The 72,089-nt window shown below is 39.6% G+C and overlaps 1 protein-coding gene across 3 annotated transcripts; it reads left to right on the top strand.

The window, feature by feature from the left end:
- Positions 1-31,946: 31,946 nt before the first annotated feature.
- On the top strand, positions 31,947-46,555 carry SPRY1 (sprouty RTK signaling antagonist 1). Of its 3 annotated transcripts, none has more exons than XM_055404648.2 (2): positions 31,947-32,606; positions 35,371-46,554. In XM_055404648.2, exon 2 carries the CDS (start codon positions 35,426-35,428, stop codon positions 36,383-36,385), a length of 960 nt encoding a protein of 319 aa, XP_055260623.1. In that variant the 5' UTR covers positions 31,947-32,606; positions 35,371-35,425; the 3' UTR covers positions 36,386-46,554. The 3 variants fall into 3 exon arrangements, with proteins under 3 accessions (XP_055260623.1, XP_055260625.2, XP_055260624.1); XM_055404650.2 differs by lacking the exon at positions 31,947-32,606 and adding an exon at positions 32,722-34,101 and having other exon boundaries at positions 35,371-46,555; XM_055404649.2 differs by lacking the exon at positions 31,947-32,606 and adding an exon at positions 32,722-33,582.
- The last annotated feature ends 25,534 nt before the right edge of the window (positions 46,556-72,089 follow it).

Here is a 72,089-nt window from a genome sequence, read left to right as displayed (position 1 = left end):
TTATATGCTAATATAAAACGATTTCCAAAATATAGTGTTCAGTGAAAAAGGCAAGAAAAAGCAGTGTGTAGAATATTTTATCATTTCTATAAAAATGGTGGACTAAATGGAAAATAGATAATTCATAATTCTTTGTGCAAGCATTAAAAAATTCTAAAAAGGAAGCCGAAGAACTGAGTAGCTGTGGTTACCTTTTTAGGAGGTTAGGAACCAGGTAGAGGGTGAATGTGCACATTTTTATACTTTTCAGTTTGGAACCATGTAAAAATGTTATCTAGTCAAAAACTTTTATAACAATAAATTTTTAACTGTAAAGTTTGATTTGCTATGCTAAACTAAAAATTAATATTTTTTATGGCAAGGGACATTTCCATAGCAAATCATTTCCTTTCATAACCAGAGTCCCTATCTATAACTCAGAGATGCTATTTCTCAGTAATAATTTAAATAACTGGAAGTTTCACTACAGATGGGGATCTCCTGATGGAACATGAAGATTAGACATTGTCTTAAGATAATTTTGAACAATGAATAAACATTATGTGGAATCCATAAGGCATGCGTGGGTGCATGCTAAATCACTCAGTCACGTCCCATTCTTTGTGACCCTGTGGTCTATAGCCCGCCAGGCTCCTCTGTCCATGGGATTCTCCAGACAAGAATACTGGCGTGGGTTGCTGTTTCCTCCTCCAGGGGATCTTCCCGACCCAGGGATCAAACCCACATCTCTGATGTCTCCTGCATTGTCAGGCAGGTTCTTTACCACTAGTGCCACCTGGGAAGCCCCTCCATTATGCATACCTATGTTTATCTACATTTTAATAAGTTGTTATTATAAATGGTATGTTTATAAATACACATATAAAATAGAGGATCACCGCCAGGCTCTGCAGTAGATCAACTAATTCGGTAACATGAATCTCTAGTCATAGGTGAGTGGAGTATGGGCTATGATAAATGAGTTGAGTTTTTAGCCTTTGTAGCTGTAAATTGAAGAATGAGAGGCTTCAGTAACAATGACGCCTGATGGACCATGCCAGACCCCATAGCCTAAGAAGGCGTTGATGTTCAGCAAAAAGGCAAGCTTGACTTTCTGTCTCAGGAAGTAGACTGTAGACCATCTGCACTCAGATTCTAGAAGATGTTTATAGAAATTCAGGGTTCTGTGACTCACCTCATCATCATTATCTCTGGGAGTGGGATCCATGAATCTTTAACATTCTGATCATCTCTGCCTTGTGCAAGGCTGAGAAAATGAGTTGAATACGAATCTTCTTAGGAATAATAAGAGTGACTCTCAGCTAAAATTGACTGAGAGCTCAGGTGATGCCAGGCATTGTCATAAGCACAGAGCTCATGTAATTTTCCTAAAGGAGCTTTAGATAAAGAAGCACATTTCTTTAATATTGAAACATATTTAAAAGGAGCCCATAGCCAATGAAATTTAAGTACTTCCATGTTATTGAGCAATGGAAACAAAAATGCACATGCAGCCTTAGGTAATCTAGTTTAAGTTAGTTAAGTATATATTTCAAATGTCTTAACTTTTGCAAAAGGGAGATGCAATGCCAGAAATAATGAATGTTTGTAAGTGTGATGTTATTAAATAATGCATTAAATAAACCCACAGTAGAATGCAGATCTGTGAAAGATATGTGATTAAAGCTAGTGGCTAGAACTTTCAGTACTATGATATAACAGTAGTAAGAGTGAACATCCTTGCTATGTTCCCAGTCTTAGAGGAAAAGTATTCAGTTTTCACCACCAAGTCTGATGCTAACTGTAGGGTTTTTGTAGATGTTCCTTACCAAATTGGGTTAATTCTCCTCATTCCTAAGTTTTTTGTTTTTAATCATAAATGAATATTAGATTTTGTCAAAAGCTTTTTCTGCATCAATTGATATGATGATGTAATTTTTATTCTTTAGACTGGATTATATTGATTGATTTTCAAATATTAAACCAGGCTTGCAAATCTGGAATGAATCCCATCTGGTCATGAAAAAAATAAACAAATTTGAAAGTTCTTTTCTTTTTACACTGGATTGAATTTGCTAATCTTTTTTGAGGATTTCTGCATCTGAATTTATGAGAGATATTGGTCTGTAGTTTTCTTTTTTGTAGTTTTGGTTTTCATATGAGAGTAATACTAGCCTCATAAAATGAGTTAAAAAGTATTCTCTCCTATTTTCTGGAAGAGATAGTATAAAATTGGTGTTAATTCTTAAAGTATTTTGTAGAATTTTCCAGTGGACACATCTGAGAATGGCAGTTTCTTTTTCTGGAATATTTTAAACTATAAATTCAGTTTCTTGAATGGTATCAGATAATTCAGATTATCTATTAATTTTGGCTGGATTTTATTAGTTTCCCATTTTGAGATATTGATCTGTTTCTTGTAAATTTATAAGCACAAGGTCATTCACAGTAATATTTCATTTTTCTTTCAATGACTGCAGAGTTTATAATGATATCTTCTGTTTAATTTTTAACATTGGTGATTTTTATCTTCATTTTTTGAATACCTCTTATAATCTTAATTCCATCATCTGTAAAGGAAGATGACTGCCTTACTTTCCAATTGCTGCTGTAACAAACTAACACTAATTCAGTGTCTTAAAACAACTCAAATCTATTAGCTTACAGTTCTGGAAGTCAGAAGTCCAAAACAGATCTCACAGGGTGAAAACCAAGGTCTCAGCAGAACTGTGTTCATTTCTGGAGACTCTAAGGGAGAATCTATTTTCTTAACTTTTCCGGTTTCTAGAGGCACCTTCCTTGGCTCCTGGTGTTTTGTCTTCAAAGCCAGCAGTGGCTGGTTGTCTTTCCCACCTTACATCACTCTTGACTGCCTCTTCTGCTTTCCTGTTCCACATTTAAGGACACTCGTGATTATACTGGGCTCACCCCAATAATCCAGGATAATCTCCCTATGTTAAAGTGAACTGATTGACAACCTTAATTCTGTCTGCAACCCAATTTCCCCCTTGCCATGTAACATAACATTGTCACAGGTTCCAGGGATTAGGACCCAGACATCGATGGGACAACACTGATCTGCCTGCCATCTGCAAACAATAATGTATGTAAGAGTGTTTTACAAATTTAATGCACTAATTTAATATTTACCAAACATCAGCTATATGCCAGATAGTGTGTGAGATGCTAACCTCAGCTAAGTTTTCTCTGCTTCAAAGAAGCACTCAGTTCCATCCCCATGGGTTTCTTCATTCTTGACAGTAAATCTCACACCTCCTTTCATAAGCAGTACTGGGCTATTAGAGTTCTCCAAATTCATCTGGCTTTTTCAAACTTGCATGACTTGAAAGATGTTTGTTTTCCTTAGATTGTCACTCCCAGGTCCCTTGTTCTGTGCAGTCTAGAAGCTCTGCCTCTCCCTCACTCTTTCCCTCCTTCAACCCTATAACCCTGTGATTCTAATTGTAGACACATTCGTCACTCTTAGTACCTTCATACACAACTAGTTGAACATTTCCACACTGGGTCATAATCCTTGGTTTACTGCCCAACATCTCCACTAGACCTATAAGAAGTGACTGAGTTTTTCTTTTATTTTTATCCTCAGGGCCTAGGATAATGCCTGGAACAAAATAAGCACTATATTAAAAGAATTTTTTGCTGAATGTATGTTTGCGTGCTTAGTCGCTCAGTCATGTCCAACTCTGCGGCCCCATGGACTGTAGCCCACCAGACTCCTCTGTCCATGGAATTCTCCAGCCAAGAATACTGGAGTGGGTTGCCATTCCCTTCTCCAGGGAATCTTCCTGATCCAGGGATTGAACCCAGCTCTCCTGCATTGCATGCGGATTCTTTACTGTCTGAGCCACCAGAGAAGCCTGCCAAATGTATAAACAACCCCTAAATCCTAAAGTTTTGTGTTCAGTCTTCACTGTTCTTTTCTTTGCTCTCTCCCTTAGGGATTCTCTCTTTTCAGTCAACTACTGGCTCTGTGCATGAGACTCAAATATCTAGGTTCACATGTTACTGCTCTCCCAAATTTTAGTGTCTGCTGAATGGCCTCTAATGTCATGGAATTCTCCACAAAATTTCAAAATCACCATGTTCAAAATATAATTTTTTTTTGCCAAATAATCTCTTTAAATTTTAATGTTATTTTTACCTCCTATTTCGGCTTCCCTGATGGCTGGGTGGGTAAAGAATCTGCCTGCAATTCGGGAAACACAGCAGATGCGTTTGATCCCTGATTCATGAAGATCCCCTGGAGAAGGAAATGGCAACCCATTCCAGTATTCTTGCCTGGAGAATCCCATGGACAGAGGAGCTTGGCAGGCTACAGTCCATGGGGTCACAAAGAGTTGGACACAACTGAGCAACTAAACATCCATGTGTGGATGCATGCATTACCTCCTGTTAGCTCAAAACTTTGATGTACCTTGCTTTCTCTCATGGCCAATCCATTGCCAAGTCTCATGCCAAGTCTCTCTCAAATGCCCCCTGTTTTATTTCTTTTGGAGTTCCAGACTTCATCACAGTGTACATGGCTGTTTTAATAACCCTCTAACAAGTCTTCTCTGAATCTCCCCCCCTTTAATCCAGCCTATACCGTAGGATGTACTTCCTAAATCATAATAACAATTAAATCATTATTTTGCTAATAAGACTTCTAATGCCTCCCTATTGTGTTATGCCACATGGCTTCTTCATTAAGTACACCCCTTCATCTACTTTCCTGTCATATTGGCATTTTTTTGTTTTCTGCTTAGACAGGACTACCATGGTAGGTAGAACATGAGCCCCTCCTCTCAAAATGTCCATGACTTAACCCCTGGAACCCACAAATACTTTATCTGACAGGGCAAGCAAGAGAGATTGAACAGATGTGACTAAGTTAAGGGATTTGAGATGGGGAGATTATCCAAGTGAGCCCAACATAAAAAAAAAAAAGGGTCCTTATGAGAGAGAGAGACACAAGGGTCTGAGTCAGAGGAGGAGGTGTTATGATGTGAGCAGAAGTCAGGGTGATGCAGGGCCAGGAACCAGGAAATGCAGAGTGGCCAAAAGGAACGAAGCCCTGCTGGCCCATTTCAGATATTTGACCTCCAGCACTGGAAGAGAATACATTTTTTTTTTTTTAAGATTTTACTTATTAGCTGCAACTTACAGCATGTGAGATCTTAGTTCCCCAATCAAGGATCGAACCCGTGCCCCTTGCATTGGAAGCTCAGAGTTTTGACCACTGGGCCACCAGGGAAGTCCACATTTGTTTTGTTTTTAAGCCACTAAATTTGTGATAAATTTTTATAGTGGCAATAGGAAACCAACACAAGTACTTACCTGTTTTTCTCATTCTGTAATGTAGTTCAAGTTATTTAGTTTGTATTCCTCCTCCCTATTTTTTCCAATTTGTTGAGTCTATCCACCTCAAAGTTCATCTTAAATGCTGCTTCTTCTTTCCTGAAACTTCTTGCAACTTGATCTGGGGGGACATCATTAAGGGACACATTGTTTATCCCACAAACTACAGTAACATCCAGTTAGCCACCTGCAACCCCTCCCTCATAGATCTACCTAAGATGAAGATCTAAGCTTCTCACCCCTACCTGGAGTCAGCCAGACTCACGGTTCAGGGTACAATCTTCCAAACTGCCAATTCTGCCCAAGACATCTGATACCAGTCAGAAGTTCAGGGCCCCAAGCCACTGTCACTTCAGACCAACTGACTACAAATTCTGGGGTTCCCATTGGCCCCCTCAGGTTCAGTGATTTTGCTAGAATGACTCACAGGATTCATGAAAGCGCTACACTTATGATTATAATTTTATATAGTGCTGTGCTATGCTAACTTGCTTCAGTCATGTGTGACTCTTTGTGACCCTATGGACTGTATCCCACCAGGTTCTTCTATCCATGGGATTTTCCAGGCAAGAATACTGGAATGGGTTCCTATGCCCTGCTCCAGAGGATCTTCACCCAGGGATCCAACCTGAGTCTGCCTCTTTCATTGGCAGGTGGGTTCTTTATCACTGGTGCCACCTGGGAAGCCACTTTTATTATTGTCAGGTCAGTCGCTAAGTCGTGTCCGACTCTTTGCATCCCCATGAATCACAGCCTCCCTGTCCATCACCAACTCCCGGAGTTCACTCAAACTCATGTCCATCGAGTCGGTGATACCATCCAGCCATCTCATTCTCTGTCATCCCCTTCTCATCCCGCCCCCAATCCCTCCCAGCATCAGAGTCTTTTCCAGTGAGTCAACTTGTCGCATGAGGTGGCCAAAGTATTGGAGTTTCAGCTTTAGCATCAGTCCTTCCAATGAACACCCAGGACTGATCTCCTTTAGAATGAACTGGTTGGATCTCCTTGCAGTCCAAAGGACTCTCAAGAGTCTTCTCCAACACCACAGTTCAAAAGCAAAGGATACAAATCAGAACCAACCAAGGAAAGACATGCATAGGGTGGAACCTGGGACTGGGAATGTTCCCACTCTGGAGATTCCCTGTCCTCAGGCACATATTACCCTCCTGGCATTGGTGTGTGCAGGTACATTCATGGAGCATTGCCAATCCGGAAGCTTACCTGAGCTCTGGTGTTTAGCGATTTTATTTAGGCTTTGTTGAGGGCATCCCAGGTTGCTCTAGTGGTGAAGAATCTGCCTGCCAATGCAGGAGACATAGGAGACTCGGGTTTGATCCCTGGGTCCAGAACATTCCCTGGAGGAGGAAATGGCAACCCACTCCAGTGTTTTTGCCTGGGAAATCCCATGGACAGAGGATCCAGGCGTGCTACAGTCAATGGGGTTGCAAAGAGCTGGACATGACTGAGCACACAAACACAGCTCAGTTCACTTCAGTTCAGTTACTTAGTTGTGTCCACCTCTTTGTGACCCCATAGACTTCAGCATGCCAGGCCTCCCTGTCCATCACCAACTCCCGGAGTTTACTCAAACTCATGTCCATTGAGTCAGTGATGCCATCCAACCACCTCATCCTCTGTCGTCCCCTTCTCCTGCCTTCACTCTTTCCCAGCATCAGGGTCTTTTCAGATGAGTCAGTTATTTGCATCAGGTGGCCAAAGTATTGGAGTTTCAGCCTCAGCACCCATCCTTCCAACCCAGGACTGATCTCCTTTAGGATGGACTGGTTGGATCTCCTTGCAGTCCACAGGACTCTCAAGAGTCTTCTCAACACCACAGTTCAAAAGCATCAATTCTTCGGCATTCAGCTTTCTTTATAGTCCAACTCTCACATCCATACATGACTACTGGAAAAACTGTAGCTTTGACTAGACAGACCTTTGCTGGCAAAGTAATGTCCCTGCTTTTTAATAGGCTGTCTACTTTGGTCATAACTTTTCATCCAAGAAGCAAGTATCTTTTAATTTCATGGCTACAGTCACCATCTGCAGTGATTTTGGAGCCCCCCAAAATAGTCTGTCACTGTTTCCATTGTTTCCCCATTTATTTGCCATGAAGTGATGGGACCAGATGCCATGATCTTAGTTTTTTGAATGTTGAGCTTTAAGTCAACTTTTTCACTCTCCTCTTTCACTTTCATCAAGAGGCTCTTTAGTTCTTCTTCACTTTCTGCCATAAGGGTGGTGTCATCTACGTGTCTGAGGTTATTTATATTGTTCCTGGCAATCTTGATTCCAGCTTGTGCTTCATCCAGCCCAGCGTTTCTCATGATGTCCTCTGCATATAAGTTGAATAAGCAGGGTGACAATATACAGACTTGACATACTCCTTTCCTGATTTAGAACAAGTCTGTTGTTCCATGTCCAGTTCTAATGGTTGCTTCCTGACTTGCATACAGATTTCTCAGGAGGCAGGTCAGGTTGTCTGATATTCCCATATCTTTAAGAATTTTCCACAGGTTGTTGTGATCCACACAGTCAAAGGCTTTGGCATAGTCAATAAAGCAGAAGTAGATGTATTTCTGGAACTCTCTTCCTTTTTCAATGATCCAGCGGATGTTGGCAATTTGATCTCTGGTTCCTCTGTCTCTTCTGAATCCAGCTTGAACATCTGGAAGTTCATGGTTCATGTACTGTTGAAACCTGGCTTGGAGAATTTTGAGCATTATTTTACTAGTGTGTGAGATGAGTGCAATTATGCGGTAGTTTGAGCATTCTTTGGCATTGCCTTTTTTGGGATTGGAGTGAAAACTGACCTTTTCTAGTCCTGTGGGCATGCTGAGTTTTCCAGCATATTGAGTGCAGCACTTGCAGAGCATCATCTTTTAGGATTTGAAATAGCTCAACTGGAATTTCATCACCTCCACTAGCAAGTAGTTGTAATTAAGTGAATGGTTGCCCCTATGTTTGTGCTTGATTTCCAACCTCCCTCCCTTCCACAGGGGTTGGGCTGATGCCACGGCACTCAAAGTTCCAACCCCCTCATCACCTGATTGGTCTTTCTAGCACTCACCCCCTACCCTGAGCCACCTCATTAGTGTCAAGTATCAGATACCAACTCAGGGACCCACCATGAGTAACAAAGACACTCCCATCACTCAGGAAATCCCAGGCTTTACAGGTTACCTCCAGGAAACTGGAAACAAAGGTTAGCCAAATTCTTTATTACACAGCTTTCACGTGCTCCCTTACTTTGAAAATGAAATGCAAGCTACTTAATAGACTATTCCAGGACCTTCCTGAAAAGTAGCCTGATACAATGGTCTTAAAAAAAAACCTCTTTGTAAAGAATGCAGTAGCTAATGATCACTGCAGGACATGTAGTAGATACTCAATAAATTCTTTAATAATTAATTATTAACTGACTGATGAGATGCAGAAAAGAAGTATAAAACAAACGAGATAAATGCTTAAACTAGGAAACTATTCACCAGAGTACTAAGAGAATTCTGATTTTGCAGATGAGGTGGTGGGTAGAGAAATATAAAAATAATGTTTATAAACTAAAAAGAGACAAAGAATCTTTCAAGAAAGGAAAGGAAAAACGATAAAGCTTAGATCTCTTTTCCATGGTTCTTAGAAATGGAATGCTTTAACTAATAGTTTTTTATTCTGGCTTCTGCTTTTACCTTAGAGACTAAAGATTTGGTCTTCTCATTTCTAGACCAACATAAGTCAGTCTCTTTTTTGTCTTTTTAATGAAGTCACTATATCTAAACGCGAAGGAAAGAAAGAAAGTGAAGTTGCTCAGTCGTGTCTGACTCTTTGCAACCCCATGGACTGTAGCCTGCCAGTTTCCTCCAGCCATGGGATTTTCCAGGCAAGAGTACTGGAGTGGGTTGCCATTTCCTTCTCCAGGGGGTCTTTCTGATCCAGGGATCGAACCCTGTCCTCCTGTATTACAGGCAGATGGTTAACCTTCTGAGCCACCAGGGAAGCCCCAAAGGAAGATCACTTATAAAAGACTAAGATGGACACTGATTCTTAAAACAGATATCCAATGTGTACATTAGAAACAGGAATTAGAAATGTGTATCCATGAACTGCTAATTTGATATTCTAGTTCTCCTACCAAGACAGAAGAACAATATATTAATACATAATGTATATTGGATGATTCTTTCTTTGCAAAGGAATTTTTCATGCAATTTCCATTTCTTATTCCTATTACTCAAACAAACAGGAAAATGTCAGTTTATGAGTTTTACTATAGTCACAGTGATATTGTTTGATTTTATATCTGTGTAGAATAAAAAGATATAACTATGAAATGCTATGGTAAAAGAGGATATCACCTAAGATATGTAACAAGAGGAAATTATATTTTATAGATGAAAAATGTATGTATCACATGAAAAATACAATACATATTTTCTCCCATCTTACCCAGATCTAAGAGGTTTTTATTTTTAAAGTAAATAATGTATTTCCCTGATGGCTCAGATTGTAAAGAATCCACCTGCAATGCTGGAGACCTGGGTTCAATTCCTGGGTTGGGAAGGTCCCCTGGAGGAGGGCATGGCAACCCACTCCAGTATTCTTGCCTGGAGAATCCCATAGACTGACAGCCTACAGTCCGCAGGGTTGCAAAGAGTTGGACACGACTGAGCGACTAAGCACACAGCACATATAATTAATAGTTTAAAGGAAATTATTTTCCTATTTTAACAAAGAATTTAAGAAAATGTTTTATAACTCAGGCAGGTCTAGCTAGGGTAGATTTGACAAAATCACCTCTTCATGTCTTAATCCTGGAAGAAGAGGCAAGATAGGAGCCAGCCTTGCTGGTAGATGAAAATGAAAATGCTAGTCTCCGCCTCCCATCAGAACCCCATATCTTTCCTTCCAAACATGTAAACCTGATGTCAAAATAACATAATATGAACTGATTTGTGCAAATGATTACAACTTCTTTATAATTAAACATCTAGGGAATTATATAAGTGAAATAGATATCTCTGTACATACCAGGGATTTAATTACATCCTGGATTATAAGAAATTTTGACCCAAGATTGAAAACAGATGGTCAATCACCTCGTATCCCAATGGTTGCTTTGTAAGCAAGTGACACTGGATTCTGTACCTTCAAGAACATTTCCCCTACCTCATTGCTTTTGTCAAATACTCATTAAAGAAAAAAACACACACATAAAGAACTCCACTGTTAGATTTTGCCTAGGTTTCTTGAATGTTAGATATCAACGGGATTAGCAATGCTTGATTGGAAAATTGTTTTAAGCAGTTAGCCTCGTGATTTGCCTCTAATCTGAAAGGAAACAGCTGACTTATTAAATCATCGTGTTACGTCTTGTTCTTCCTACTTGCAAAAATCCAAAACCTGGAATGTAGATGTTCGTTCATCTCATTTTCCACCTTTATGTTTTATGTTTTAACTTTATACAAAGGAGCAAATAATATGAGATTGGGATATATTTGACATTCTTCATCCTCTTTTGTTGGTGAGGCAGTTCAGTTCAGTCAGTTCAGTCGCTCAGTCGTGTCCGACTCTTTGCAACCCAATGAATCACAGCATGCCAGGCCTCCCTGTCCATCATCAACTCCCGGAGTTCACTCAAACTCATGTCCATAGAGTCGGTGATGCCATCCAGCCATCTCATTCTCTGTCGTCCCCTTCTCCTCCCGCCCCCAACCTTTCCCAGCATCAGAGTCTTTTCCAGTGTGTCAACTCGTTGCCTGAGGTGGCCAAAGTATTGCAGTTTCAGCTTTAGCATCAGTCCTTCCAATGAACACCCAGGATTGATCTCCTTTAGAATGGACTGGTTGGATCTTCTTGCAGTCCAAGGGACTCTCAAGAGTCTTCTCCAACACCACAGTTCAAAAGCATCAATTCTTCGGCGATCGGCTTTCTTCACAGTCCAACTCTCACATCCATACATGACCACGGGAAAAACCATGGCCTTGACTAGACGGACCTTTGTTGGCAAAGTAATGTCTCTGCTTTTTAATACGCTATCTAGGTTGGTCATAACTTTCCTTCCAAGGAGTAAACGTCTTTTAATTTCATGGCTGCAATCAGCATCTGCAGTGATTTTGGAGCCCCCAAAAATAAAGTCTGACACTGTTTCCCCATCTATTTCCCATGAAGTGATGGGACCAGATGCCATGATCTTAGTTTTCTGAATGTTGAGCTTCAAGCCAACCTTTTCACGCTCCTCTTTCACTTTCATCAAGAGGCTTTTGAGTTCCTCTTCACTTTCTGCCATAAGGGTGGTGTCATCTGCATATCTGAGGTTATTGATATTTCTCCCGGCAATCTTGATTCCAGCTTGTGTTTCTTCCAGCCCAGCGTTCCTCATGATGTACTCTGCATATAATTTAAATAAGCAGGGTGACAATATACAACCTTGACGTACTCCTTTTCCTATTTGGAACCAGTCTGTTGTTCCATGTACAGTTCTGACTGTTGCTTTCTGACCTGCATACAGGTTTCTCAAGAGGCAGGTGGGGTGGTCTGGTATTCCCATCTCTTTCAGAATTTTCCACAGTTTATTGTGATCCATACAGTCAAAGGCTTTGGCATAGTCAATGCAGCAGAAATAGATGTTTTTCTGGAACTCTCTTGCTTTCTCCATGATCCAGCGGATGTTGGCAATTTGATCTCTGACACACAAATGTATTTGAATAAAGTAATATACAGGGAATTCTTGTTCATTGTTGATTTGATTGTTGTTGTAAACAGAAATAATTTCAATTTTCTCTCTCAGTCAACGAATTAGTTTTTTTTCCCATGGGAGAGATACCCTTTGTTTAATTGCATACATTGATTGAGTCTCAGACACTATATGGATGCTGGAGATGTGATGGTGAACAGAACATACACATTGTGGAGGCTTAAGCCGTTTGGCCACCTCATGCGAAGAGCTGACTCACTGGAAAAGATTCTGATGCTGGGAAGGACTGGGGGCGGGAGGAGAGGGGGACGACAGAGAATGAGATGGCTGGATGGCGTCACCGACTCGATGGACTTGAGTTTGAGTGAACTCCAGGAGTTGGTGATGGACAAGGAGGCCTGGCGTGCTGTGATTCATGGGGTCGCAAAGAGTCGGACACAACTGAGCGACTGAACTGAACTGAACTGAAGCCGTTTAGAAGGCAAGACAGATTTTAAACAGTTAAAAATAAGTAATTACATTTGTGTCAAATTATGCTAAGAGGTACAATGTGTTTGTGCAGCATGGAACTGAGGAAGAAATAATGTTCAAAGATTTTTGAGGTTAGAGAATCTTAGGTTGGTACCTTCAAGGAACTAAAAGATTTCCAAGGTGGCTGCAGCACAGAGGACCACGAAGTGACTGGAGAGAGGCAGGGGCCAGATCACAGTGACCTGAGGCCAAGTTACAAGTCAGAGCTTGTGGACACTGGGAAGCAATTGAATAGTTTTTATGTTAAGGGGGTGGAGTGGTCGGATTTGTGTTTTTGGAAGATCACACTGCCTGGCAGCAGTATACAAGCTGATCTGGATAAGAGCAGACAACATTTGTTGTGGGGGCAACAGTGATCTTCCTGGAAGGAAGTGGAGGGCTTTAAGGAGATGTAGGAAGTAGGAGCTGTCAGAACTTAGTGTTTAATTGGATGAAGGGAGAGAAAAAGGCTTTTGATTTGGGCAAGTGGATGGACAGAATTACCTCTTCCAGAGCTAGAAAGTGCGAGGAGAGGAGACTCTGAGTGGATGAGAAGAGGGTTCACAGATTCTGTTTTGGAGTTACTGAGTTGCATGTGCCTATAACACATCCAAGTGGAATAAGCCTCTATCTGTATGGTTCTGCTGCTCAGAAGTGGAGTCCAGGCTGGAGGTATTTTAGCTATCATTGGATAAACATGATAAAGAAGCTGGTAGAGATCACTTGGGGAGAGAATGTGGTGTGGGAAAAAAAAAAAAAAACAGCTCAGGAATAAGGTGACCGTTAATCCCAGTTTGCCTGGGATAGTCCCAGTTAACACCTATTGCCCAGGTCTAATTCTTAAGTGCATCTCTTTCACTCTCAAAAGTGACCCAGCTTGGGCAATTGATATTATAGTCATTCTCCTTAAGGCAGAGCTGGAGGAAAGGCAACATTTAAAGCTTAAGTGAAGCAAAGCCATGAAAGAGCCAAAAGGAAGAAAACCAGAAGCAAGCATTGCCACAGAAGCCATGTGAAGAGAGCCTCAAACAGTTTTGCAGAGGGCATTGCATAATGTTCACTCTTGGATCTCATAATAGCTGCATTGCAGGAGAGACGACACCTCAGACAGGACTGAGGGTGCAGTAAAGATTAGTTCAGGAATGCAGGCAGAGGTGGGGGCGATGCTGATCAGTTCTGGAGTAAGATAAATGCCATTGTTACAAAAAAGAAAAGCAACCACACAGAAGTTAGACACTAAAAATATAGAATAATTTTCATATTAGGGAGACGATCAGAAATGTTAACATCAACTAAGTGGAATAATACTTAAATAATTTTCTCTGGTGGAGGAAATGGCAACCCACTCCAATACTCTTGCCTGGAGAATACCACGGACAGAGGAGCCTGGTGGGCTACAATCCATAGGGCCACACAGAGTTGGATATGACTGAAGCAATTTAACAGGGCACACTAATACTTTTAGCTCCTCACTCAAGTCATATCGTTTCTTGTTTCCAGAATTTTGTGTTTTCCCCTGCCTGAAAAGCCCTTTCCCTCTATCTTCCTCTTTACTCCCCAGATAAGGTTCTGGCATCACCTTTTGTGCAGGAGGGGGTTAACCTTGCCCAGGTTCCCCTCTGAGCCTGGGTTCCCTCTCCTAGCTCAACTCTGTCCCCACAGCTCTACTCAGGCCCCACCATTTTCCAGTGAAATTTACTTGTCTCTCTCCTTCCCCAGAATATAAATCCTCTTTCTCAGACTTTAAATTTCTTAAAATCAGGGAGTGAGTCTTATTCCCACTTACTTTTGTATCTTTGGCCACTACATAGAATTTTGTATGCAAAAAAAACTCAATAAAGGTTGAATAGAATTAAAGAAAGATGTTGGAGAGAAGTCAGAATCATTTTCTTTTTATTAAAGTAAGATTTACATATAGTGAAATGAATGGATTTTAAATGTATAATTATTGAGTTTTGAGAAATGTATTTCAGTGTAACTACTGGAAAGGTCCGTCTAGTGAAGGCTATGGTTTTTCCCGTGGTCATGTATGGATGTGAGAGTTGGACTGTGAAGAAAGCCGATCGCCGAAGAATTGATGCTTTTGAACTGTGGTGTTGGAAAAGACTCTTGAGAATCCCTTGGACTGCAAGGAGATCCAACCAGTCCATTCTAAAGGAGATCAATCCTGGGTGTTCATTGGAAGGACTGATGCTAAAGCTGAAACTGCAATACTTTGGCCACCTCATGTGACAAGTTGACTCACTGGAAAAGACTCTGATGCTGGGAGGGATTGGGGGCAGAAGGAGACGGGGACGACAGAGGATGAGATGGCTGGATGTCATCACCAACTCGATGGACATGTGTTTGAGTGAACTCTGGGAGTTGGTGATGGACAGGGAGGCCTGGCGTGCTGTGATTCAGGGGTCACAAAGAGTCGGACACGACTGAGCGACTGAACTGAACTGAACTGTTCTAATAAATAGACTACCATCCCAGAAGTCTTCCTCATGTCGCTTGCCAGTCAATCCCTACTCCTTATCACAGGCAACTGCTATTTTGATTTCTGTTCTTACAGATTAGGTTTTGCCTCTTTTAGAACTTCATAAAAATGGAATTATATAGTAAGAGCCCTTTTGTGCCCAGCTTATTTTGCTTAGCATTGTGTCTAAAACTGATCCATTTTGATGTATGTATGAGTCCATTCTGTTTTATTATTGAATGGTATTTCACTGAATGGCTATGTACAATTTGCTTATGCATTCTCCTGTTGATGGACATTTGGGTACTTTCCAGTTTGAAGCTATTATGAATTAAGTTGTTATGAATAATCATGTAGAAATCTTTTTTATGGACATGTGTTTTCTTCATCTTAAAAAATACCTAGAAGGAGACTTGTTTGGCTATTCAATGTATGTGTGTATGTGTATATGAGAAACTGCCAGACTGTTTTCCAAAGTGGTTGTACCATTTTTACAATTCTGCCAGCAACATGTGAACATTTCAGTTGTTCCAATTCATCACCACCATTTGGGCTGTCAGCCTTTTACAAGTTTAGCTGTTCTGGTAGCTGAGAAATGGTATCTTGTTTGTGGTTTTTATCTACTTTTTCTCAATGAGTAAATGATGTTGAGCTGCTTTTTGTGAGCTTATTGACCATCATATATGTTCTTTTGTGGTATATTTAAGTATCTTGCCTATTTAAAAATATGGTTATTTTTGTGATATATTCACAGTACCTTGTATATCCTGGATACAAGTCTTTTGTCAGATATATGTATTTCAGTATCTTCTCCCCAACTGCGTCTCACCTTTTTATCTCTTTTTAAAAATATTTATGTATTTTATTTTCTTCCTTGGCTGTGCTGGGTCTTAATTGTGGCATGCCAGATCTTTGATCCTCATTTCAGCATGTGGGATCTTTAGGTGCAGCATGTGAGATCTAGTTCCCCAAGCCAGGGATTAAACCCAGGTCCCCTGCACTGGGAGCACAGTCTTTGCCACTGGACCACCAGGGAAGTCCCTTTATTTTCTTAATATTTGATATAAAGTATATTTGATGAGAATTTTTAAAATTTTAAAAAGTCTAATCTACCTTCTTTTTATACAGTTCATGGGGTTCTCACAGGGACAGGGAAGCCTGGCATGCTATGGTCCATGGTGTCACAAAGAGTCGGACACAACTTGGAGAGTAAACAACAACAAATCTGCCTTTTTACATTTAGTGCTCTTAATGTCTTCTTTATGAAATCAGTGCTTTCTCCAGGGTCATATTCTGCATTTTCTTTTAGAAGCTTTCTAGTGTTGGCGTTTATATTTAGGCCTATGATCTATCTTAATAAAATTGGAGTTGGAGACATTTTTAATAATTTAGAAAGAGCAGTGGAGTCACTACTCCATTTTGGTTGACCTTAGGATAGTGAATAGTGAGTGAATAGTAGTGAAGTCGCTCAGTCATGTCCGACTCTTTGCGACCCCACGGACTGTAGACTACCAGGCTCCTCCATCCATGGGATTCTCCAGACAAGAGTACTGGAGTGGGTTGCTTTTTCCTTCTCCAGGAGATCTTCCCAACCCAGGGATCGAACCCGGGTCTCCCGCATTGGACGCAGACACTTTACCATCTGAGCCACCCGGGAAGCTCGAAAGAGATGGGTTATTCCCTTGTACAGAGACTTTGATCATTATTTTGAATATTGTGTTCAAATTGTATTGTATGGGCCATATATTGGTAAAATATAATCTGTCCACTGTTAAAGAACATTAATATGACTGAGCAGATGAACAACAGACTGGAAGCTCAATTACTGTGTTTTTCCCTAAACCTTTCTATTAGTTAAGACTCACTGAAGTCACTTTGATTTTTAGGTCTCAGTTTTTAAGTAAAATGTGATGGAACCATCAACTTAACTTCATACCATTGGAATGCACATAGAGAATGATCATAAAGCCTTTCTGAAATAAACTATATTATGAATCTGCATCAGATAACAATGGTGATAAATTATGAATTGTTTAACAAAAACTGCTTATTAATTTAGACTCTCCATAAATGAAATGAACAGCTTGGTGCTGAATATCTCTTAAGACTCCAATGTAGACAAAACTGGTATCTTTTAAGCCAACGTAACTGCATGAACTTTTCAAGACACTGATACATAATGAACACTTTCAACCCATAGTCTCCTCTAACAAAATAAAGACGTTCACCATCCTTATGGATAAGGATGTATGTTCAACATCTTTACTGTCACAATGAATTGAGAAGGAGCCTGGTTACTGATGTTTGGAGGGCCTTATAAAAATGCATGTTATAGGATGCTCGGGGCTGGCATGCGGGGATGACCCAGAGGGAGGATAAAGGGAGGAGGGTGGTGGGAGGGGGGTTCAGGAGGGGGAACTTATGTAAACCCGGGGTGAATTCATGTCAATGTATGGCAAAACCAACCAATATAATATTGTAAAATAATTTGCCTCCAATAAAAAATAAATTAATTACAAAAAAAAAATTTACCCATCAAGTTTCACATTATCATTGGGTGCAGGGCTAATCATTACTCATTAATAAAATCCGTACCCTAGTGTCAAATTCCTCATACAGTGTAAAAAAAAGTCCCATTAATTCAGAATCCATTTTGGAGCTTTTAATAATTCAGACCTGGTATAGTGATTCCTGTTCCATAAAAAGCTCATCGTTCAAAATAAAAGGTGAAACAGAATTGTGGGAGTATAAGCTACTTTGAGATTCATTTACTCATTTTGGATCCTCAATTTTTAACATGTTGTGTACAAACATAAACCTATATGTGCTTGCTTTATTTTAAAAAAATTTTTGATGTGAACTATTTTTTTTCAAGTCTTTATTGAATATGTTACAATACTGCTTCTGTTTTATGTTTTGGCTTTTTGGCCACAAGGCATGTGGGGGTCTTAGCTCGCAGACCGAGGATTGAACCCTTACACTCTGCTTTGAAAGGTGAAGTCTTAACCACCAGACCGTCAGAGAAGTCCCTACTTTTTTTTTTAGTTTTTAAAAGATTATATTTATTTATTAGACTGTACCGGTTCTTAGTTGAGGCATGTGAGATCTTTAGTTGCATCATGAGGGATCTAGTTCCCCGACCAGGGATCGAACCCAGGCCCCCTGCCTTGGTAGCACAGTCTTAGCCACTGCACCACCAGGGAAGTCCCCCTACATTTATTCTGATATGTAATTTACTGCTTAGACTTTTTACCAGTTTAGATACCTTCTTCCTCTTCCTACATTTCGTTTGCCCTCTCCTTTCCCTCCCTCACTCCCTTCATCCCCCAAACCCAAAGAGCTAAAGCGCATATGACCACACAGACTCACCTGTACCAAGAGGGACAGAAAATCAACACAGCTCAGACACCAATCCGCACGGTAATAATGAGGTTTTCTGCATAAAATTAAAGATAAAGCTTGAATGAGATACAAATGCATGTTAAAAAGTAAAACCACACATTCATTTAAAAGCATCCTGGAATTTGCTTTGTCCTCAGTCTCAATCAGCACTTTACATGGTAGAGTCTTTATTATTCAACAGAAATCCCTTAGAGGTGGTAAATGCTTCTTGCTTAACAAATGACATAATACAAAACATTTCACGGCCAATGCAATGGTTCTAAATGCTTTATGATTTTGCTTTGGTGAGAATGTAGGCACTTAAAGATGGGCAGGGGAGGTCTCTGTCACAGGAGATGCTGAACACTCCGTTTCTGTGGTCTTCATAAAGACACCACAAGTGGCGTGACACAAGAGAAAGGGCTTTTACAGTGTACCTTTTAGTCAGAAAACACACAGATTTTTCATGCATTTTAGTGCTACGTGGAAAAAATTTTATAGCAGCTCATAATCATCGTGTTTGTGTATATATCATGCTCTCTTCCTTATGTCTGTTAAATGGAGAGGACAAGCAAATTATTTACCTGAGGAGGATATCGCCCCAGGAATTGCACCCCATACTCAGGTAAATTTCACTTATTTCATATTATCTACCAGGGAACTATATTTCCTGTATGTGATTATCAGTGTCTTACTGTTTTTTATACTTAACCTGTGTGTGTAGATGAGACAGAGGATGAGATGGTTGGATGGCATCACCGACTCGATGGACATGAGTTTGAGCAAGCTCCAGTTTGTGATGGACAGGGAGGCCTGGCATGCTGTAGTCCATGGGGTCGCAAAGAGTTGGACAAGACTGAGCAATTGAATTGAACTGAACTGAACCTGTGTGTATATGTGTGAGTGTGTTTGGTGGGCAAGGGGTGGTTAATAAGGGGAAGAGCTTCTTTTTACTTTCACTTGTCTCTTGATTAAAACCTTCTGATTGTTTCCTGTATTAGGTTTCACAAAAATAGTATTGAATTCAAATGTAAATTTGGAATCTGAAGTTTAGTACTTCAACCACAAACACACACATATACAAAGGCCCCTGAACAGGAATGCTATCTTCAGAAGTGTGGGTTGTGCTTGTGATCTGACTCACAAGTGTACTGAATATGAAATTCCCTGAAAATCCCCTATGATGGGCAAAGTATAAAGGAAAAACCAGAGATGCCAGAGCTCCAGATACATGGTCTTGGTTGTGAGAAAATTCCCATTCCCAGTGATGTCATTGTTTCCACTCCAAGTGACTTACCTATCAGGAATGGGGGAGGTAGCCCCCGTGAGTTAGTGAACGTCAGTCTCAGGAAATCTTGACATCAGAGTTGAGACCCATTACCATTAAAATTTGTGCTTTTTCTTCTTAAACTGGAACTGGAATATTTAATTAAATTGCAATATACTGTTACAGTGAAATATTGGCATTTATTTAAATACTGTTTTTGGAGGGTTTTTAAATAATGAAATCAAGAGCTGGTATTCGAGAGTCAAGACAAATCTATTTTTAAACCTGAGCTTTGTCACTTGCAAGCTGTGTAGATTTGGGAACATTATTTAATCTCTCAGAGCATCAGTGTCTTCCTCTATAATCAGAATACTTAACTAATATAAATTCTGTATAGATTGAAAGAGATAATGCATATAGAATTATTAACAGAGAGACTTGCACACAGTAAATTTATCATCATATATAATGTATAAGGTATTATAGAATATCATAATTTTGTACCATTACTATAGCAGGAAATTAACTTACATATCCATTATCATCTCATTATGTAAACCCATCAGAAAACATGCCAAGAAAAAGACATCTACCATCAATCTGTGTCTTCCCAGTTCTGCTTTGTGTATAATTAATGGCATTTTGTTTTCTGTCAACAGATATTTGTGAGGTTGTCTGCTCTCTGTGTGTAAGAAATCCCGCTTCACTTAAGCCTCTCTTGCAGTGTAACCCTAAGTCGTGGCAGTCCTTGTTTCTGAGCGTCTCCTCTCGTTGGTTGCGATGGCTTCCTAGCAGCTGAGAGCAATGATTCACTAAGCCTCTCCATTCTCTTTACTGCTCTCGAGATGGTCTGTCTCACGTTCCTCCTCTGGTTGTGCATTTCAGTTCTAGAGATAGATTTTCAGCTGTGTTGTGTGAAGCTGCTTTTGGGGAGCCTCCTCCCCCTATTCTATCCTTCCTTTTTGATGCAGCATCACTTTATCTCTTGTGTATTCCCTGGTGGCTCAGACGGTCAAGAGTCTGCCTGCAATGCAGGAGACCCGGGTTTGGTCTTCCCTCGGTTGGGAAGCTCCCCTGAAGAAAGGTATGGCAACCCACTCCAGTCTTCTTGCCTGTAGAATCCCATGGACAGAGGAGCCTGGCTGGCTGCCATCCATGGGGTCGCAAAGAGTCATACAACTGAGTGACTAACGTTGTACACATTACAGCCTTTTTTGGGGAAAAATATCGATAACTTCAAAAGCAAATTGAAGAACCACTTTTCCTACAGGGTAGCATACAGTTTCGGAGAAGGCAATGGCAAGCCACTCCAGTACTATTGCCTAGAAAATCCCTTGGATGGAGGAGCCTGGTAGGCTGCAGTCCGTGGGGTTGCTAAGGGTCGGACACGACTGAGCGACTTCACTTTCACTTATCACTTTCACACACTGGAGAAGGCAATGGCAACCCACTCCAGTGTTCTTACCTGGAGAATCCCAGGGATGGGGGAGCCTGGTGGGCTTCCGTCTATGGGGTCACACAGAGTCGGACACGACTGAAGTGACTTAGCAGCAGCAGCATACAATTTCTTTCTGTGTTCTGATCCCTGCCTTCCCACCCTATCTTTATTTCTTCCACTTCCTTACTTTCTGCTTTAGCAACTTTGAAAACCTTAAGCTATTCCCCAGATGTGTCATGATTATTCTGCTCTTTGTACCTTGGCACACATAGTTAGCTCTTCTAGAATCTCATCCCTCTGTCTCCTTTCCCACCACCCCAATTTTGTCTGCCACCCAACAAATCTAAGCTCAGTGTGCCCTTCTCGGTTTAATAGTCCCAGTTCTTGCAGCCAGATTTCCATGCTTACATTTATTAGGATCACTAGTTGTAAGGGGCAGAGACAGAGTCAGGCCACCCCAAGCCAAGATGCTAAAAAGAGGGCTAAGAATCTTTATGGAAATGCTTAGTGTGGCTATACTATGCTATGCTACATTATTTCAGTCGTGTCTGACTCTTTGCAACACTATATGGACTGTTGCACGCCAGAGTCCTCTGTCAATGGGATTCTCTAGGCAAGAATACTGGAGTGGGTTGTGGTGCTCTCCTCCACAGGATCTTCCAGACACAGGGATCGAACCTGCGTCTCTTATGTCTCTTGCATTAGCAGGCAGTTTTGTTTTGTTTGTTTTACCACTAGCACCACTTGGGAAACCCTGCTGCTGCTGCTGCTGCTAAGTCACTTCAGTCGTATCCGACTCTGTGCGACCCCATAGACAGCAGCCCACCAGGGAAACTCATGTCCATTGAGCCAGTGATGCCATCCAACCATCCTGGGTCCAATTCCTTGTTTTACCACTTGCCAACTAGGTAATCTTAGACAAATCACTGAACTTCTTTATGCATCACATGTACAAAGAGAGCACAAGATCATTATTTCAAGGATGAAATGCTCTCCACTGTAATTCATCAATTCAAGATGCACATGTTCATCCACATTTTGATACCTCTGAAATCATGCTGCATCTCACAATTACTGCTCGCCAGTCAGGAGTCAAGTCATGAGGTAGTTATTGTCTGCTCGTGTACAAGGGTGGTTGTTATTCCTGGCTGGACAGCTGTCACCTCACCATGCTTGACTTGGGAAACTGTTTATGAACCATTTGAGGCAAAACGATGAATCCTGCCTGTCAGCTGAAAAACTTTCTATTGGCACTCATTGATAAGATAAAAAAATGCTCCAGCATCAAAACTTGCAGAGTAAAGTGTTAATGGTTTGGAAGAAATCCTGAAAACCACGGTGGAGCATTCTTTTAAGAACCGTTGCCCAGGGCCCTTGATGGTCAGCAAATTATGTTGTGTGGAAAACCCTAGCATGATGACATTCAGAAAGTGATTCAGAAGAATTTGACTCTGTGAGGAAGTTTTAGGAACCCTAATCAATTGATTTTGTTTCTAGTTTCTTTTTCATGCGTGCACAAGAATGAAATATGATAAAAACTGTGTATAAACCATCATTCAAAACCCTTTCAATAGTGTAAGTGATAAGAAAATTATTGTCATATGTTAAATAGCATTTTGTCTTGCATAACAGTTCATAAAAGTGTATCATATAGGTAATGACATCTTAGACGTGATGAAATGTGATTTTGGCTGTTATTACCTAATAGTATTTGTTTGCTCATTATTTTTATTCACTCATGGTCCTTCGTTGTGTTTTTCTTCATGACTTTGTAGCTCTAGTTCACAAAATAATTGCCTCATTGTCTCCAGAATAACCAGCCTTGCTCATTCTTTTCTCTAACCTTTTTTCCCCCTCACCTTGCACATCTTTCAGGTCGCTGCTGTGTTTATGTCCCGAGTCAACCCCTAATCCAGAGTCACGTGGTAGAGAACACGGCTGCCAGGGCTTCCTCAGGACTTTGTTGTCATCTTTGTATCCTCAGCACTTAGCACAGTACTCTGATGCTGGGAAAGGTTGGGGGCGGGAGGAGAAGGGGACGACCGAGAATGAGATGGCTGGATGGCATCACCGACTCTGTGGACATGAGTTTGAGTGAACTCCGGGAGTTGGTGATGGACAGGGAGGCCTGGCGTGCTGTGATTCATGGGGTCGCGGGGAGTCGGACACGACTGAGCGACTGAACTGAACTGAACTGAATACATGTTTGTTGAATAAATGTATAAACCAAGATGATTTTGCAAGAGACGGAAGTCCATGACTAACTTACGACATACAGTTTGATAATGGATTGTACAGTTTTTTATTTTTATTTTTTTTAAGGTTTTTAAAATAACATTTATTTCTTAAAAGCTAACATGGGCATAATAGGAAACCAAAAAGCACAAGAAGCAAAAAGCAGTCATTCATAATCACAAGCAGTTTACCGTTTGACATGTCCTTCTAGGTTTCATTTGTGTATTTTCACAACTAAGCATCCATTTTTATGTAATTAAGACCATACAGTTATGTATCATGCTGTTTCACACATCATGAATATTGACCATTTCAAAGTCCCAAAGCTATGAGTATTTTGATAACCAAGAATACACTACACCAACTCAATCTGGAAGGAAAAAAATGTAATCTTGCCTTTCTTGGCAACAAATTTTCAAAGACAAAAATGGCAACAGGCCTCTAGATAAACATATTGGCAGAGCTATGATTAAAATACTACATTCCCTTAATGTTACAGTTTTTTAAAAAAGACTTTAAAATCACAATAGCATCTCGAACTTGCTTGCTATTATAAATATTTGATCTCAGTTTTCTGTAAATATAGTACCTGACATTTTTCACGGATCAGGTTTTACTAGTATCTACATACTCTTCTGACTTGGAAATTTTTTCAGTTATTTCCATGACCTAATTAATTAACTCGATCATGGAGGATACATACTGCTTGATATCTATATGATACAACAGCCTTGGATTGGCCAGATATAGCCATAAATGTTAATGATGACTTATGAACACATTTTCTCCATGAAAACATTTTTCTCTTCTCCTCCCATTTCTTGCAAAATTGAACAGAAGAGAATGGAAGAGATGAGTAATACCTCTCTAACTATTCTGATGAACTACGGATTCCTTCTTCATTCTGAAAGTCCATGACATTGAGCAAATCCAATACACTTAAGGTGTTCAGTTCTCCTTATGCGACTGACTTTTTTCCAAAGTGTGTGTCCTTGGGCTGAGTTGCTTCAGTTGTGTCCAACTCTTTGCATCTGACTCTTTGGACTGTAGCCCACCAGACTCCTTTGTCCCTGGAATTCTCCAGGCAAGAATACTGGAGTGGGTTGCCATGCCCTCCTCCAGGGGATCTTCCCCACCCAGGGATCGAATCTGAGTCTCTTACAACTCCTGCATTGACAGGCGGGTTCTTTACCACTAGCACCACCTGGTATGATTGATCAAATCAGGAATTTTTACCATTCTTCAAGGTTTTGTTAAAGCTTTGTGGGCATAACTTCAGTCCATTTTTCTAATATTTAATGAGTAGGCATACAATGAATATATTATGTTACATTTGACCCTGTTCCTCTTTCTCCTCAGCCACCTGACCCACGATCTCCCTGCTACCCACTTGGATTACCATACCCAGCTCTAAACAGTCCTCTGATGCCAGCTTTTTCTTGTTGCAATCCACATGGTCAGATGACTCTTCTAGGAACAGATTCTTTCATCAGGTAACTCCTTTCCTCCAAAACTTCATTTTCCTTAGGATCAAGCTCCAATCGTCATCATGGCATTAAAGTCCCTCTGTAATTTGTTGTTACCTTACTTATCCAATTTTGATCCTTGTGATTTTGTGAAAGGAATCTCCCTTCCCAGTTGTGCCAGTCCCATAAATCAACTGTGAATGAGATGCACCAGTTGCCTCTGGTGTTTCGTTGTGCCATGTCCTAAGGGTACATTGTCCTTTTCTTTTTCTCTCTTATGACTTCTATTTATTCTAGAATGAGGTTCTTCTTTTTCCTGTTATAATTAAGACTCTATATTTTATAGCACCATGTACTTTATACTGTGTGTCAACATAAAAAATTATTTCTTTGCACTGTTAATTCTCCCCACAGCAGCCTTTTAACAATTTTGAACAGTTTTGTTATTTTTATGTTGACACCTCGTATTTCTTCCTAGACTTTTACTCAGCTTGAGCACTCATCTTAATACAAATGGCTCCTATTAACTTATGGGTTATTAAAATCCAGATCCATCTTCAAAAGGGAAATATTTTTGTAATAGTGATATTATTCATGATATATACACTAACCCATATACAATATTGGTGTAAAAGATTGAGATTATTCAAACGAACGTGATGTTTAGGCCCAGATGATGTTTATAATCAGGGATTTTAAAGAAAGATCTATCCAATTGTGGCACCATTGGTGTAAGTGTACAGCTTTTCGAAGTAAATACTTTGAGTAGGAAAACATCTTTTTGGACCTATTAATTCTAATGTGTTGGTTAAAAATCAGTATCACTTTATATCTTCACCACTGATAATATAACTTCAGACAGACACAGTTTTTTTAAGGACTGTTGGATTCTTCAAAAAGTATGTAGTGTATATAAAGCATATTTTGCACTTTTATTGAAAACTAACATCCTAATTCATATGGCAATATTGTAACATAAGAGGAAAAATGTAAAACACAGACCAATGTGAATACCCCAAACCAAGACTCAACTGCTGTTTTCAAGTTTTAGTTGAAACTGGAAATAATTTATTTTCAATAATAGATGGCGCTTCCCAGGATTCTTGTTTGTTTAGTTGAAATGCTTTGGCTCTATGAAATATCTCTGCTATCAATTTTAAAAAATAATATAAAACATTAAGATTCAAATACTACTTTGGTACTTGACAGGAACTATATCTGCTATCAAATTGGCTGTATTTATCAAAATTAACATTCTAAGAGATTATGAAAAAGAAGTATCTGTAAACTTACTTTTTGAAAATATATACAAGTATCAACTTGCTTTTTACTTTTCTACTTATTTTCAACTCTTTAAATGTTATTCAATTACTTTAAAATATATGTATTTTAAAAATTTACTCAATGATTGCAGAGTTTATAAATTTTATAGAAGGGATTTTTAATATTTACAATGACATTTATCTTAGTGAGAAGCAAAATGTAAACAATTAAAAATTCTAGAGAAATGTTAAGGTGATCAGGGCTCATTAAGTCCCTTAATCTGAAGTTACTAGCAGATAGCTGCTCCATAATCCCACTTCACACACACACACACAGAGCAATACAATTATTTAAACCTGCGTTCAGCCTTAGAAAAACAACAGTAAAACTGAATTAACTTGAAACAATTATAAGACAAATAAATTCATTATTTAGGGATGAAGCACCTGTTTCAGGGAAAGAAACATTTCTTCATCATACAGTGTGTTTAAGGCAATAACACACTATATGACAAGAATTTATACAAGACTTCATAACTAACGAAGCACTGCATGTACATTGAGTTCACAGTAGGGTTACAATTTGGGAAGGTAAAGTATTAACTTCAGGTTATTGATCAGTAAGCAGGCTGAGAGAAGCTAAGTGAGGGTCACCAAGCTAGAAGCAGACAAGCTGGGACTTGAACTTCATATCATCATACCCTGTATCAGGTACTCTTTTCTCTACACCATTCCATTTTCATTCTTGTAACATTGGACATGGGGACATTATGGACAAATATGATAGATCATAATATAGAAGAATGATAATAATCAAAACTCAGATTTTTCAATTTGTGTATGCTATCAAATATGATACATCATGTGAGAAGTTTTTATAAGTTAAATTGAACTATTCCAAGAGAGCTGAAAATCAAAGAAAGTGTAAATTCTTAAAAAAAAAAAAAACCAAAAAACTCTTGCAAGTTGTTGTGTTTTCTTTTTTAATACTAAGCATTCTTATAGAAGGCATGCCTAGAGTCATTTGATCAAATAAATATTCTACTTTTATTTTCCCAAAGGATAAACTATCGCCTTTGGCATAGGTTATTTCAATAGGAAATAAAGATTAAAGCGGGCAAGCCCCAGGAGATGTTTTAAGTTGTTCTCATTTTAATGAAAACATGACTTTGTTTTCTTCCTGTTCTATCTTTGGGGGCAGTTCAAGGTTTAAATTAACCTAGATTCTTGTGTACTAGTCTCTGAAGATGAAGTTAGCAGTTGATAGTTGTGGAAATGAGAGATTAATAATTTTTGTTGAACAGAATCAAAGAGAATAACCACATGATCATTATAATAGCCATTCTACTCCTAGATTCAGGAATCAAATCAGCAGAAGAGATGGCTAATCTTGTTTTCTTGTGAAAATTAAGAGCACGTCAAGGCTCAGAAGGGAGCATTTAATAATATGGAAGAGGAAACAAGACAGGATTTATTCTTCAACTGGGTAGATAAGAAATGAAGACTTGTTTAGTATTAGGGCAAGGATGTTTCCTTAGATGTCTTACCATGTGGATTTAATTAGCAAAATCTTTGATATGTAGTAGTGATGCAGTTTGTCTGAACTCCTGTTGCTTTGATTCTCTGTGAAGGAATATGACACTTAAGTAATGAAGGGCACCAATTCAGAGCCCTACCATGTGCATTTATTTCTTTTTTTTTTTTACAACTTGTAGAAAAATAGAATCACTTGTGACAAAATACACAAACTGTTAGCTGTAGAATTATAGAACTAACAGAAACTCTACAAGTCATTCAGTGTAATTTATTCAATGTACTGGTTGATATTCCCACTTATAGAATTTGAAACCAATACAGAACATTAATATTTCAAATAGGGCAGAAGGATGAGAATTATACTTACGAAAATGAAAAGAATGTTTATGGAAAATTTACAGAATAGGTTGGTCTATTTCTGTCAACTACAAAGATTGTTTACGAAAGAAACTGAAAATAAAATGGCTTATCCTTGCCAGCTTTTCTTGGGAAGTATAGTAATATAGTGACTATTGCCCTAAAAGGAAAGTAAAGACTTAGTTTCCATTCTTGTTTCTTCATTAATTTATTAGACACTTCTGAGGTAACTCACCAGTTTCTGTTATTATTTTGTTTGTTTCTCAGTAAAATCAAACATTATATTTATTATCATGAGTTCGCAGAAACATTGGAAAGATTAATAAGATATTATTTTTCAAGAGCTTGGAACACATTATGGTTCTGCTATTTTGGCAAATAAAATAGATAAATGAATAAGTTAAGCCTTAGTACTACACTTTTTTCTTCTTTTTAAAATCACTAGCAGTTGCCAAGAGTTACCAGACATTTTTTTTCATTTTACTTTGTTGTTTTCTCTAAAGTCAAATCAGTAGAAGAAATAGTGAATCTTATTTTTGCATGAAAATGAAGAATAAATGAGTTCACTTTCCATCCTGCCTTCTTCTTTTAGATCTTAATATAGTAAACTGAAAATTATTGTACAATTTTCTCATGGATATTTACATTGTTTTTCCTTTTCAGGAAAACTTTGTACACTAGCTGTCTATTTCTAGCCATGGTACACTGTATTAAACTTTCTAAATAAATAACAACGTCTATTTTAAGCAAAAATTTTAGAATTTCCACAGACTTAGAGTTGTAGGCAATCAGAAAAGGGGGCAGGTTTATTATTAAATGTCTTCTAGTTCAGCAGTCCCCACCTTTTTAGCATCAGGGTCTGATTTCCTGGAAGGAACTATTTTTATGGACCGAACAAGGGCAGGAATGGTTTCAGGATGATTCAAGAGCATTACATTTTCTGTGCACTTTATATCTGTTATTATTACATCAGCTCTACCTCAGATCATCAGGCATTAGATCCTCGAGGTTGGGGACCCCTATTCTAGCTCCAGGGTGGCAAGGTTATACCTATATTTTTTTATACTATAATATTTAGAGAAAAACATATTGATGCATTTCAGTGCTAAATGATATACAGGGTCATTGTTCATAGTATTTGATTTCTCAACAGAACGTGATCCACAATGATGTTATAGATAATTTTATGGATTTTATTTATTATTGTAATTTAAAAATACTTAATTTCATGAAAATTGTAATTTAACAATATACCTTGGTTGAAATAGTTTGAAGTTTATTTGTAACAGAAATTTTCAAATATATTGCTGTAGGATTTGTGGAAATAAAATGTTCAGTGCTCCCTCTCCTGGTTTTATCATACTGGTGAACTGACCTCTTGTCCCCAAATTGTGGTGATAGCAGAGAAGACAATTTTGAAAAACCAAATAAGATACCATTATGGAATATTGTGTTTCTGATTTGACCCTTTCAAACCCATTCAAATTGTCCAAGAAACTTATCCACTGGTTAAAGTTTATTACTTCTCCAAATATTATAAGATATATGAAAATAGAAAATATGTACAATAATGTTGACTTTAGCCTTCGAAACAGCCTATTTTATTACAGTTTACATTATTAAGAATGAATAGGTAGCTTCTTGGTTTAATTCTTGTTCTGTGTTATTTTCTAGTGATGCTTTCTTATTGATGGTTTTAGCAGTGCCATAGGGTCCTGAAAGGTCATTCCAAATAGAACTTTAATTATTTTAGAGAACTCAAATATTAGAAAATCTCGAATAGAGAAATTAAAAACCACTTTCGAAAGAATTACTTACTATTGTAAAGACGAATATTTTAAAAAAAATTGAAATGTCCATACTCAAATTTATATGATTTTTTACTGAAGTTTTGTTTGCTTTATTTTGTCAAAGACTTTAAGCTACTTCTTATATGTAGGACCTGGAAAAAAATATTTCCCTTTTCACTTACTATATCTTTCTGGGTTTTAGGTATCTTTTAAGAATCTCAGTGGAAACTCAAATTTCACATAATTGTTACCCTCACAGCAGCATGAAGTATATGATTTTGATAATAAATATCTAAAATCCAATAGTCTGTAAGGAAACAAAAAGCATTTTTCCTACTGATTAAAATGCTCTTTTTTTTTCAGTGACACATCATATTTGCTTAAGAATTATAAAACCTCTTAAGAAATTGTTTCTATTGTAATTGATTTCTATTTAGCTGATTTTTAAAAATAAACTTATTTTTTCAAAATTATATAAATATCTTACAAAATTGAAGGAGTCGGAGATTTTTACAATTTTTATTTTGGGGAAATTACATCGTAAATCAAGATAGAGCAATTATTATAAAATCTACAGCAGGAAATCATACCTTTATCACATATTGTTACATTTGCAGTAAAGCGCGCCACGTTTGTTTTAGATTTCACATATTCTGTACTTTGCTTTAAATTGGATCTGTAGTGGCATATCATCATCTTTTTTATATCAATATACATTATCTCACTAACTATGATCAGTAGTGAGGGCTTGATATACAACTTTTTAATCTTTTATTCTTCAAAGTTGTTTTCTAATTCCACTTTTAAGGGTAGAGTTCACCAATCCTTTTGCTGAGATTTGATAACTGAAGACTGATAACTAAATTTCAAGGTATTATTTTATGACGAAAAGCATTTGCAGGATTTTTTGAGGCAATTCACATTTTCAGAGGATGTTTTTTAGGGGAGTGTACAGGGCAACATATCCAAGTGGGTACTCATAAAGGAAAGAGGAAACGACTGTTGGGGAAATCCTTCTCCAGGTTTTCAGGCAGCCCGTATGATTGACACATGATATCACTGGAGGCGTGTCCTGGAGTGGAGGTGGAGGTGGAGGCGAAGAGCTGAAATTCTGCGGAGCCGGAGTGGGACTGCTCTGTAAGGCACGCAGTGGTTTGCAGAGTGATAGCCGCAGACACAACTCCCAGCCCTGGAAAAGGAACAGCTACAGTTGCTGTAAATGTGCCTGAAAAGCAATTTCCAATCTTTGCTTTAGGTAAGAACTGTTTCCTTCCTTTCCTTCCGTAGACATTTTAAGGAAAGATCAGGTGAGAAATGTTGGCTTTTGCAAGGAACTGATTATTTCTTTGAACTCGCTTTAGATCTAAGATTACTGGCTGCATTTAAAATTACCAGTAGCATTCCCACTGCTAAAACGAATGCTCTTAAAGTAAATGCTACCACTAAAAGAAAAAGCAGGGTCTTTTTCCTCCCCACCCCCACAACCCTCCCCAGCCGAGCAGTAACAAGTTTCAAGTCTGAAACAGTCGGGTGTGTGAAAAACTGGGTGGTTGTTTTTTTCTTTTTTGCCAGAGAGGGGCTGGCTTTCGGTGTGTGGACCAAATGCGTGTTTGTTTAGGCAGTGTTGGCGACCGAATCCCGAGAAGCAATTGTTTAAAACCTGAATTTCCCGTCTCTGTGTATTGATTTCCAATGCGCAGAGGCGTCGCTTGAACGTTGTTTGAACTCTTAGGCATTCCAAGGGGCAAAAGCACTTCGGCAAAAACGTGCAAGACTGCATGTTACTTTGGTTCGCTGCTGACACGCCGAGTGTGCGCCCGCCTGTCAATCACAGGGAGCAGCAACAGCCAGCACATGGCAGCGGGTGCGGGCGGCGGGCGAGCTGGCGAGCGGCCCTCTCCGCTCCACTCTTCGCCCGGGCGGCGGAGCGCGCGGCGAGTCCAAGTGCCTGGAAAGAAAGGGAAATTAACGTGTTCTTATCTCTGATCGTTTGTAGCAGGCGTTTCGGCCGCGGAACAGGAGGGTCGGAGGACTGGGAGTGATCGCTGCCCGGGAGAGGCTGACTGCCAGGACCGGAGTTCCCAGGGACGCCGTGCCCCCACTTGCCCGGCGTGCGGGATCGGGAAAGTGCCTGGACCTGCGCGGGGGGCCGAGGGCCGACGCCCCGCCTTCTCCCCGGAGGAGAACCCCCACACCTCGCTCCCTTCACCACCGCCCCTTAAAAAGCGGGTAAAACCAAACTCCCACCCACCCCCACCCGCGGGGAGCGGCGGTCGGGCCTCTCAGGCGCGAACTCCCTGCGCGGCTCCGTGACTCGCCCGCGGACGCCGGTTCGAGCCCCGTCCCGGGCGCCGCGGAGCCTCAGCCGTCCGTGACGTGGATTCTCACGCGTCAGGAGGCCGCCACTGCCGCCTTTCCCGCGAGCAGCGCCGGGACCGCGAGGAGAACTCCGGTGCGAGCACAGCGGCGGGTCGGCCGGCCAGTCACGCACTCCTCTCCCCGCCGCTCCCCAGCTCGCCTTCCCGATAGACCCGGAGAGCCCTCCTGAAGGGAATTTTTCTTTCCCCCTGGTTCTTGGAAGGGGGCTACAGAAGAGCCCCGGAGGTGGATGTTACTGAGCGGCGCGGCGCGCGCGAGCTGTGAGAAGCCTGCGCCTGGCCGCGCCGAGGCTCCAGAGGATTGTGCCCCGCAGCCGGAAGGGGGCCGCGGGGAGCGCTCCTGCCCGGCGGCAGAGGCCGCGGGCCGACCGGCCGCAGCGCGGGCCATGCCTCGCCGTCCTCCGCGCCGCGGTTGATGCGGCGAGCGCACGCAGGCGCCCGCACCGGGACCCAGGCCGGGTTGCTCCGCTCGGCCGCCCGCCCCCGCTCCGGCCGAGGTGAGTGTGGCGCGGCAGGTGCGGGCCCCGGGGAGCGGCGTGGGGGCCGGGCGGGGCGAGGGGAGGCGAGCGTGCGGCCACCGCCTCTCGCGGCCCGGCCCGCCCGCGGGGCGCTCGGAGCTGGCTAAGCGGGGCAGCGACCTTCCGCCTCCGCGCGGGACGGCGGGGCGGGGGCCCCCGGGCCTCAATCGCCTGCAGCGGCGGCGCGGGGACCCGCCGTGTCCTCCCGGGGAAGCCCCTCCACGCGAACGATGCGTTCGGGGAGGCTTGGGGCGGGCGAGAGGGTCCCCGGGAGGAGGACCGCGGAGCTGCTCGGTGGGCTTTCCGGATCCGAGGATCCCTCGGCCGGAGGCCTCCCGAGAGGCGTGTTCGCGCGCGAGTGCCCGAGCGGACCCCGGCTTCGCTAGGGACCCCCTGGGCCGAGTCGGCGTGCGCCCGCGCGAGCTGCCACTTTACTCCTGTTGGGAGCGCGGCGGCGCGGCGAGGGGCGGGAGAGGGCACTGCCGCTTTAAAAGTGGGGAAGTCCGCCCTCCTGAGGTAATGGTAACCTCAGCCTCCTCCCCTCCTCCTGCCCGAGAGGGGGCGGGGGGCAGAGCGAGGGAGCGAGAGAGAAAACTTGTTTTCATTCATAACTTTTTCCTTTCCTTTTCCTTCCTCTCCGTCAACTATTTATTCCCCGCTCGTCTCAGCGCGGATTGCAGAGGGCGCAGCTCCACCGCGGGAACCGGCGATGTGGCGACACCGCTCCGCCGCCCCGACCCCCGGCTCGCTGCGCCCCGGCTCTTTAGGAATCCGGCTTCTCCTTTAAAGTGTAGACAGATATTTATTTATAACCCTCCCTGCCTCGGGCTTGCTTTTTGGCGCCCGCATTCACTCCGGAGGCTTTTCCTGATTTGTAAGCATCCTTGGTGGCAAACGCCAAAAGGCTTTGGAAATCCACGGTGATACTTAGAATGTGATGGGATTGTCCGCAAAGGTATTCGACTTCGATTCGGGGCTTTCTTGGGGGAGAAGAGTCTGCCGAGAGCGTGTGAGCGTGTTTGGGGCTAGAGATCCAGGGCTGTCACTGCTGGAAAAGGGGCTTTGCTTCAGATCCGAGGTGGCTGATATTCTTTGCTTTTGCTTTTTATCTGGTGGCCTCCTTTACCGGCCAGCAGGAACTTTGTAACAGCTAGCATTTAAGACTCAGATTAAAGTCGTGCCTTGTGCTTTTTCTACTCTCTTCAGATCCACGTTTTTTTCTTTCGTGTGGAGTCTGACTTACTACTTGTAGATACTCTTTGCTTTAGAAGCGCTGGGTTAGAAGGTGCTTTCCGAGGAGGAATGATACTGAAGAGTAACGATGGAATCTTTTTAACAGTCCTAAAGGATTCCAGGACTAAACCCTGCAGGTTGTGAACGTGTTTCTCCTCGGGTACAGAGAAGGTAGAAGAAACTAGAAACTTGAGGCTCTGAGTTGGGAGAATGAGCAAGGGGAACGCCAAGAAGTTAACATGTAAGACAGTCCAGGGCCATTCAGTGAAGTTAATAGATGAAATGCACTTCTTTCTGCCTTATTCCTGAAGCTGATGAGATTTGGCGTGGAAAATAGGCGTTTTTCCTTTGCATTCTTGAACTGGATCAAATCTGTAGATTGTGGGAGGAATTTGTGTGAAAAATATTCTGGTTTACCATTTACGAGAACAAAAACGTTTTTATGTTTAATAGATGGTTTTATGAAGAATACATTATAAATTAGAAGTAATTTATCATTGGTATGGAAACAGATTTTTACCTGGATATTGCTATACTTTATTACAAGAAGCACATTGATTCAGAGTTGGCAGTGCGTTTGAAAATCAAGATCTGGCATGTAAATACAGATTTTTAAATTAGAGGAAATACAGATAATTAAAATAGCCAGGATTTCCCCATACTACTTTAAAGGCCAGACACTTATTTGTATGTGAAAGTTATCTTGTTATGTGAGTGATCCTTATTTAAACTTAAAAAAAAAAAAATTCAAATGTGAATGGTCTTAACATTCACAGAACTGTACATTGAGTTTTGTGTGTGTGCTTTAGAGGCTATAAAACACCAAGAACTGTTGTGTTCATCTGCAGTCACTTTTCCATCTTGTAGACTAATAGTGAGCTAGGTTTAAAATTCTGGTTTCTACTGAAGATGACCTCTTAATTTGAGATTCCATTTCAGTTTGAGTGTCTTTTTTTTTTTTAATGCTTGAAGTATACCTTGACTAGTTTCCTGAACACTAAGCTAATGCTTATAACAGCAAACAGATAGCTGAAGACAACAGCACCATAGCCATGCTTAGTTTGTTGTTGTTTTAATGGATGTTTTCTTTTATGGAGAGTACCCGTGAACTGATACAGAGCTTCTTTGGATGAGAGCTGTTTATCAGTGCTTATACTCAGTGTTCCCCACAAGGGCATACTCCATTTTGTTTGTTAGATTCACAAACAGGAAGACATTACTTCTTGAATCTGCTTTTTAAAAGTTGAAAAAACTTCCAATTCTTATGGCATGGGGTCTCTTGCTTACATTCTTCTTCTATGATGTGGTCCTAAGCCTCTCTCGGAATTGGACTCTGGCCAGGACCCCAGCATCATTGTAATCTGCTGATGAGGGAGATCATTACCAGGTGGTTTAGGCAATTTGTGACTTGACAGGATTTCTCGCCTCTTCCCCCCCACCCCCGGCAAAATGCTTCTAGTCATTTATTTTCTCTGTTTTTTTTTTTTTTACATCTTTGATTTCCTTTTAGGATTTCAGATGCAAGCCAGGTTTCCACTGATTGCCAGAAATCAAGATCACTACACATGGATCCCCAAAATCAGCATGGCAGTGGCAGTTCATTAGTTGTGATCCAGCAGCCTGCATTGGATAACCGTCAGAGGCTAGACTATGAGAGAGAGATTCAGCCTGCTGCTATTTTGTCCTTAGACCAGATCAAGGCCATCAGAGGCAGCAATGAGTACACAGAAGGGCCATCTGTGGTGAAAAGACCTGCTCCTCGAACCGCACCAAGACAAGAAAAGCATGAGAGGACTCACGAAATCATACCGATTAATGTGAATAATAACTATGAGCATAGACCTACCAGCCACCTGGGACATGCAGGACTCTCTAATAATGCCAGAGGCCCCATACTGAGCAGATCAACCAGCACTGGAAGCGCAGCCAGTTCTGGGAGCAACAGCAGTGCCTCTTCTGAGCAGGGGCTCTTAGGAAGGTCCCCGCCCACCAGACCCATCCCTGGTCACAGGTCTGAAAGGGCAATCCGGACCCAGCCCAAGCAACTGATTGTGGATGACTTAAAGGGTTCCTTGAAAGAGGACCTGACGCAGCACAAGTTCATTTGTGAACAGTGTGGGAAGTGCAAGTGTGGGGAATGCACAGCTCCCAGGACCCTGCCATCCTGTTTGGCCTGTAACCGGCAGTGCCTTTGCTCCGCTGAAAGCATGGTGGAGTACGGAACCTGCATGTGCTTGGTCAAGGGCATCTTCTACCACTGCTCCAATGACGATGAAGGGGATTCCTACTCGGATAATCCTTGCTCCTGTTCACAGTCACAGTGCTGCTCTAGGTACCTGTGTATGGGAGCCATGTCTCTGTTTTTACCTTGCTTACTTTGTTATCCTCCTGCCAAGGGATGCCTGAAGCTGTGCAGGGGGTGTTATGACTGGATCCATCGCCCAGGGTGCAGATGTAAGAACTCCAACACTGTCTATTGTAAGCTGGAGAGCTGCCCCTCCCGGGGTCTGGGTAAACCATCATGATTTTTGGAGGTGGGTTGGACCTCCTAAACTTCTCTTGCTTTCAAGCTGTGGCTGTTAAAAAAGATGCTGTCAGATACTGGTTTTATTTTCTTTGCAGTTTTCCCGTTTCCCGCCTTTCTCCCCTTCTTTCCAAGGTTTGACTCATGGATTATACTCTTCTCTACTGGATGATCTTCGGTAAGAGTGGACCGTGAAATGCATCTGGCTCCCCCTTATGACAAGAGCCTCTGCCATCCACTCAAGAGGGTATTGAGAGCCCGTGGGCTTTTGTGTAGCCTTTTTGTTCTGCAAGCAACTTTCCAAAGTTGTACATGTGAACATATCCACACATGTACACCCAGACTACAGTGATTTAGATCTGTTTTTGATTGGATACTCTGAACAGGGAAATTGGTGTTTAAAGAAGCAGCCGTTTAATTGCTTAAATAAGCTATGTATTAAATCTGTCTCCAATTAGGGCTATCTTCATAGCATTGGACACTTAAGTAGCATGGGAGATCTGTTTTTGTTACAATGTTAAAATTCTCCTTTAACCACTGCCCTCTCCTTGCTCAACATTCTATCCCCAGTTTTGGCCTTATCTTATTTTAGAGATATGAGGTGTTTTTTTTTGTTTTTTTTTTTTCTGTGTAATTTTAGGTCTGCTTTACAATATAAGTCTTCACATTGGAGATATATTGGTTGTATCTTGCTCATCCTTATTCAAACTTTCATATTTGTGAAGGACTCGACTCCCTCCCTTCCGTACTCCTTGCTTTTCACCAAATTACTCTTGTCATTGAGGGCACTTGGATAACTGAAGTTGATATTTATATCTGATCAATCTATAGATGTCACAGAACTATGCTGCCTGAAGTGATCTTGGCTCCTTAATGGTTTTTGGCCACTTGGTTAGTTAACAGCTGGGTAGTTCTAATCTTTTCTCTTTCATTGCCTTAACCACAAATTGTGGTGCTTTTTGTATATTTTATGTATAAATCACAAAGTTGAATTCTGACTATTTTTAAGACAAAAGTCTGTTAAACTTTTTTATTGTAAAGAATATTTATTATGCGAATCTCTATTATTTTATGATATTTATTGCAAAAGACTGTTGAAATGTACTCATGTCTGAATATAACAAAATATCAATACGTAACAGAAAATAAGGTGACACGAAGAAAGTACATATGTTAACTATAATGCAGAAAATATATTAATTAATGAAACTGTCTCTTGATTTCTTCATTTATTAGTGTGTACTGTTGTGATTTTTGTCATTTGCTTTGACTCTTTCTTCAAGCATACCCATTTTTTTTCTTTGCCTTAATATACCAAATCTAGATGTAGGTGAGCTCCAATCTTGAACTAGATGTTTCCTGGAAAATTCATTAATCAAGATTTTGTATTCCAAATTCTGTTTCAACAAATGCCCAAGTGAATCACTTTACAAAGTGAAAAAAGTTTTTTTGTTATTAATATTAACAATACCATCCCTCCTTTGGCTATTTTGTAAGCAAGGGGTTTTGTGTATATCAATTTCTTGGAATGGGACATACCTGTATGTTTTAAATAATGTTTATCTTAACTCTTGGATTAGTCTGAAATTAATTTTCATCAACAAAGCTTAAAAAATTAGTTCTGTAGCTATACTAGGAGTCTCTGGCTCTGTCATTTTAATAAAACATTATAGAATTTAAGAGTGCATCAAGGGGATAGTTAACCTTATCAAAGAGATGTTTTAAAAACATTCCAATCCTTTTCATTCCTTTAATAAGTCGTTAATGTGCCCTGACCAAATAACCTTGTGTCACGTCTCATGGAATTAGAAATGTGAGGGTGTGAAACTTTATATTTAAAAAGTACATGTTTTTAGCTTTTAGCCTGCTGAAGTCAGGACATAGAATCTTTGGGTCTGATAAAATTTTGTTCACACGAGTCCTCGGACTCAATTTCACTAACTCCTCCGTATGCCTAAGTGACGTGTCAAACCTGAATGATCAGCATTTGAGAATAAGATGTTGACATCATTTGAACCCAGGATTTAGGCTGTCAAGACTCTTATCCAACTTTTTTGTTTGGTTGTTGTCTCCTACATGATTTGACTACTATTTATCCTTTGTATTTATAGGGTTTGATTTTGTTTTAATTAAATAAGACATAAGTGATAGAAACTTTTAATTCATTTCCACCAAGCCACTAAACCTATTAGTTGGCATCGTGACATTTGGCTTAATCAAGTATTTTCTCTATGCTCTGAAAGCAGGAACATTTTTAAAAATTTCATAATCTATGGTATTTTAAAATGTGAATTTTTTTCCTCTTGTATTCACGTTATGTGGTGATATCACTGGTCCCTGAATATTGAATATTTCATTGAGATTTGGCTCCTTAATGAAGCATATAAATAGACTCCTTCAAAATACTGTGTAACTTTTTTCTGTTATTTAGACCCTTCGTATAATCAGGAATTGGTGTAAGAGCTGTCTGTAGTTAAACTAACCAGACTGAGAAGCTGTGGCTTTTATTGAAAGAAATTTATAACTTTTATGAGAATAAGGTATGTTGTGGAGTTTTAACTTCTGGCTATATGGGGAATACATTAAAATTATAATATTAAGGGCAGTCTGCTGCTGCTAGGATTCTATATGCACTCTGGCATGTCAGGCCCATATTTGGAAACAGCAATAGGTTAGGGGTTCAGACTTCTAACGTGCTTGTCAGATACACAGAATAAACACTTTGATTCAAAACTTCCTCCTTTGTGATGGTTTAAACCTAGAAGAAAAAAATATTCGGATGTGTCTTCATCAGTGCTCATAAGTCCTATGTGTTTGAACCGAATACTAATAATCATTTTAAAGTGCTAAGGCTTTGAAAGCATTAGCACAGCTGACATTTCTTATAATACCCCTGCCATTTATTTGATACTGCCAAGTTAAAAATACCACATAGATTAACCTTTCACTTTTCCTCAATTTTGTTCCTCTTCCTCAACTGCCAAGGGTTGACAGAATGACTGTTTTTTAAATAGTTCCTTTCCAGCATGTTTTCTGACTGCTATTCTTTTCATTCAAAGAAGTTTTATTTGGATAATTTAATTGTGAATAAAACCAGTACAGGATTTCTGTAATTGAGTAGTTTCCTGTCAACAGTTTAATAAAATGTAACTCAGCAGAAAAATGGACTATGAAAAAGTAGATATACTTCTTTTTTGTGAAGGCTTGAGGTGAATCCTTAAATTATAATGTGATAATTATTATATAGTTTTCAAAACACAAATCATAGAACATTCCAGTTATTACTAAGAAAAGAAATTAAAACTGGTTTTTGAAGTTAAAGGAAATAAGTTAAAAACTAATCATGTTTTTACCCTAAAGTTAATATTGAAATCAAACTCAGGATTCATTTGCAGAAGATTGATTTAATTTTTAGAATTGTCCTTGAATCTTCCCTTTTTTTGTTGAGTGATGTATTTCATGGTAGTTTTACGTATAACTCTTTAGCAAAAAGGCACAATACCATTTCTAAACATTGAAAAATGGAAACAAAAAAAGAATGTCTAGACAGTCCTTGTCTTAAACTCTGCCCCACCCCCCACTGTATATTGCAAGCAAGTTTGGTATCATTTTTTAAACATCTTGAAGACAAAACTTTAAATCCCCCTATGGCCAGTTGACAATTGGAGAACTGTTTTTTTTCATTATTTCCCTCACTAGATAAGATGGCCATGAATTTAACTTCTAATATTCCCTCAGATTATTACCAAGCCACTTCCCTGCATGTATTGAACCCCTACCATGTGCATTATTCTAGAGCTGGAAATAGATGTCAGAATATACTTTATGTTTCTCAACCATATATGAAAATAAATAGATCACTAGTTAAAAAGTTAAAAATCAGAAGTCTGTGTCATAGTTCAGACCTACTCTATCAGAAGATATCTCCAGGGGAGGAGCTTGATATTCTTCATTTCAAAAAGCTTCCTGGGTGAGTTTATCAGGCAATTTTGTAATTGCTTTTTTAGCTTGATGTCTTCATCTTGAGAATAGAGAAACAAAGGCCTGGCTTAAATGCTCATGATAGCTAGCATAGAACCAACCAAGACTCAAGATACAGGGTTTTCTTCATTTCTTAGCAGCAAGCCTGGTACCTTTATGTTGCACATTAGCGTTTACCATTTATTTTAACCAGAAAGTGTTTCATTCATAATTAATATATCTGACCATAATTTAGGAAACGGAATGTTTTTCTGCATATATTACTTACACTTAGCTATCAGGAATAAGTAGCAAATGACTTCATTGCCATGATTATTTTTCATATGTTATTATTAAAGTTAACAACTTCATTTGAAAACTGAGATTGTGTGCTTCCTCTGGCCAGGTTTATATGGTAATAATAGAACAAATTGATTTTGATCAGTTTGTAAAGGTAACAGTATCCTGGCATCTAGATTTAAGAACTTATGTGATGGCACTTAGCATTATTCTAGTTATATCAGAATTATAGTGATTAAAAAGCATATTTAAATGTCCTATTTTGTACTGATAAAAAGATTGGTGTTAAAATCAGATAGGTGAATCATACTAGATATGCCAGTAACTAACAGTAAAACCTAGAGAATGTTTTGAACTGGGCAATTTGGGAAAGCATACTAAAGCTTATCATTCACTAGCAAGTAGTCCATGAGGACCACTTAGGAGGGGATAGAAGAGGGAGCACAAAGAGGGCACTTTAACTCTGGCAAGAATGGTTCTCCTAGAGGAAAGAATCAAAGATGAGAAGGAAGAAAAAGACACAGTGAACTCCAAGAGGGAGAAGAGGGAAGTCAAAGAAGCACACCAAGTGGAGGATGGTCTTCTCTTGAAAGTTAAGATGCTTAAGGGACTGAAACTGGTTCTTGAGAGCAGTCTGGACCGGCTAGAGGTGGGGGTGCTAACTTGTGGTCAGTAGGAACTGAGGAAGTGAAGAGCAGTGCAGAGAGCTCAGCTCACACTGAACCTGGAATCTGGAGGGAGCCACTAAGCATGTTACTCAGAGCTGGTTAGAGGGCCATTTAAGGCAGAGAATAAGAGACCGTTAAGAAATGGTGAATTTGAAAGAGGTCAGGAATCTTAGGGTAGCAGTCTGAATATTTGCCGAAATGACTGGCCAGAATTGGTTGAAGGTTCCAATGAAGATGAAATACAGACTTACAGAGAATATGGAAATAGCAAAGGAGGACAGCTGAGAACAGAATTTTCAAGTTAAGACCTTAGAAGTGGTCTTGATACCACCTTCAAGGGTCCTGATACCATACCATCAAATGCTGAGGATATCTGGCGTTCCTCTGTGCTCAAGGGTAGCTGAGGTAGAAAAGAGATTTTTCTGAGTAAAGGATGAAGAGGAGAAAACTGAGGCCAATGTGTTGGAAGAGTTGTTAATTTAGGTATTAAAATGCCAGAGGTGGAGAGGAAATTTTTGAAGCTGGTGTTTATGTTTGGAAAGGATGTTTTTGAACACTTTAACTTGTTTTTAGGCTAATGGATTATAAATTAAGATCTGATAAAATATAAGATTTCTTAAAAAGGAATGAGCTAGAGCAGTAGAATTTATTTTCAAATGGGCCGTGCTCCATTTATAGCACAAATGGTCTGTTAACAAAATCTGTTATTGAATAAAGGAAATATATCTTCATGAAAATTGATTGACCAGTCAATTCAGTCAAAATAATACACAGAGCCAAAAGGCCTTCTGCTTTCCACATTCCCTTCTGTAAGCTTTTGAACACTTCAGAGTCTCTTCAGAAGGCAAAGGGATTGGGTCCAAGCCTTAGTCCTATCTGTTTCCAAGAGTTTGCATGTTGTAGATTTGTGATAGAAGCTGTGAGTGAATTTGATTGCTTAATAGAAATATATTTTATTTTTCTGGGCCACCCAGAATCTGCCTTCTATTCCAAATGCAGAGAGGCCTATCTTTATAAAGAATACTGATGATGTTAGAGGTATTGACAGACTATGTGGAGTTCTACTTTGTGGTTTATAAACCTGCTTTTGGAATTACCTGTAATTTCCTTTTTGTATCTGTCTTTGTGCATTTTTGGCTATTGCTCTTTAGTAGTTAACCAGGAACAGAATCCAATTAGGGCAGATTAAAAAGGAAAAGGTGAAACTAAATTTATCAATAAATATTTGTTTTGATTGCCTTGCTAGATTTATTCATAAAACTTCAGAGAAGGAAAGATAAACTTAGATGAATGACCAAACTGAAACTCTGTTTTTTCAGGGTTTTTGATACTATTTCAAATGTCGACAAGATTGGCAATTTTTGAGACAAAGTAAGAATTGCCTGGCTCTGTCAAGCATTTAATCACTTATTTAACAATGATATTTTTGATGCTGAGGATCCCAGTCTTTGACTAGCAATGCATCAAGTTTTAACCATGTGATTGGTGTTATTGTATCAGTTGGTAACTGGGGCCGTGGAGGCAGCCATATCTGTCTGCAAGTCAGGAAAGACCTCATAGAGAAGATATGAAAGATGAGTAGCAATTCATCAGGCAGACAAGGGAGGGAAAAAGCATTTCAGATCAATATAAAGACATGTTAATGAGAATGATCATAGCATGATGGCAAGTAAATCAGAATGTTTGGAAAGTAAGGTGTCTGTGGGAAAGATGGGAGCCAGTCATGAAAAGTATGGATGTCAAGTTGAAAAGTTTGAGCTCTATCTTGTGAGTGAGAGGAGTCACAGAGAGGCCCAATTAAAAACAAGAGAGTGACATGAGCAGATTAGACTTTTAGAAAGATTCTTCGGGCAGCCTTGTGGAGGACAGACTGGAATGGAAGAGGGAATCCAGCTAGATCATCAATATGATGATCAAGATGATTAGTGTGACTGGGACAATGGAAGCTGAAAGGAAGGATGGGTTTGAGATGACTGGTAGGTTGAGAAAGAGAAATGAAGACAGATCTAGGTGACTCATCACAGGACCAACTCATAACTGGTCCATAACTGGTTTATAACTGCTAATGTAGGCAGAGAGAACATTTGTACAAATGCCGAAGGAGACCGAAATTTTCTACGCTGAACATTCCACTAATTGTACAGATTTGGAAATGGTTTTTTCCCCCTACAACACAGCTCTCCCAGAACAATTAATGAGTGATGAAGTGGACCAAAGGCAGGAAGCCAGAAAGCAGAGAATAGAATCAAAGGCTTTGCAAATCAAACAAACTAAATTATCAATTCTTTCTTCCACCCTGACTCCCCAGACAGAGTTTACTATATATCACTCAGAAAAGTGAGTTATATACAATATTTGAACTTTGTTGTCAAAAATACCAAATTCCAAAATAGAAAATTCAGCAAGTCAACCATTTTCTCCCAATTATCTAAAAACATTAACTCTTCCTACTCCCTCCCACGCAACCCCCACACGCCCTGGCTCAGGCATTAAATTTTAAATCACTGGAGTATCTTCAAAAAATAATGCTTGTAACTTCAGTGTCCTGATTTTCCTTATTCCCTATATTTATCTCTGTTGGTCAAAGTGAGAAATGGTAATGGTGATGGTGGACAAAGGAAGAAGGGCTGTTGAGGAATATGTTTCTTAGGTGATGGGGAATAGGATTAGAGAAGCCACTCAAAGTCAAATCTGGGAGGACCTTAAAGTCTACTTAGTTCCTTTCCTTCATTCATTCAAACGTAAAGACATTTGAACCCTGGAGAGATGAAATGATTTACTCAAGGATAAACTGCTAGTAGGAAGTAGAGCCAGCTGAATGGTTTAAAAGTTCTATGCTATTTCCATTATATAGACCTTATCTATACTTGAAGATTTGGAGTTTATTAAAGAATCCACCTGCTGATGCAGGAGATAATAGATTCTCTCCCTGGGTCAGGAAGATCCTCTGGAGGAGGGCTTGGCAACCCATTCCAGTATTCTTGCCTGGAAAATCCCATGGACAGAGGAGCCTGGTGGGCTACAGTCCATGGGGCACAGAGTAAACCATAACAACAGGCCAAGTTAGTAAAATCCAGATTCTTGCAGAAGCTATACCAAAAAAAGGACAAAACAATTTGGGGATTGAAATTGGTCATTTTTCTTTTTTTCCTGTAGTTTGACTTGCTTATAAATGAGAGTATTGGAGTTAAACATTTTCTACATTTTATAGGTGGTATGTGGCACATGTAGAGACTTGGAAATGGTTTTTTGAGAAATGATCATTATAAAGTAGAACAACTTGAATTTGAGGGAGGTTGGCATTGCTTGATTTCAAAAGTTTAGTTAAAAAAAAAAAGTCAAGTGTGTAAAGTCCACATTTCTTCATGTCCTGTGTAGATAATGGGATTTTTTTTTTCTCCTTGGCACTGGAATAGGTACTATATAGTGCCTTAATTTCTTAAGTAAAAACTTCAACTAGGAGGAATCTCTTAATCCTTAGGGAAAATATGCTTCATATGGTTTGTAAAATCTGGTGAATTTTGGAAAGAAGAAAAGCAGGCAGTACTCTTGAAAAAAAAAATGGTCTGCTTGAACTTGCCTTTCTTGAAAAAAACAAAACCCAACATTCTTTCATAAAGCATTTTTTTTTCAAAAGTATTTGCCCTTGAGCATTTTTTCCTACTTACCCATGCTTATCTTTCAAAACAAACATTTATTCCTTTCTACTATAGAGTGTGAGGAAGTTCCTTTGAGGTTATGCCCTACAAACATATCCAAGCAGTAACTGTCACCTCCTTCCTATGGCACAACACATGACTAACTCAACCGCAGGCCGCACTGAGCAGAGGGCGGTGATTTCATGACGGGGGCTGTTCATATGTTACCTATGGGACCGTTTCTCAAGGGGAAAAAACACAGAACTTATTTTTGTGTTCAAATAAAATTTTGGGTCCTTTTGACCCAATGGAAAATGTGTGTCTGCTGGTGACTGCCAAGTTGGAATATGATGATTTACACTTGGAAACATTTGTGTCATTTATCATATGATGTTACTGGCCTACAGCATGACTCCATAACAAATAACCATATTAAAAATTAATCTTTTCCAGTTCATCAGACCGTATGTGTCTTGGAAACCCCACATTTTCTCTTTGCCTTTTGCCCTATCCTCTTTTCCTCTCATCACCCTTTACATTAACTGGAGGATTAAGTTAAAATGCATGCACTAAGTATTCATGGCTGTGCTTTCAGACTCCCCAACTGCCCTTCTGCCCTTCTTTCCTGCAACATAAATCTTCTATCCAGTGGAACTGGTTCACTCTCTGTCCCTGGAAAAAAAAAAACAAAAGTGAAAGTGTCAGTTGCTCAGTTGTGTCCAACTCTCTGTGACCCCATGGACTGTAGCCTGCTAGGCTCTTCTGTCCATGGAATTCTCCAGACAAGAACACTGGAGTGAGTAGCCATTCCCTTCTCCAGGGGATCTTCCTGATCCAGGGATTGAACCTGTATCTCCTGAATTGGAGGTGGATTCTTTACCATCTTAGCCACTCAGGAAGCCTCTACTCTTTTATAACTAGGTTTAAATCCTATTTCTCTGACTAAATAATCTCTCCTAGAAATTCTATAGTAACATCATTGTGTAAAAGGGTCATTACTTTTAATGTTTGCAGTGTTGAAGAGGAGGCAAAACTTGACCACTAACTTGTTAAAGGTCCTGTTGGGCCTGAGAATTAATTGACATCAGATGGATTAATAGGGGAAAAGCATACAGATTTTTACATGTACCTGTGAACCCTATAGGAAGATGAAGACCCAGAGATGTAGCCAAGTCTAAACATTCATACAGTGGTTGAACAAAGAGAGACAGTTACAGAAAAGCAACTAAAATATATGAATGGTAAAGGAAGTTGAGATATTTTAATAAGGTCTGTTTGTACAGAGTTCTCTCAGCCGCCACCCTCCATCTCTGGTGATAAGAATGTTCCTCTCCTCCTGGTACATTGAGGGCATCCCTCAAATGTGAGTTTTATCTCCTGCTTCCAGAAAGAAAAGAGGAGACCATAGCACCCTTCTTGTACCTGCTGTTTATCAGTGCTTTTAGCTCAATATAATCCTTACGCTAAGGTGGCACATTTTGGGGTGGCATTTTCCTGCCCCTGTTCAAAGTTTATATCCTGTCTCTCCTTTGATATCGTAATTCTTTGAGGTTATGTTGTAGACTCACCTGTACCCCAAAGGTGCTTTGTCCATGGTAGGCGCTGAGTACATATTTATTGATATATTTTCCTGCATTTTACAATTGAGTCATAAGAACCCATATTTGGATCTTGCTTTTCTGACCAGAGGAATATTTACTGCATTAATAAAATATATATTCTGATATGGTCTGTAATCTGCTTTAAGCCATTTTAGACTTGCATATTCTAACAAATAGGGCTTACACCTTTACCGGTGGTTCAGCGGTAAACAATCTGCTTGTAATACAGATCGTGTGTTCGATCCCTGAGTCGGAAGATCCCCTGGAAAAGGAAATGGCAACCCACTCCATTATTCTTACCTGGAGAATCCCATGGACAGAGGAGCCTGGTGGGCTACAGTCCATGGGGTCACAAAGAGTTGGGACACGACTGACCTAATACGGAGTTGACTTGAGAGTCCTGGAGGAGGCAAGAACCCTGCTCAGCTTCCTAGGTGCTGATACTCTTTCTCCTAGATACTGAACATACTGCTTACTCTTGTTCAATTTGCATGGCACAAAACTCTTCAAAATGTCGCTTTTTTCAAATGTAGAATGGCTATGCTATATATGTTTTTGGAGGCTCCAATACTTTGGCCACCTGATGGGAAGAACCAACTCATTGGAAAAGCCCCTGATGCTGGAAAAGATTAAGGGCAGGAGAAGAAGGGGATGACAGAGGATGAGATGGTTGGATGGCATCATCAAAACAATGGACATGAATTTGAGCAAACTCCGGGAGATGGTGAAGGACAGGGAAGCCTGGCCTGCTGCAGTCCATGGGTTTGCAAAGAGTTAGATATGACTGAGTGACTGAACAACAATAATATGTTTTTGAAGATCTGTGATAATACCGTATAAGCTATCACTCAGTTAAAACATTGTTTTTACTAAATACAGTAATATCTCAAATTGTACATGGCACATAATATTTTTCTAAGTACCTAGGTGTATTTCTGCTTCATTGACTATGCCAAAGCCTTTGCTGTGTGGATCACAATAAACTGGAAAATTCTGAAAGAGATGGGAATACCAGACCACCCCACCTGCCTCTTGAGAAACCTGTATGCAGGTCAGGAAGCAACAGTTAGAACTGGACATGGAACAACAGACTGGTTCCAAATAGGAAAAGGAGTACGTCAAGGTTGTATATTGTCACCCTGCTTATTTAACTTCTATGCAGAGTACATCATGAGGAACACTGGGCTGGAAGAAGCACAAGCTGGAATCAAGATTGCCAGAAGAAATATCAGTAACCTCAGATATGCAGATGACACCACTCTTATGGCAGAGAGTGAAGAGGAACTAAAAGGCCTCTTGATGAAAGTGAAAAAGGAGAGTGAAAAGGTTGGCTTGAAGCTCAACATTCAGAAAACAAAGATCATGCCATCTGGTCCCATCACTTCATGGGAAATAGATGGGGAAACAGTGGAAACAGTGTCAGACTTTATTTTTTGGGGCTCCAAAATCACTGCAGATGCTGATTGCAGCCATGAAATTAAAAGACGCTTACTCCTTGAAGGAGAGTTATGACCAACCTAGATAGTATACTAAAAAGCAGAGACATTACTTGGCCAACAAAGGTCCGTCTAGTCAAGGCTATGGTTTTTCCCGTGGTCATGTATGGATGTGAGAGTTGGACTGTGAAGAAAGCTGATCGCCGAAGAATTGATGCTTTTGAACTGTGGTGCTGGAGAAGACTCTTGAGAGTCCCTTGGACTGCAAGGAGATCCAACCAGTCCATTCTAAAGGAGATCAATCCTGGGTGTTCATTGGAAGGACTGATGCTAAAGCTGAAACTCCAATACTTTGGCTACCTCATGCGATGAGTTGACTCACTGGAAAAGACTCTGATGCTGGGAGGGATTGGGGGCAGGAGGAGAAGGGGACGACAGAGAATGAGATGGCTGGATGGCATCACCGACTCGATGGACATGAGTTTGCGTGAACTCCGGGAGTTGGTGATGGACAGGGAGGCCTGGCGTGCTGCGATTCATGGGGTCGCAAAGAGTTGGACACGACTGAGTCACTGAACTGAACTGAACTGAACTGAACGAAAAAACCAGGCCCTTATTGTCCTTCCCTCCCCCATGTTGTAACTATTAATGAAACAGTATAACCTGTCTCCCCTCCCCCGGAGGGAGAAGGGATTTGCCCTACTCTTCCCCCACCCAGTATACATGCCTCATCCAATCAGCAAATGACCCGCAAGACCCCTATCTCACTCCTTGTACCTTGGGTATAAAAGTGGACTAAGGACCCCTGTTTAATTTTGCTTCTCCCTTGAGCTGGCCCACTGTTCTAACAGCGTCTCCCACTCTAATAAACTTTATTCTCCTCTCATTCTGCCTCACGTCTGGAAATTCTTTTCCAACCTGTGCCTGGACCACAACACTACTCTTTGCGACCTCAGAGATGTAGCCCATCAGGGCCCTCTGTCCATGGGATTTCCCAGGTAAAAACAGTGGAGTAGGTTGCGGTTGCCTTTCCCTTCTCCAGGGAATCTTCCTGACCCAGGAATCAAACCTGAGTCTCCTGCATTGTAGGCGGAGTCTTTACCACTGAGCCACCAGGGAAGCCCGAGCCTTTCTGATAACCATTAAGAAAGAACAAGTGGGTGTGCCACAGCAGCCCATGAAGCATCCGTGTTCTGCTCATGACTTGAACTGTGGTGAAGCATCCAGTTTTAAAAAAATCACTACTTTTATCCTTGAGTTTTACACGGAGTCTCATTCTAAATTGTGCTGTGATTTATGAAAGATAATCTGACCAATTTCTTAATTGCATTTCATTCCAAAGGTTTAGAAAAAAATGTTTTTTGCATTTACAAGGAATATATATAGCCCAAATACACAAAAGCAAATTTTAAGTGCTTTGGATTTTGATTATTTTAGAATACTAGTTTACCACAACTCAGCTGTCTGTAGTGAACCCTTGGCCTCTGATTACATTGTCCCCTCCTACTCTAGCCCTGCTCAAATGATTAAGTGGAAAGGATTCTAATTATGTAATCTCATTTTGGGGAAAACTGGGAAGAGTAGGTAGAAACCTAAATGATGCATGTTAGAGCTAGGAAACTGGAGCCAGGTCTCATGGTACTCTAATTAAAACTTTTATTTCTGCAGATTTATTCTGTGGTCCTTGCTGAACAGATCTGCCTTGGGTTTCTGCTGGTGAGTTTTTCAGCAGGAATGCAGGCTTTGTTTCTTTGAATAGTTGAGTGCAGATTAGTGGTATGCCAATTTCCTGTGGCCTTTCAGAGCTGCAATTTGAGCCCTGTTTGCTCCTGGCCCTTGCACAGCGGAAAACAATGGGTGACTTCTTTTAGGTTTCACTTCAGGGCTCTTAGAAACAGGGGAAGTGGCTAAAGCCCTACTTTACAGGTAATTAACAATAGATAATGTTTGCTCTGCATTTTTTAGAGCCGATAAAAGGTAGAAGAACATATTCAGCTCCTGATTTAGACACTGTGCAGTGGTTTTACGGATACAAAAGCTGTCTTAGCATCAACAAGATGGCATTGAAATCTGGGTCACATATGTGATTGAGCACAAAACTTTTAAAAAATAGAAGAAAAAGGAATAATATTAAAACACTGACAGGTAAGCAAGAAAGCACTCCTTAGAGATACTAAAAGAAACTGTCACTTTGAACCATGCATTTTCATTAAGGGTGCATTTATTATATCCATGTCTATTTTATGAGGTGAACAGTTTTCATCACTTGTTGAAACTTATTCAAGATAATTTTTTATGTTTTATAAATTCAACTCTAGAATCCACCTGCTTGTTTAAAATAATGTCAGCTTAAGAAATTTTTCCTTGCCATCACGTTTAATCATTAACATAAGACCGTCTTATGAAATGGTCTTAGCTGCCTAATATGTTGTATCTTACCCTTTTATTATGTGTTTGGTAGTCATGGGTTTTTTATTTTAATACTCTACTCTGAATAAATAGTATTTTTTAAGACTACCCGTCTCCCTGAAACATACTATGTCTACTTCGTGACAAAGTAGGTTTGTAGCTGTGTTGACAGACTAATTGATTTATTCAATCTTCAACAGTTATAAATACCTACTCTGCCCCCACATATTGGCAGAAGCATTAAGGATAAATATGTCAGTGGGGGCCCTGTCCTAAAGGAGATTATGGCCTTCTCTTTCCCAGCATTGTTGCCAAAAGAAAATTGAGGCTTCTCTTTGGGAAAAAATAAAAAAAATCTCAATTTTAATACTTAAACTTTATAATTGTGATGTGTGGGCAGCATTCTTGATAAAAATCTAAAGACTAGGTCATGTCTGAGATCCCCCAGTAACTTAGAGTGAACATAACTCTAAACCCAAACTCAGTGACTTTTTGTTCCAAGCCCGCTCTAGCTACAACATGAAAATGTCACCTTACTCATCTGCTCTTTAGAGATGATGAATATGGAGAAGTGGCTTTAGTAGAGAATTTATATACTAGTTAAAACCAGAGCAGCTCTTTCTAAGTGTGTTTAGACACCCTGGAGAACAGTGTTTAAGTACAGAGGTGTACAAAGGTGAAGGAGCCCTACATCAATTAATTAGTCAGTCCAGACTTGCTGAACGCCCAGACCGTGTGGAGACTGTGCCAGGGGTGTGGGTTTAAGGAAAAAATCTAAGCTCTTGATCTCCACTAAGAGCTGGATCAGGAGGCTGACCTGGCAACCGGAAATAGGAAAGCGCTTAAATCCTCTTTTCTGCTGATAAAAGTAACATGTGTTTACTGTAACACCGTTTTTTGAAAATTTAGAAAAAGAATAAGACAGAAAACAAAAACCCTGCACAATCCTGCTACCCATTTCTTAGTTAAAAGGAATTTTAACAATTTTCTGCATATTCTCGTCTCCTATTTTCTTTACCTTCTAAAATTAAAAAAAAAAAAATCAGAAATAGGCACATGCCTCTATTGATCTCCCTTTATTATCTTTTATTGCTCACTGAATCTTTCAGACCAGAGGCATTGGTTCCAAAATATGGTATAGATCAGAGCAATGTTTAAGAAAACAGCCCCTCTGAAATGAACCAAAATTTGTCTTTTACTTTATTTACTTCCCTCCTTTCTATTTCCTTAGTGAAGTGGAGCCCTTTTTAGAGAGTTGAGAAGGAGGAAAGCTCAGCTTGTCCTTTTCAGCTTTCCAGCTCTTACTCAGCTACACATGTTTATAGGAGAAAAACTAAGATACTCGATAAGATAAGAAAAAGAGAACTAAGAAAATTGGGGTTGCCAGTGAAAGCATAAAGGCTCAGTAGCAGAAATACAGGATTCTTATTTAAAATAAACTGTAATTATTTGATATTGCTAATAACTACAGCAAGATAATCTTGTAAAGAAAGGACTTTAAAAAAATAATAAATCAACCGCAGCTTTGCTGTGAGAGCTAGGTTGCTGTTCCCTCTCTTGCCCATCTCCCACTTTTTATGTTAGTCACGTTAAGGGGGCTAATAATTTACTTTAAGAAACTCTGTCTCTAAAGACTAATGCTCATCATTTTCCCCATGGTGACCAGCTTGGAATTATGTAACCAACTTTATTATCACTGCCATTAAAATCAGTGTATATTTCATTCCGGTTGTGTAGGAAGTGATTACTTAAAGTATCCATTTAAAATATGACTTAATATTTAGATAGTGAACTTGTATGTTTATCATGTCAAAGCCTCAGAGAAATATTTGTTTTTCTTAAGTGCTCTAAAGGACTGCCCGGTTGCACACAGTTGTGATGAGCTTTGTGTACACCCACAAAATTATCAATATAAAAATAGTACTGCCATAATGGCACTGTTGGAAGGTTCAAATTCAATTATTCTTTTGTTCCACAGACTGAAGGCCGTTTTGGAGTTGTAAGCAAGGTAGATTTCTTCAGTGTACATCAGTCTCATACTAGAAGGCTGACATGTCTCATTTTCCATGATGAAAGAACTCCTTTGCTGAGACAACTGATGCCCTTAGGAAGAAGTGACGACCCTATTTTGATTTTATTTGATTAACCTTTTACAATGACTCCTAGATAGGTTAAGTGTTTTGCCAAAAATTCAGGTATTTGAAGGCAGCAGTGAGCTCACTTAATTTCTCTGTTTTAAACAGAGTGCTTTTGATGGTTTACTAGACACGACATCACAGCTTCCTGTTTCATATTTGAGTTAAACAGAGTTAGAGAAAACCATTTGCCCTAAGCTTTGAAACTCTAGCGACAAAAACCCCCTGACCAGAAGCTTCAGAAGCACAGTAGCTTTTTAAAGTTGTAATGGTATTAAAACCACAATACTGATGAACCAAAGGAATATACAACCTCCCTCCTGCCTGCCCTCCAAAAAGAAGGGTAAAAGTGAAAACAGAGGATTGAATAATGCGAATGATTAATTAAGCTGTTCACTTTTAAAGGTTTCCAGGTTAAAAAAAAAATTTTTTTTTCCTTCTTTCTAAACACAGGTAGCCTAGCACTCTCCATGTTGGCAAATTTGTTTTGTGTTCTTAGTTGAAAAAAGGACATTTAAGGGAGAGGTGAGGTTTTCAGGCTCAGTAAATCACTTGGAATTAGAATTTAGTGCTGATGGTGGCTACAGGACTGAAGTGTTTAATAGTGTGATAAATAAAGAAAAATTAATGAATCTCTCCTGCTCCTTGAAGAATAAAAAAAAATTGGCATTATGTATTGCTCTTGTGCAATTACTTATAATTATTTTATGACTTAAAGAAAAAAGCAAAAAATATATTACAGAACATATTACAGAAAACAAGACACTTGAGAAACCTGCATAAATCACTGGTAAAACTCAAGATTGCTAGACAGGAAGTTCTACTACATGACAAATTAAAGTTATAAAGTATGATTATTTTAAAAGACAGAATACAATAATTTTCAGTAATTGGGCAATTCAGCAAATATGTTTTGCAAGCCCAACTTGTACACATCCATAAAAAGGAATTAAAATGCACTAAATTCTCTTAGAGAAGCAAATTGAAATACTGAGTCTCTGGAGAAGCAAATGATTATTTCCTGGGATGGGGATGAGGGAGCAAACACCAGCCGGGAAGGCAGAGGGCCAGGTTCCGAGAACCTGGTGTCAAACAGTTTCGTCTCTTACTTTTTCCTCTTAATTACAGGAGCAAAAGATTTTCAGGGTGGGGGGGGGTGAGGAGGAGAATCAGAATTTCAGCACTAGTAACCTCCTTGCTCTGCATTTCATATATTACCACTTTTAAGAGGGCAAAGTTCTCTTTCTCTTCTGGGATTTTTCCTTGTATGAAGTGCAAAATGACTAGTCACTTTCCCTTTTTCATATAGGAGCCCAGGTCACAAAAGGGAATCCTAGGCTGGGGTCCTTGCATTTCAGTTCTTACTGCCAAACACATAATTTAAACTCTTTGCTTATTTTGTAATTGACTTCTCCTCAATGAAAGGTTACTAGCATTTCTCTGTAATCTCCATTTCTTAAATTTTTAGTTTGGAAGGTATACATTTATTCTTATACATGTTAATAAAAGCATTATTGTACAGTGGTAGTAGATAGAGTGTGGAATGTGAGTTTGCTAAAAAGATGAACAGCAGTTTTTCTGGGATTCTTGGCTTTTCCGTCACGAAATATGGAAAAATAAACTTACTTATTGTCTTAGTCCATTTGGGTTGGTATAACCAAATATCATGGATTGCTGCTGCTGCTAAGTCACTTCAGTCGTGTCCGACTCTGTGTGACCCCATAGACGGAAGCCCACCAGGCTCCCCCATCCCTGGGATTCTCCAGGCAAGAACACTGGAGTGGGTTGCCATTTCCTTCTCCAATGTGTGCAAGTGAAAAGTGAAAGTGAAGTCGCTCAGTCGTGTCCGACCCCTAGTGACCCCACGGACTGCAGCCTACCAGGCTCCTCCATCCAAGGGATTTTCTAGGCAAGAGTATTGGAGTGGCTTGCCATTGCCTTCTCCGATCATGGATTAGGTACCTTATAAACAACAGAAATTTATTTCTTAGAGTTCCAGAGTATAGGAAGTCCAAGATCAAGATACTAGCAGATGTAATGTCTGATAAGGACTTCTTCCTGGTACATAGAAGGCCATCTTCTCATTGTGTCCTCACATGCTGGGAGGGGTGAAGGAGTTCTCTGGAATCTCCTTTACAGGGCCACTTACTAATCTCATTCATGAGGATTCCACCTTTATGATTAAATCACCTTCCAAGGGCCTTACCTCCAGTTATCATTGTGCATACTAGGCCTCAATATATGAATCTTGGGGGCGCACAAACTTTCAGTCCACAGCAGTAAGTGTATATTTAACTTTATAAGGAACTGGCAAACTTTTCCAAAGTGCTGTATCATTTTTGCTTTCTCACTGGCAATACATGAGAATTCCTATTGCTCTGCATCCTTGTCAGCATCTGGTTGTCTGCAAATTGTACCCTTTCTCCTTTTCTAACATTCTTCAGGAGTTGTTCTCCCATACAATCTCGCCTATTCTTTCAGAGGGTTTTGCATAGGGAAGGTAATGCTTATGCCCTGTCTCCATCTTGATCTAATTTTCCATACGTGGTTTAGCCTAGTCTTTTTTACCTGCTTTGTAAAAACTTATTTTTCCAGAGACCTCCTATCAAAATGTAAGTCACTTTACTTATTTTTTTTTTTTCTCATTTAATTGAGACCACAATACAAGACAGTTTTTAATGGAGGTCTGTCCTATTTGGGAAGAATTTTTGGAAGGCCTTATCCAGTTATTTGCGTTAGTTTTCTCTTGTTCAACAGATCCCAAAGCATATTGTTTTCTGACATCTATACATGATTGATAGATTTTAAGCATTATCTTAACACATGTTGCTGATATTTTGCGAATGCATCCTCCAGACTTTCACACAACATGTGCAAAACATTTGTACAACATAGTGCAGCTTGATATTCGAAGGCACTATTTTTGTACCACATTAAAAGAACTAGGTATTTTTGTTTCTGATTTCTTTGACCTCTCCTTTCACAAACTCCCTTTCCAGAAACTACAGTTTCTTTCTAAACCTTAAAATGCTCAGCTTTTTTCCTTAGGCATTAATCTTATCAGAGAGAGGCCTTGAAGTCATATCCTAGCACATGTGCAGACTCGGAAAGGGCATCTGTCCTTTGCCTCCTGGATGCTCTGTTGCTGCTTTTGTTTAATCTTTAAACTGTACTGTCTAGCAGTGGACTACCATCTGACTGAGGTCCAGGGTGGAAAACAGTGGGCTCACATTAACAGTAGGGTAGGGCTTATCTCCTAGCAACTCTGATTAGCTAAGATAAAAGTTCACTTTGAAGAGTACCAACCAGTGTGAAAGTTAATTTGCATATAATGGCTCAAAATTATCCATTTACTCTGTTGGAAGCTTTGCCTTCCGCTTTTAAATGAGTTTCACTACTTTTCAAATTTTATTTTCATATTCATTGCTAGGCATTCATTTTCCTGGGAATGGTAAGTGAAAACCTAAGAGGCAATCAGGATTCTCTTTTTTGGTGCTTACTTTCTTTTCAATTCTTTTTAAAAACAGAACTCAATAGCTGCCACCTGAGTTAAAAACAAAAAAATCTGGTTTAACCTTATGATGATCTTATGGTTTAATCTTATACTTGTAGTTCCAGAGGTTTACTTTAATGTGCTTAAACACTGCCTTTTTCGTAAAAAGGTATTTTTGAGTCAGCTAAAAACAAACAAACAAACAAAAAACAAAGAATTGTTACTAAAAGAAAAATAAGATAAGCAGGGTTAAAAAGCAGAAAAAAAAAAAAAAGAGGATGACTACAAATACAAGCAGTTAATAGATTTGATATGTTTGAGCTTCTAATATGATCCAAAATTTCCTGCCAGACTAGAAGAAAAAATAAAACTATTGTAGTATGAGGTTCTTGAGATTTTTTTTTTTTTTGAGATTTTTAAGAATTATAGGAAATTCTCATGGAAGACAATTTTTGCCCCCCACCACTAAGTTTTAAAAGGCAATTCTCACCCAGAGCTTATGTAGAAGGAGTTGAATTTTGGGAACGGGCAGTATCCTCAAAAAAAGGTAGAGAGTGTGCATGGTTATTTCTTGTAGAGGACTTCACTAAAAGTCAGTGATATAAAACTAAGCCATATTTTGGTGAAAGAACTGTTCCCTGCACTCCCCCCTCGCCCCCTGCCCAGGGAATTTATAAGGACTGATGCTAAAGCTGAAACTCCAATACTTTGGCCACCTCATGCGATGAGCTGACTCACTGGAAAAGACTGATGTTGGGAGGGATTGGGGGCAGGAGGAGACGGGGACGACCGAGAATGAGATGGCTGGATGGCATCACTGACTCGATGGACATGAGTTTGAGTGAACTCCGGGAGTTGGTGATGGACCGGGAGGCCTGGTGTGCTGAGATTCATGGGGTCACAAAGAGTCGGACACGACTGAGCAACTAAACTGAACTGAACTGAACTGAAGCTTTATTGACTTAATGCCAAAGCCTTTAACTGTGTGGATCACAACAAACTGTGGAAAATTCTGAAAGAGATGGGAATACCAGACCACCTGACCTGCTTCCTGAGAAATCTGTGTGCAGGTCAAGAACCAATAGTTAGAACTGTACATGGGACAACAGACTGGTTCCAAATCGGGAAAGGAGTATGTCAAGGCTGTATATTGTCACCCTGCTTATTTAACTTATAAGCAGAGTACATCATGAGAAATGCTGGGCTGGATGAAGCACAAGCTGGAATGAAGATTGCTTGGAGAAATATCAATAACCTCAGATATGCAGATGACACCACCCCTGTGGCGGAAAGCGAAGAACTAAAGATCCTCTTGATGAAAGTGAAAGAGGAGAGTGAAAAAGTTGGCTTAAAACTCTACATTCAGGAAACTAAGATCATGGCATCTAGTCCCATCATTTCATGGGAAATAGATGGAGAAACAATGGAAACAGTGACATACTCTATTTTTTTGGGCTCCAAAATCACTGCAGATGGTGACTGCAGCCATGAAATTAAAAGACACTTGCTCCTTGGAAGGAAAGTTATGACCAACCTAGACAGCCTATTAAAAAGCAGAGACATTACTTTGCCAACAAAGGTCCATCTAGTCAAAGCTATGGTTTTTCCAGTAATCATGTATGGATGTGAGAGTTGGACTGTAAAGAAAAATGAGCACTGAAGAATTGATGCTTTTGAACTGTGGTGTTGGAGAAGACTCTTGAGAGTCCCTTGGACTGCAAGGAGATCCAATCAGTACATCCTAAAGGAAATCAATTCTGAATATGCATTGGAAGGACTGATGTTGAAGCTGAAGCTCCAATACTTTGGCCACCAGATGTGAAGAACTGACTCATTTGAAAAGACCCTGATGCTGGGAAAGATTGAAGGCAGGAAGAGAAGGGGACAACAGAATATGAGATGGTTGGATGGCATCACCAACTCAATGGATATGAGTTTGAGCAAGCTCTAGGAGTTGGTGATGGACAGGGAAGCCTGGCTTGCTGCAGTCCATGGGGTCACAAAGAGTCAGACATGACTGAGTGACTGAACTGAAACTTTGTGGACCAAGTCATGATCTGTGGTAGAGTTCAGTTCAGTTCAGTTCAGTTCAGTCGCTCAGTCGTGTCTGACTCTTTGCGACCCCATGAATCACAGCACACCAGGCCTCCCTCCATCACCAACTCCCGGAGTTCACTCAAACTCATGTCCATCGAGTCGGTGATGCCATCCAGCCATCTCGTTCTCTGTCGTCCCCATCTCCTCCTGCCCCCAATCCCTCCTAGCATCAGACTCTTTTCCAGTGAGTCAACTCGTCGCATGAGGTGGCCAAAGTATTGGAGTTTCAGCTTTAGCATCAGTCCTTCCAATGAATACCCAGGATTGATCTCCTTTAGAATGGATTGGTTGGATCTCCTTGCAGTCCAAGGGACTCTCAAGAGTCCCACAGTTCAAAAGCATCTCCAGCACCACAGTTCAAAAGCATCAATTCTTTGGCAATCGGTAGAGTTAGTCACCCATAAATCTCTAAGACTAAGGTGTGTGCTGTGGACTGAATTGTATTCCTCCTGAATTCTTATGCTGAAGTTCTAACCCCCCAGTATGACTGTATTTGGAGACAGATCCTATAAGGAGGCAGTAAAAGCTAAGTGAAGTCATGACAGTGGGGCCTTAACCCAGTAGGACTTGTGTCATATGAAGAGGAAGAGACATGAGAGCTCTTGATCTCTCGTTTTCTGTTTCTTTTTGACTCTGTGACTGTCTCATCCAGAACCAAGGAAAGGTGGTGAGAGGACACAGAGAGAAGGTGGCCGACCTCAAAGTAGGAAGAGAGGTCCAAAAACCAACCCTGCCAGCACCTTGGTCTTGGCCTTCCAGCCTCCGGAGCTGTGAGAACATACATTTCTATTATTATAAGCCACCCAGTCTGTGGTATTTTGTTATAGCAACCCTACCTAACTAACACAGTATGGCTTTTGGACAGAAGATAATTCTTCAAACATTACAGTGAGAATTCTTTTGTTTATAGGTATTTCAGTGACTTGGCTGTATGCAGAGGTGTGCAGTGGCTTCATAGCAAGCATCTATTAGGCAGCTCTGTAACTTTCATAAGAGGTTGTCATCTCTACCAAGGCTCCTGACGTTCAAAGTAAATAGATTGCCTTCAGTTGGCAATGTATTACTTATTGTAGGATGGGTCTTCCCTGGTGGCTCAGACGGTAAAGAATCTGCCTGCAATGCAGGAGACCTGGGTTCGATTCCTGGGTCTGGAAGATCCCCTGGAGAAGGGAATGGCTACCCACTCCAGTATTCTTGCTTAGAGAATTCCATGGACAGAGGAGCCTGGCAGGCTTTAGTCCATGCAGTCACAAAGAAACAGACACAATGACTAACACTTTTCTTTCAGTCAGCAATGTGTTGCTTACTGTAGGTTAGTTCTGATACTCTCTAGTTTATAAACTCCTCCCCAGTGACTTTCTTTATCTTGATAAAACTCTTCTTCATTATTGAGCAGGAAAAAGGTTGTTGAGCTGAATGTTTTTTGTATTGTTGAAGTACTAATGTGGTGAGTAATGCATTTTCCTTTTGTATTTTATCAGTATAAGTAGTTAGACCAGAGAAGGCAGGAAAATTAAGCTGTGGAAAGAAAGTTGTGCCTTCAGTCTTCTGAATTCTCCTCTAATCTTTTGAATAACAGATTCAAAGAAATAAGAAAAAAAAGTATACAATAAATCTCTTATATTACATTTTTAAAAATCTTATAATTTGCTGGTTCCTCTACTGTTTTACATGCAAATAATAGTAGTGGGGTAACATTTCCCAAGTTTACCTAAAACAGAACTTGAGTTTAAATATATACCAACCTGAAACTAAAATTGTATTAAATCTGGCAAAATTTAGGTAAACTTGTGAAGAAAGCTGATCACCGAAGAATTGATGCTTTTGAACTGTGGTGCTGGAGAAGACTCTTGAGAGTCCCTTGGACTGCAAGGAGATCCAACCAGTCCATTCTAAAGGAGATCAATCCTGGGTGTTCATTGGAAGGACTGATGCTAAAGCTGAAACTCCAATACTTTGGCCACCTCATGCGACGAGTTGACTCACTGGAAAAGAGTCTGATGCTAGGAGGGATTGGGGGCAGGAGGAGAAGAGGATGACAGAGAATGAGATGGCTGGATGGCATCACCGACTCGATGGACTTGAGTTTGAGTGAACTCCAGGAGTTGGTGATGGACCGGAAGGCCTGGTGTGCTGTGATTCATGGGGTTGCAAAGAGTCAGACACGACTGAGCAACTGAATTGAACTGAACTGAACTGAAGAATGCCAGGGGAAAAAAATTCATATAGTGGACATGTTTTGACAGTTTAGATACTGTTTTATTCATGCTGCAAATATCAGATCTGGCTCTTTCCATATAGCAGCTACTTTAAATACACAGGTTATAAACATTTAGCCTCATGGGTAAATAGGAAAGGTCTAAGAGTGAAAGACTATACCCTAAATCTCGTGGTGGCCACAGGCACATGTATTAGCTATCTGTCTATCAGTCTACCTACCTATGTAGTCAGCCTCTATCTATCATCCATCTATCTGCCTACCTATGTTTTTATCTGCAAAATTCTTGTTTCTCACTGCAGCAGGTTTGGGTTTAAGTATTAATGCTGTTAAAATACCTTACAACTTGAGCTAGAGCAGTGTGAACTGAATACACTGGACACACACAGAAGTTCTTCAAATTCTCTACTCTTAGAAGCCAATAATCAGTGAGAGCTTCCCTGGTAGCTCAGCTAGTAAAGAATCTCCCTGCAAGGCAGGAGACCTGGGGTTCATCCCTGGATTGGGAAGATCCCCTGGAGAAGGGAACGGCTACCCACTCTAGTATTTTGGCCTGGAGAATTCCGTGGACTGTAAAGTCCATGGGGTAGCAAAGAGTCAGACTCAATTGGGTGACTGTCACTTCACTTAGCAACGAGAAGGAAAAGAAAAGGTGCTTAGATAAGCCACTAGCATTAAGTATCAGGCTTTGATGGATTGCTAATAAGTTTTGCAGTTTATAGCAAAACTGCCCCACCACTCATTTTTTTTGGATGTTGTAAGTTATTTGACTGCGCTGCATTGATTGGCTCATTTTGATTTAACTGGTTTGTCAATTTCTCACTACATGAATTCAAGCAGATAAAATGTAAACCAGAAAATAAGGATATGCTTGCCTTGTCTTATGAAATGAAAGTAACAAGATTGGGCCATGCCAAAATCATGCCTCTTTTTCTAGACTCATTTTGAGTTGTGAAGTGGCATGATGCAATGTGAATGTCTGGACAAGCATCCCTTTTGTAGTTCTCAAGGGGGTTATGTCCTGGATTTGTTCCTTTGCAAACTCTTTGCAGTTTACATAGCTGTAGAGACTTAATGCCTTGGCAGGGGCACAGGTTTTATCTGTGGGTTTTTGCCTCTTTGAATGGCAGGCAGTTAGTTTATGTAGGAACTTAGGAACTGCATTCTTTTTGCCTATGGATCAATGTTGGTGTTTTATCACTTATTTCCTCTTTTAATCACATGACAAAATAATATTTTATTTTCCCACTAGGCTTTCAGAAAGAGCAAACAAGAAACAGAGCTCTTTGGAATTTCTCCTGTCCTCCTTAACTTTCCCTTCAACACACAGTTCTTCTTTACAGAATGTACAGTCACTGATTTGAGTCTTTAGGTATTTGACCATTTGCTACTGAAAATACTAGGGCATGCACATTATGTTTATGAGTGAAACAGGTGTAGAGAACACACATGTTCTTCAGGATCCCTCTCAGTCATTTCCCTTAGACACGTTGCCACAGCCATCAGTACTTTGGTCAACAGCTGAATCAAAGTCTCCTTAAAGGGAAAGTGTAAAAATCAGTATCAATAGGGATTGCTGTATTGACTGTGAAGTTTCTCTGTTTTAGTAGCTAATTTGACAGTCACTCTAATGATCTGTCTTAGAATTAAGATTTTCTTAATCTGGTTAATATTTCTTCAAAAAAATCTAGTTAAGAAATTCAATAACCAATATATTTTGGGCCAATTAAACTCACTTGGCAAATATTCTAGCATATGTCTTCTGAATTCTTATAAATTCAAGCTTAAAGCTTGAGGATATTCTCTACATAATTCTCATAAAATATGTTTCAATAACTGGATTAGAAGCTTTCAGTGCCTCAGGGATCTTTAGTTTAATTCTCTTGACTCAGTGTTCTGAACTACCTGGATTTCAGGCAGAGGTTGGCTTCTAATTTTCTAAAACACTACTGTGAACCTGAAGAATAGATCCTCAAACACCCATAATAATTCTTTGGAGCAAAGCCAATTCATTTTCCCTATAAAATACACCCTAAAAGTCTGATTTTACTCATAGTCACTAATTATCTGGATGTTCAATACTCAGCAATTAGAAGCAGGATGAAGGATGATAGAAAGGAAGAGTTTTTTTTAAAGCAGGAAAATGTAGACAGAAAGAACAGCTATTGATCAAAAGATGCCCTCTGGGCCTTCAAATGAAGAGTTTAAGCAGTTTCAAGCGCCCAAATGGTTCCTGAGAGTATTGGTGTATTACAAAACAGTAGGATATTTTATTTTCATAACGAGTGATCTCAAATTTACAAAAAATCTGTTTTTATATTTCATCATAAAAAGAATAGTCAGAATTCAACCTAAAGATCTTAATACTTGGGAGAATATTTCAGTTATTCAGAAAATTATCCTATATATGGTAATGCACCTCAAGATAGTGTTAATAAATGAGCAACTTAATTGATAGTTCAAAACAACATAAAATGCATATTTCTTAGATAAAATGATCTTTGCTCAGGTATCTAAGGTGTCTTCTGTTTACGTTATGTATAAAATCTGGTTTACCATTTGCTGAGTTTCCTATATAGTCACCCAGTCAGAAGGCTACCTGGTTCACATCTACTCTCCCAGGGGCTGTCTCCATCCTTCTGCTTTAATTTGTGCCTTTAAGAGGGGGGCGTTTCACTTCCCTAGCCACAGTGATTGGTGCAGGGGATGGACATGTGAGCATGGATAGTCCAATCAGAGTCTTCCAAGCAGGACCAAAGGAAGACCTTTTTCTGTCCAGTTGTGAAGGTGTGAGAATGTGTGCCTGGAATCCCATTAGTCATATTCTCTAGTAGTCTGAGAAATTATCATGCAGAAATTACAGGCCAATTGCACTGGAGTCTTTAGTTTCTTTTGTTCCTGGGACCAGCTTCCAGGCTTCTAGAAGTTTGCTTCAATAAACCAATAATTTCCCTAAACTGCTTCATTTGTGGTTCCATTTCTTGCAAGCAAGAAGCCTAGTTAATTCATATTCCAACTGGTAGGCACTTTACATTATTTCTTGTATTTATAAATCTGCTTTGTGGATGCCATTATCCCTGTTCTATAGTTGAGGAATTTGGATCTCAAAGAGTAAATATCTTAGCCATGCTCACATGGCTATTAAATGAAGATCAGTTAAAAAAAATTTTTTTATCTTAATGTATCTTTTTTACTGTGCTAAAATAATAACATAAATCTTACCAGTTTAATCATATCAAACATACAATTCAGTGGTTTTTAGGTACATTCGCATTTTTCTGCAATCCTATTATCCATTTCCAGAAATTTTTCATTATTCCAATGGAAACTTTATACTCTGCTATGAACAAGGATGTACAGTATTCTGTTTGAGTCCCTTCTTTTAATTATTTTGGGTATATACCCAAAAGCTAAAGAGCTGGATCATATGGTAATTTTATGTTTAATTTTTTTTGGAACCACCATATTTTTTTCTATAGTGACTGTACCATTTTACTTCCCTACCAATAGTACATAATGGATCCAATTTCTCCGTATCCCCATCAACACTTCTAATTTAAAAAATCCATCTTGATGGATGTGTTCTGGCTTTGGTTTGCATTTGAAGCCCCTGAGTTTTAAGCAAGACACTTTCAGGTGCCCGCCTCTGCTGCAGGCCCTCCTTCTCTAAACCACCATCATTTATTTTGTCTCTTTCAGTTCAGAGCATCACATCCAGTTGACCATTCTCAGATTTTGTCATTCCACCTTTAAATATCCTTGGCTAGAAAAGACCAATGTCTTCCTCATTCTGCCAAAACATGTGTCTACTCTGCTTTAAAATTCTATTAAAAAAAAAATCTGTTGGAAATTTATCTTCTAGGTCTTCCTTAAAGGAATTTGGCCTAATCCAGTGTATATTATATTCCAGTGTCCCTTACACATTAAGAAACAATTACTATTAGGCTTATTTATATATTCTTTGTCATGTTTTCCAAGTGGGTTTATCCCACCCACTTTTAAATTATAAGCTCTTTGAGGAATGAATCTGGTATAACTTACTATGGCAATCCTGTTGTACCTACTGGTAAGAGATCAATGTGCAGTGGACAGTTAATAAAATTTGCTGATTACCACCACCGCCACCAATATCATCATCATCATCACTTATAATTTAAATTATCCTATGGTATTTCTTCTTGAGAGGAAATCTTCATAAATATACCTTTGTGTTACAGTTTCTTATAATGTCATTTCAATATATTTTTGTAACATTTTTCTCATGTTTATGTCGATGTTGAAAAGCAAGTTCCAATTTTCTTATCTATGTTTCTGTTTCCTACTTACACGAAATTTCCTCTGGAGACCAGTTTTTCAATATTTTCTCTTGGGTGGGATAAAGGTTTAGTTGTCTTAGGAGAAGTAGACAAAATTGAAATGCTCGATTTTGTTTCTAACACTACTGCTGGAGAAGCTGGCAGACACTTATTCCAAATCCCAATTCTTGGACACAGCCACTTTAAAAAGCTCACATTTAGAAATATGAATATCATCCTGAGGCCCACCCTGAACTGTCTCCGATCCAAGGGTCTGTGAGCCATGTTGCACCCCTCCAAAAAAAAAAAAAGTCTGAAAATGATTTAGGCTTCCTGTCCTGTGGATTTTGAATTACTGTAATTAGGATCTCATGTTTGCAGCCACACAGCTAGCAGTTGGTCTCTCAGCCTGGGCACTTTCTATTTCAGTTGGTAATTACTCAGTGTTTAAAAAAATCACAGATGAGGGAATTGAGGACAGAGTTGACTTCATACTGACTCTTTTGGGGAGCGGGGAAAATGGGGTATACTCTTTGTAATTCTAGCTTTTTTCAGACTGAGGCATCTGGGCTGAATGTAATAGGCCCCTTGACTTTTCTTGCACCCTTTCCAAAAGTGTTTCAGTAAAAACAAGGGAGAGGATTGGGGAGAGGGGAGGTGAGTGGTAAAGCAGAAGGAGGATGAGTTTAGTTGGCCTGGGAGAGCAAAGAAAGACATTAGTCGAACTGCACCATTAAACAAGGGTTTGATATTGTTTTACAAATGATGTGTCTCTGGGTGTGCGTTTTAACTTCAGGTTAACTTCAATAATAATTAAACGCCAGTTGCTGGATCACCGACTTAGTAGTTATCAAGAGGGTTTATTTACTGATAGGAGTTGAAAAGCAATGCATTCTCTAGTTAGCTTTGAGAAGTCACCTTCTATTTGGAAGATTTCTTCCCTCTTTCCTTGCCTTTCTCTCTCTCTCTCTCATTTTTCTATGCCTGGGAAAGCTGGTTTTATATTATTAAAAAGTTAGGATTGCACAGACCAGAGTCACTGGCCCCTTTAAAGGGGACTTTCTCTCTTGTCTTTAAGAACAGAACTTAAAGGAGCCAGATGGTTCCCGTCTGCTGCCCTGAATCAATGCACTTCCTCCCACAGACAGGAGCCCTTTTGCCCTCCTTCCTCCCCAGCCCCTTCCCACTTTCTACCTCCCACCTCTGGGCCTCTCGGTTTTGTCACTAGAAATAATCTTTTATTGCCCAGTTGTTCGGAAGTGACCTTTTGCCCTTGATTAGATAGCACCAGGCTCTATCACCGGATTGCTTTCGAGTTGGCAGTTGCTTTTTCTGTGTCGGCTGATCCGGTGTCAGGGAGAACAATGCAAGGCTTTGCAAAATTTTAGTATAGCTCAGGCCTCGGGTGGAATAGGTGGGGGAGGGGAGGTTGGGGGTTATATAAAGTAGCCTGGTAGATCCTAGTTGCAAAACTATCTTTTCTTTAGTAAACTGAAAAATAAATGGTATACTTTAAAATCCATTATACGTATTTAACTCACTCCTGTTTAATAGCCATACATATCAGAGGAATAGATTACCTCAAGATTTCACTGTGCAGTATTTAAGTATATTAATATTACTATTAAGTTGACTAGAAGGTATAGTCTTACATTAAAATATTAATCAAACGTACTATTGAATTTCTCAGAGAGCAATTTTCCAGAAGTTCCCAATTATTCTAAGTAACAAGTGTAATAAACCATGAAATAGAGAATGTGCTTAATCACTAAAAGCTAACTCATTTTTTATTTTAAAAATTAGGGTAAATGTCCATGACTTAAGTTGTTTCCTGGATTAGATAAAAGAACTTGTGATGCTGCAGCTTTCATAATAGTTCTCCAATTCTTTTGATTTCAAATCCCCAGGAATATCTGCTAGAACTAATAGAGTGAGTTTAAAATTTTTGTTTTAAAACTTTCAATTTCACTCTAGGAGTGAATATTCTACTGGATAACTGTGGAAAGTTTTGGGAATTCTTTTTGAAGTTTATTAACATACTCTCCAAATTCCCTGGTGGCTCAGTGGTAAAGAATCCACTTGCTAATGTAGGAGGTGCAGTTTGATTCCTGGGGCAGGAAGATCCTCTAGAGAAGGAAATGGCAACCCACTTCAGTATTCTTGCCTGGGAAATCCCATGGACAAGAGAGCCTGGTGGGCTATAGTCCATAGGGTTGCAAAAGAGTCTGACAAGACTTAGCAACTAAACAACAACAAACATACTGATATCTGAAAATCTGAAGTTTCCTAGCCCTAAACATGAAGAGGGTAAATTCCTTCTCTTCCTCCCTCCTCCCCTTCCTACGACCCATGCAACCCTAAATTTTTATAGTAGGTGATTCTTAATGCTAATGGCATACTGTTCTTAACTCTTGGCCTTCCAGCTTTTGTGGCTTAAGATGAACACCACCTCTCAGCTTTACTTCAGGTGGTCTGGTCCAGTGCTTGTTTCAGAGATTTATAGTGCTAGGCGATGACACCTGAGAAGTTATTACAGCTGTTTTCCAGTGTCAATGGAGGGACGATCTTTCTATGCAGTGTGGAAATATGTATATCAGCCTTTACCACAAAGGAAGTAAAAGATGTAAAGTGCAGAGTGAGTAAGTATTACCAGTTCCATTTTATAGATGAAGCAGCAGGAACTCTCAGTCATGCAAATATTCTGGAAGGAACCAGACCAACTCCACGGTTCCTAATTGCCTTGTTTCCATGCTATAAGAATGGTCCTTTTCATAAATATTGTGTATGTGGATGTCAAAAGGAAGAACAATTAGTGTGTTCTACCTTTTCCAGTTTTTGGTATTTGTGTTTTATTGACTAAATATCTTTCAAAAAAATGAAGATGAAACATGCAAAATTTACTGATCAGTAATTTTGAGAATGTGTTGATACATATATATGTACCTATCGTGTATATGTGTGTGTGTGTATCTCCATGTTTTTAAAAGCAGTGGATATTGTTGAACAGTTTTATTAGTAGACAGGATAAACAGTTGGCCAGGTAACTTGCCATTTGGTGAGTTTCCCAGGTTAAGCCTAGGAAATGAGTGGGGAATGACCAAGGAGAAATGGATATTGAGCCACTATTGAGGGAACTGAAAATCAGCCATACTCTTGGCTTCAATTTTCTATTGAATTTCTATTGGCAGGGCAGACCTCTAAATATCCTAGAGGGGTGATGGTAAGTCTGAGTGGTAACATTTGAGCTTTTAGAAAAGAATAATAGATGGTTCTGAGTTCACTTTCTACTTTTACTTTCCTCAGCTCCATATTATTCTGAGAATTGGTCAGATTGCATGAATGACCAGGGAGAATATTGGAAGATTCCTTTCAGGCCTTTGGGTGGGTAGCAAGGGAAATGCTGTTTATTGTGATTTACAGACAACAGCGTCATTGTACTGTTTATTTTACTTTACTGTCTTTAAAACCCTCCTGTTTGAATTAAGGATACTTCTCTTTTTCTTTATTTAATGAAGATGTTATAGAAACTAATAGTTTCATAAATAGAATAGTAAATTCTTCATGAGAGGTCTTTAGTTTATTTAAAAATGTGAAAAAGAGTAGAGACAACTAGAATTTATTAGACCAAGATTTTTTTGTTGATTATCTTTTAAAAAGACTAAAAATATTTCCCTAACTTATACTATTGTTAAAACTGAGTAAGAGATATATGATAGTCCTGACTACCCCCACCATAGCAACAAAGAGGCAAAAACAAACACACAAACAAAAGAGCTATATGTAATCACAGTGTTCTATAAATATTTATTATTTAAATATTAGTATAGCAGTGCTATAAAAAATTTAAATATATGTTAAAGCTGTAAGCTATATTATCTTGCTGCCATGCCCAGAAAGTGGACTTTTTACATACTTAACGTAGCAATGTCTGCTTTTGATTTTTATAGGGAATGACATATAAAGATCAAGATAAAAGTATACTTTCATTGAAAAAAGTAACATACTAGCAAATTATTGATGAAGTTAACCTTAAGGAGGGCATAGAGGCTTGGTAATAAAGGCCACAGAGCAGATGTACTGATTATTATGTATATAATCATAAAAGTCATTAGAGTAAGCCAAAGTGTGTTTGTTGTTTCTTGTTTATTGAGTGCTGCCTTCTGAGAAATCTGTATACAGATCAAGAAGTAACAGTAAGAACCGGACATGGAACAACAGACTGTTTCCAAACTGGAAAAGGAGTACATCAAGGCTGTATGTTGTCACCCTGCTTATTTAACTTATATGCAGAATATATCATGTGAAATGCCAGGCTGGATGAAACACAGGATGGAATCAAGATTGCTGGGAGAAATATCAATAACCTCAGATATACAGATGACACCACCTTTATGGCAGAAAGTGAAGAGAAACTAAAGAGCCTCTTGATGAAAGTGAGAGGACAGTGAAAAAACTGGCTTAAAACTCAACATTCAAATAACTAAGATCATGGCATCCAGTCTCGTCACTTCATGGCAGATAGGTGGGGAAACAATGGAAACAGTGATAGACTTTATTTTGTTGGGCTCCAAAATCACTGCAGATGGTGACTGCAGCCATGAAATTGAGATGCTTGCTCCTTGGAAGAAAAGTTATGACAAACCTAGACAGCACATTAAAAAGCAGAGACATTACTGACAAAGGTCTGTCGAGTCAGAGCTATGGTTTTTCCAGTAGTCATGTATGGATGTGAGAGTTGGACTATGAAGAAAGCTGAGTGCTGAAGAATTGATGCTTTTGAACTGTGGTGCTGGAGAATACTCTTGAGAGCCCCTTGGACTGCAGGGAGATCCAACCAGTCAATCCTAAAGGAAATCAGTTCTGAATATGCTTTGGAGGACTGATGCTGAAGCTGAAGCTCCAATACTTTGGGCTCTCATGTGAACTGATTCGTTGGAAAAAACCCTAATGCTGGGAAAGATTGAAGGCAGGAGGAGATGGGGACGACAGGATGAGATGGATGGCATCACTGACTCAATGGATATGAGTTTGAGCAAGCTCTGGGAGTTGGTGATGGACAGGGAAGCCTGGCTTGCTGTAGCCCATGGGGTCAGAGTCAGACACAACTGAGCGACTGAACTGAACTGAACTGAAGGCCAGCAGATATAGATGCTGAATAAATTAGAACTACGATATTAAAAGAATTAGTCATTTTGCTGAGTCAAGCTATCCATCATCTTGATTGGTCTAAATTAGTGAGGTTTAATTTTTGCCACACATTGTATTCCTCTGGTAGCTGAGTTATGCCTTAATAATAATATAGGTGTTTAAGATGTTAAACATACTTTGGTGGTGCTATGTAGCTAGATTTACATAGTTATAGGGAGATTGGAGTTTTCTTTCTTCTTTAAAAAATATATTGAGGTATAGTTGATTTGCAATCTTGTGTTAAATTCTATTATACAACAAAGTGATTAAGCTATACATATATACGCATTCTTTTTCATATTCTTTTCCAGTATGGTTTATCACAGGATATTGAATATAGTTCCCTGTGCTATTACAGTGGGACCTTGTTGTTTATCTCATTTTTGTTTTGGTCTGATATTCAGTGGAAAATTTGGAGACCTTAAATTTGATTTTCAATTTCATGGATTTCGAAAAACTACTTATTGATCATGCACTACAAAGCAGGTGGCAAAGGAGACAGATGATGAGGAAAACAATATTCCTTCCCTCGGATTTTGGTAGTCTCAAATGGAGAAAAGGCTCTCTGGATCCATGAACTTTAAACTCTAATATTGGGGGAAGGAAATGATAGTCATTGTTATTGATAAGAGTGAACAAAGAATAATTTTAAAGGACTAAAAATCCTCGTAAATGAGTCTAAACTCTAAAATATGTCACATTAATTGTTAAAAATGTCAGAGAAGTAACACTGATCTTTAAGAAAATATTTCAATTTTATTTGCTGGTGTGTTTGCCTGATTATTTTACATTAAAATGATTTTTCTAAAGAAGAAGAAAAATCCCCAAGTTTATCATTTAAAACTAACTTAATCTATAATATGTATAGTTAGGCAGAAAAATTCAGATGAAAGTAATTGCAGAAATAACATTTGTATCATGACAATTTTTACTATACCTTTTACCTTGTAAATTTAACTTTCATTTTGTTTTTTAATCTTTAAGCTAGGTAATTCTAAGTGAAACTTTTGAAGGTCTTTAAAAGAATACAATTATAAATCTTTTCCCAGCTTAAGTTTCTAACATCCTGGTATACTTGAATCCATTCAGTCAAGAGCAAAAATAAAACCATTCAGAATGGAATAAAACACATATGATAAAATGATAACTTCCTAAATTGAAAGAGTTGTGCTACATCAGATGGTAGGTGATATCCACTACTCACTATCTGATACAGGAACCCACACATGTGCCATGCTGGGCAAGCTGCCAGCACTGCAGTCATCGCTGGGAGTAATAGAAGGGCAAGATGAAAGATTTGCTTGTAGTGTTGCTCATCATTAGCAATTTGTATATCCGGCAAGCAGACATAAATAAAAGCAACTCTGTCATTGGCACTTTTGCCCTCCTCCATTCTCTCTGATCCCTTTAACCTCAAAGGTGAGCTTGTCTGTTAAAGCTGGTATTTCAGTCTTTGTAGGCATTTTTGGTTACTTGATTTAAGCACACACACCCTTGAGCCCTTCCACTCCTCCAGACCAGTTTGTTTTAGTTTAGGCTAAAACAAACAAAAACCTCCTTCCAGCCTCTATCACATTCTTCAGATGTCTCCACATAAAATGTGTCACATACTTCATGCACGATAAAGTGTTTTGCAGTCACAAGGTAGGTGGAGTGGAAAAGACCACAACGAAAAGACCAGGTCAATGGAGAATGGCAAATGTCGCCCTCCTAGAGGTGAGCAGAAAAGGGGAATATTTTGTGAATGGGATCAGAGATAAGACCCAGAGAAAGGAAAATGGCTTTGTTACACAGTAAGAATGAAGAAATTGTGTGGTGATAGGGTGGCAAAGGTGCTGCTGCTGCTGCTAAGTCACTTCAGTCGTGTCCGACTCTGTGTGACCCCATAGACGGAAGCCCACCAGGCTCCCCTGTCCCTGGGATTCTCCAGGCAAGAACACTGGAGTGGGTTGCCATTTCCTTCTCCAATGTGTGAAAGTGAAAAGTGAAAGTGAAGTCGCTCAGGATGACTTTAAAAAAAAAAAAGACATCTGAATGAAGATGAAAGAAAAAACTGACTTCGTGAAGAAGAGAGGGGAAAAGTTAAATGAACACAGGCTGAAGGAGGTGTCCTTTCCCCACAGCTCTGAGGAGGAGGGGGGAGCTAATGAACCATTCATTGTTACATGTAAAATGCTGAGTGCCTCACCAGGGCACTGTTGTTATTCACAAAAGAGAAATTATGGTACATCTTTCAGGCTCGAAGGTCCCACTGGAGCCCATGCTCTG

Source organism: Moschus berezovskii, chromosome 19 (genome assembly GCF_049115385.1).
Source record: "Moschus berezovskii isolate FMDL1 chromosome 19, NW_MosBer_1.0, whole genome shotgun sequence".
NCBI classification, from domain to species: domain Eukaryota; kingdom Metazoa; phylum Chordata; class Mammalia; order Artiodactyla; family Moschidae; genus Moschus; species Moschus berezovskii.
The sequence above is the reverse complement of the archived record's forward strand: the minus strand, read 5'-3'. Positions and strand labels throughout refer to the sequence as shown.